Here is a 68,891-nt window from a genome sequence, read left to right on the forward strand (position 1 = left end):
TTCCCTTCCCTTCCCTTCCCTTCCCTTCCCTTCCCTTTCCCTTTCCCTTTCCCTTTCCCTTTCCCTTTCCCTTTCCCTTCCCTTCCCTTCCCTTCCCTTCCCTTCCCTTCCCTTCCCTTCCCTTCCCTTCCCTTCCCTTCCCTTCCCTTCCCTTCCCTTCCCTTCCCTTGTCATGTTCAACTTCTGTCCGACTCTACCTGCTTTGTTGAAGCTTGGGGTGGCTGATTATTCTAAAATGAGGCAGGCCAAGTTGCTTAAAAGCAACAGGAAAAAAACAACACACACAGAAAAAAAAATAAAGAGGAAAAAAAAAAACACTGAGAAAAACAACATAGAAAGAAAAAAAACAGGTCCAGGGTGACTCCGCAGTCATCCCAGAGTCAGAGGGATGGAGTTACAACCAGGAGAAAAAACAGTCTGAAGAAAATGGAGGCTAGAGAGAAAGAGGCAGAAAAATAATATCTTGTGAGGGCAGTGAAGGGGACTAAAGCGAGACAAAGGAGGGAATTATGCATGGAAAGAGGTCTGAGGGTGAAGGAGGTTGCCAGGAGTGAAGTGCTGGTGGTCTTCCAGATCTCCCCAAAATAGGCTGCAAAATGAGGGATGGACACAAAAATAAGTTGATAAAGAAATGTCTGATGTTTTTGAGTCCCTTTCCAACCTATAAAGAGCTTTCTCTACTGTTACTCAGACCTTCATTTTTCTTAATTACTGGTATTAACAATTTTCAAACCAGAGTGTGCAGGAGATGACTTTGAAACCAAATATGTTATATCTATAAAAAGGGACAGGTGAGAGAGATACTTCCTGGGAGGTGAAAAAAAAAAAAAAAAAAAGAGGGGAGAAGGGGGGACTAGGAAGGCTCAGTAAAAGAGAAAAATAGAGGCGAAAGAAAGTAAATAGTAAAAGGGACAGATAAAGATAAAGGGGAAAAGATAAAAGTGATGGATGAGAGGAAGGAGCTGAAATAATAAGAATGAGAACAAAGGAAAAGAATAAAGAGAAGGAAGCAGAGAGAAGAAAAAAACACACATCTAAATGAATACCTGGAGGTCTTCGTGATTAATATCTTTTACTGAGAATAAATTTCTACTGCACTTAAATAGTACAGTGACTCACCATTTACACTTTTTCACAGGCAGATGCCAAATATCTTTTTTTTTTTTTTAGGGTTAAAATCCATTCTCAGCAGATTATGCTATGATCCAGCCTAAAAATTAATACTTTTCTCCATTTCAATATATAGAAGCAGACATGAAAATGAGTAGAAGGTATCAAATCTGCTCTCAGTTGTACCTGTGTTTTTCAATTTGAATTTCAGATTAATTAAAACCACAGTAATTTTTCACAGGAATAACTAAAGACAGAATTTGTTTGAGGGAATCTACTGAGCTTTATATTTGACTTTGCCCACTAAGAAAGCAAAAACAAAAAAAAAGAAAGGAAAAAAAAAGAATTAATTATATGATATCCATGGCATAGGTATCGGTCATGATCAGTGTATTCAGACTTTATACCCTGAATGTTCTCCGAACAAGTAACACCTTAAACCAGGGAGCAAAACAATAGAACAAGCTTTATTCTGCCCTTTCCTTTTCAGTGGTGCACACAGCAAAGGAGACATAGGAGGAAATCAACTGTAAATGGCATCTTCAGTAATGAAGGAAAGAGCTGGATATCCACAAGTCTGTTTCCTAGGCAACTGAATGGAGGGACAATCAGAATCTCTCAATTGCACCCCATTATAGATATTTTCTACACAGACCAGTAAAAGGAAGAAGAAGGTGATTGGAAAATCTTCAGCAAAAAATACTACTGGAGCACTTTGAAAGCATGGGGGAAGTGAACAGATAACACACAAAATGGCTGCCTGCGTGGAGCTCCTGATTGCAATCATCTTCCGAGCAGTGAGAGGGGGGATGACAGGAAAATCGCCCATTTAAACACTGCATTCCCAGAGGTCCCAGATTTCATTTCCCAGACTCCAGGGATGAGGCTGCACTGACAATTATGCTTCATACGAAATATCTCACAAATGGACTTTGATTCAATGTAGAGAAGGGTTATTCTGAAAATCTACGTTGTAAATTCTCTATCTCTGTTATACTTTGGCACCTTACCAACCTAATGGTCCAAGATTTTTAATATGACCTGATGAACCAGAGCTGTTGTTGATCCACTAATATCACTTCTCTGAATAATTTATAGAATGCACAAACTTAGGCAAATGAAATAAGCATATGTTAAGGGAGTTCACTTGTTTCTGTGCTGGGTAATCTCTTCGTACCAAAAGTAGCAGTATATGTTTTATTCAGGAACATACTGGGAAAAAAATAGATATACAAGCGCTTAGAGATAAAAATATTACAAGGTATCAAAGCTAGACAAAAATGTGAATGAATCTAGATGAGCCATATGGCCTTCCTCCATCCTTAAACATTAATTTTAGGATACTAAGTATCACAGTCACCCTGGTCTTCTAAGGAAATGCTGGGGCTATAGACTAGCTAAGGAAAGACAAAGCTGCTTATTACCACGTCTGCTGTCCCTCTTTGGAGGGATTTCTTTTTTGCTCACAATATTTTTATTTATTTATTTTACTTTATTTTACTTTACTTTATTTTGTTTTGTTTTATTTTATTTTATTTTATTTTATTTTATTTATTTAATTTAATTTAATTTTAATTTAATTTTATTTTATTCTTTCGTTTTGTTTTGTTTTGTTTATGTGTTTTTTTATTTTATTTTTTTAGCTCTGAACCGGAGGCCTACTAAACATCAAAGTATTTTGCTGAGGCTGACTACATCAGTCCAAAGTCTTCATTTCAATGCAAATAAACGGATAAGTGCAGTGTATGGACAGGAGTTCCATGCTGTTATCTATCCTGACAACCTTTTCCACATTTGACATGCTTTCAAAGCTAACAAGCAAGAAAACAACAACAACAAAACAGAGAATAACAATGTTTTTGTTTGTTTGTTTTGTTTTTAAGAAAAACAAACACCGGTTCATTCATAAACAAAAACTTTGTAATTCATGATTTGGACTAAAAGCAACAAAATACACCTTTCCCACCACAGCAAAAATTAGTAGAATAAGCACAGGAAACTCATTGTCAGTTCTGGCAATGTAAACAGGCCCGCAGAATTAAAAGGCAGAGAAGGGAGAGAAATGATATTAGGGAAGGCTTCTGGAAAGTGGGAGGATTCCTCTTTTTTATTCTAAAATTTACATGGTTTATATGGTTGTGCTTATTTCTTGACTGCTCTGATTTCTCACAGAGGTATGGTTTGTTTGGCAAGGGACCAAGTTAAACCTCTTTACCCTCAGCTTGTCTGAGGTTCTTCAGTTGCAGAGGACTTAGACTTTTGGTTCATTTCCAGGGATGTTTTTATTGCTCTGCAATTGACTCGTCTGCTTTCCTGGGTGGGGTTCGAAGCATTCATGTGTATTAGCAAATTGATGAGAAGACGGGGGCAGCAAGGGTAGAACACAAATTTGCCAAGGCAGAACATGTTAAAAACATATGCAGGAAGAACTCTGGAGGAATGGAAAGAGAAGATGTTTGGGGAAATTTTTGTATACAAACAGTAGCTATATACATCATTTTGGTACGGGGAGTGGGAAAACTTCCTTGAAAGCATCAATTTTTAGTCACAGCTAGAAATGAATAACAGCTTTAATGAGTGATCTTACATTATTATTTTCTCTAGGATGGCAAATTCACAGGATGAAAGGATGAGTTCTGGCAAAATAACCATCTTCTGAAATGAATAAAAAAAGTTCTGTGGGAAAACTCCCACAGAATATGTGACAAAATATTTCAAAACAGGAGTACTAACTGTAGGATTGTAGCTCAACTGGTGTGCAAAACTTCCACTACTTTCTATCTTTACCACTGAGAAAAACTTATTTCATCTGAAACAGGTGGTAGAAAAACTGACATTTTGGCAGCAGTTCCATCAGCAACAGCATCGTACCCTAAAAATAGATAAAAACAACTGATTGAACCAAAAATGAAGCTCTGCTGCTGCAGGTAGACAGACCTTCTCTTGAGTTCTCTGGAACTGCAAAATCCTCTGTATTTAATTACTGTCTCTCAGTCACTGATATCTTAGTTTCTTTTTCATCTTGTCTAAAAATCCCAAATGTGTTTCTGTTTAACATTTCAGCGTAGTTTGCCAACATTGCCAAGCCAATGTTCATAGAGCTTAGCCATGGTAGTTATATTGCCATGAAAACTGGCCCTTTCCTTATCATGAAGAAGAAAAATCATGCTTAGAGATGCCTTTCAGACCCTAACATTTCAAGTTCTTTTTTGTTATGGCACAAACTGGATGAAACATTGAAAGTGAAGAGAATAACAGCTATCCTTAATAGAGGAGGAAAAAAAAAATGTTTATTTTTGGAAATTAAATAGATGAGAAAACAGTAGTGTATACCCTACACTTATTCATAGAGAAGACTGGTCAAAACCAGCCACTTTTCTGGGAGTGGATGAACTTTTCATAGGATGTCTGCAGAAGCTCAAGGCAGAACAATGTTTGTGGAGATGCATCCAGAGAGCATGTAGGCAGAATAATCCAAAAGACGCCTAGAGAGTGCTTGCATTGTTTTCCTAAGAGAAAGCCAACAGAGGAAGCTTTTGGGCAGTGAAGAAGCTGGAAAGAAGCTTCAGAATAAAATCAAGAGTTTTCAAATGCTGTTTCTGTTATAAGGGTGAAAAGGGCATTATGTACATTATTCATAAATAGTTTTGCAGCATGCACATCACTGATTATATCATGAAAGACTTCCCATAAAAAAACCTTCCAAGCTCCCTGAAGCTGGCTAGAGCTGTGCTCAAAAGGGATAGTGTTATTAGTACAGCAGGGGATGGACTTGTTCCCAGTGTACCTGGCAGGCATTCGTACAGACACACGATGACATCAGTCGCAGCCAGGACCACACATGTATATTCACATATAGATGTAAGTTTGTTGGACAGCTAATACATACGGTTTATACCCTTCTCCCCCTTAGCTGCAAAGGAATCCAGATATTTTTAAGTGTGGATATGCATATGGACACATATAATAATATTCCTTGTGCAGAAGAAAAGACTTAAATTTTTCAACATGCTCTCCTTATTTCTGGCAGTTTTCCTTTCCCATTGTGCTTACTCACTCTTTCCCTGGAAGACTGAAGGGCCCTCCAGGAACTTTTCCCATTTATAAAGCTTAGATTAACAATCACAAAGTCACAGAGCTTACTCATTCGAGTAAATTGCTGTGAAGTGACTAACTGGAACAGCCAGCTCACATGGTTGCAGTGGTGCACACCTCTCAAGTTGGAAATACCTGGTTAAATAGAACAATTGGAAGACAAAGCCTATGACAAGTAAATATTTACACTGGATAGATTGAAACAATCTTTAGGCTACTTTTTATTCACCCCAAGAATTAAGCATTTATGGACAGTGAGTAAATTCATAACTCTTGCAGATGTCTTGAAGCTGATTTCTAAAATAGAAAAAAAGTGGCTAAATCCTCTGCATAATTTATTACCAATTGTCCATCTAGCTTTTGTTAAAATAGGAACCATGACAAAGACCTTGGAAACCATGATTCATGAATTTTCCAGGAGCAGCCAAGTGCATCATCCTCTGAAAAGAGTATAAAGAAGGAGATCTTACATTTGTCGAAAATTCCTGCGTGTGCTTTTCTCCCTACTTTGTATAGAAGTAGTGGTAAAGCAGGAAGTGTTTATGCTGAGAAGACAGTGACTGCCAGTCACCAAATGACTGTCTCGAGTTATGTCAGTCTCATTACTGTATACGACTCTGAGTACCAAAAGAGTGACAGTTGTAACATCACCTCTCCTTTATCAAGTCATAGTTGAGCAATATAGAAATACAGGCTTTGATCACTACTTTTGTTGTTGTTGTTGTTTTGTTTGTTTGATTGTTTTTTCTAATGTTGAAAAAGAATAAGGGAGTGGAAATCATTTAGCTTCACCCAGGATGCCTTTCCAGATACTTCTACATTCCTGTGAAGTTTTAAAAAACAAATAAGACCATACAGAAAGGAGAGTACTGCTCAATATTTCCCATTTCCTATTCTCAAGTAAAACCATGGTGTCCCATTCATCTGTTTTAATTCAGATTTGCCTTTGTACATACGTATATATATATAGAGAGAGAGAGAGATACATAGATATAATGTAATGCTTTCATATAGTGATAGAGAGTTAAAGCATTGTCCTTGTGACAAGCCAGCTTGATTTATGTCTCCACAGTTCTCCAGAGATTTTGGAAAGATGACTATATGACACAAATACTGAAATGGACTGTTGATAAAACCTAAACCAATGTTTGATTCTGGCACGACTCCAAAATTTAAAAGAAGGTCACGTGGTCTGCTGTCCTCTGACTTCATGACTATGTCTATCTTAGCTACTGCTGCAGGTTTCTAATACAGGTGAGCTCCTTTGGGCTGGACCCTTTGCAGATACTTTTGAAACTTTTAAGGAAGTTCAGAAAGCTTACAGCTACCATGACACTGCTGAAACTCCCCCTCAGAGATAGGTAATCATTCCAAACTGCATTTCACTTGCACCTTCCCCCAGCAATTACTCCCTGAGTTATTTCTTCTCCTCTAATTTCTAACTCCTAATCTTCAGAACATGAACATCTTTACAACAGCTGTTATTGTTTCATTTTACAACAGTGAAGTAATAGATTTTAGGTGTCATTATTATGTGTAAGGAAATGGACTTAGATGCTTTATCTATGTATAAAAATGCATTAATTTTGTCATTCTGCATTCTAATTTTCTCTTTCTACCAGCCCCATTGATTTGCTCTTAATTAATAAGAGAGCTTACTTTCCACTAGCATATTCCACACTGCATGAACTGAGAAACAGTAGAAACGTTTTTAAAAAAATTAGTTTGATTTTCCTTCCTCAATAATTCTTAAGTTCACTTTATATTTTATTCACCTGTATTTCTAGGTGGCTATTTTAATACACGCTATGCACACTTGAACGTGCAAAGTGAATACAGCTCCGAATGAAATAAATTGGCAGCTGCTGCTTCTGCATTCAGGGGTTTAGTCTTTTCATTTACACTGAAGTCTCTCCAGCTTGCAGGAAGAGCAGCCACTCGCTCCCAGAGAGGAAGGCCAGCACACACGATGCCATGCGGCTGCGCAGCCCTTGTCAGCACTGCCGCCTGTGCACAGAGCAGCTGCCCGGCAGAGCAGCATTGCCAGTGCCTGCCTTTGGCGTCAGCACACACTGCTGCTCTGTATTTACACAGCTCACGAGGCTGGAACTCTCATGCATCCCTACGTCTTTTGCCAGATGGATGTGCAACAGCTCCAGCAGATCCCAGGGCAGAGCTATTACCCAAACACTGGCAGAATCAGTGCTTTCTCCAGCGAGTGGCAAGACTAATAAAACCAGCCGTCTGCTCAGAGCCCAGCAGGGCAGCTGCTTTTGGTTTGTACACACTAGCTTGCTGTACTACAATGCAAGTCTTCATATTACAGTTATTAAAGCTATCCTGATATTTTATATGAAATCAAGATAAATGCTATTCACTTATTTCACTGTGATCCTTTGCAGAACTGATTTGCTGAAAGTTCATCCAGATCTGGGACGATACCTACGTGATTGCAAACTGTTCCACTGCTTTGTTAGTGATTATACCTCTAAGCCACAGACAAATATAGTCAGGACAGAAATGAAGTATTTGACTAGCTGGAGCCTAGTGTGTCAGAATTGTATAACAGTCTGTAGAAATAGTGCCAGAGCAGGCTTCTGGATGATAAACAAAAAAAAAGAAAAAAAAAAGTGTAGAGTAGCGAATAAAAAGAGTGGCAAATTAACCTTTAAACACAGAACTGAAAATCGTGTACAGAAAATATTACCAGCTGAGAAGCAAAGTCCTCCAACAAGATTGTTTTTTTAATCATGTCAGTTTTTAATTATGGTGCTGCGGAACAAATGCTGTAAAAACAAATCCTGCCTTAGAAGTTACCCATTTTTAAATGCGTCTCCTGAGGATCTTAGTGGATCTGTATCTCATTTGATACGGGTTCCATAACTATATCTAAACCTAATTTCAATCTCTCATACTGATCTTAAAAAGAATGTCTAGAACATAACTATTACTATGCCAGACAAGAGTAAAAGTTTATTTAGGCTAAAGCCATGTATGCAACTACGGTCCATCCTATACATGTTAAAACAAAAGTTACCAAATTGTCATCCCCACATTGTTTATGGTCTGAAAAACTGCGATTGGTGAACTTTAATGGGTTCCTTCAATGATTTGAAAGAGTATGTAATTTACAACTATATTTAGTAAAATATTAATGATACAGGCAATAAAAAACATTCCGTGAGAACAGAAAATTTGGGAACCACTGTTTGGGGTTTATGAGACTGAAAAATCACCTTCCCTAAAGGACAAAGATGTAGCCCTAACTAGATAGATTACCTGCCTTAGAGAAGAAAGCTGAGGTGACCTCCAGAGGTCACTTCCAAGTTAAATCTTTCTGTGATTCAATCTTGTGAATGCAAGAGCTCTACCATAGAACCTGCCTGACATAGCAGAACTAAAAGAATATGATCGAAGACCAGACTTGTTGGATGCCAAAATAACTGCTGCACAGCTTTGGAAAATGAAACCTACAATATGATTCTCACAGCTGTTTCTAGTGTATGCCTTCCATCAAAAAATAAAAACATAAAAATTACCCACTTGTGTGTACACACCCAGAAAATTCCTGTTCTTGTGTGGCCACCATCACTTCAGTTCTATACAAGAGGCAAGCAAGGGACCCTTCTCTCACCCCCGAGTGCCCCACTGAGAAAAAGCATCAACATCTGCATGCAGTTCCATGAGGCTAAAAAAGATTCCTTGGGGAACCAGACATAAGGAGAAAATTACTAGCTAGATCATTTCATGTAACTGTTTTTATTATTATTATTTTTATTTATTTATTGAAAAGTTTGAAAAGGACTGACTTGAATATTTTTTCTCAAAATCTAGTAACTGGTAAATTTTTGTTTCATTTCATGGTCATTCTCAAACTTGCAGGTCTGTATCAGTTATCTGTGTTTGCAGGTTATGTTTTCAAGCTTTACCTCAAGATATTTCTATATATGTGCTGCAATCAACCATTAGATAAATTATATAGTTTTAAGGGCCTGGTCAAATTTCTAGTGAAAAATCTTGAAAAATGCATTATTTACACAAGTTGATTTACCTGAAGGGTAAGGATTGAAGTGCAGGATCTTCTGGTTTCCTGTTAGTACCACCCTGTACAGAGCATGCAGATCTGTGACTTGGCTGCAGCCTGTGAGGAGCCATTTCTCTTGCACGAGGGTAGCGTCTGCTCCTGAATCTAATGTGACTTGAACACCCCAACCTGGCTGCCACCTGTTCTTTGATTAAAAACTAAAGTACTTCATCTGTTTTGTTTAAATATATGTAACTTTGCAACCCTTTTTTCTCCTTCCTTCCTTCCTTCCTTCCTTCCTTCCTTCCTTCCTTCCTTCCTTCCTTCCTTCCTTCCTTCCTTCCTTCCTTCCTTCCTTCCTTCCTTCCTTCCTTCCTTCCCCTTCCCCTTCCCCTTCCCCTTCCCCTTCCCCTTCCCCTTCCCCTTCCCCTTCCCCTTCCCCTTCCCCTTCCCCTTCCCCTTCCCCTTCCCCTTCCCCTTCCCCTTCCCCTTCCCCTTCCCCTTCCCCTTCCCCTTCCCCTTTTCTTCACTCAGGTCTCACTAGATTGATATTTACTCCATATATAGTTTTCAGTTAGCATATTTATGAAACTAAAACCAGAAAAAAATATGTCTGAATTGATTGCAATCTCAAATAATCTGAACTGGCAGTCATCTCAAATGGAATTATTCAAATCTGTTGTTCACATCCCACTATTCTAGTATAAGGCTGTCTTTATAAAACAGGCACTTCTAGATATATTGTATTCTCCCAAACCAGTAACAGGAAACATCAAAAGTGTTTTGTTTGTTTGTTTGTTTTATGCTTGTTTGTTTGTTTCTGCTGCTTTCAGCAAATCTCTGTGGTTTCTCTCTTTCATGGTAGCATAGTACTTTTTCTGTTTTCTTAATCTTTCATTGATTTCAGTGGTAGGAATGATGCCACTGCTATTATTTTTTGTTTCTTTCCAAGACTAAAATGCACATCTATGCTTTATTGATACTGCATTTATTTGTTGAAGTATGTTTTTGTCTTTAAAAAAAAAAATGCTCTAACTGACCTGGAAAATGGAAGACTCCCAATGTAAATCCTAGATGCCAGTCACTAACCTGCAATCACTCTTTCTGAAATTAAATTCTCTGGCTGCCCACTAGACCAAACCATCCCCCAAAGAGTTGGACTCAGAAATCAAGCGATGCCAGAAGGTTAAAGGGAGACATGGTGTGGACTGGTAACACTCACTGTATAGGTAGTGACACTATAGGCTCTACCAACCCTTTTGTTTCCAAACAGTATCGAGACTACCAGTCAGTTTTGCTCCTGCCTCTAATAAAGTCATCGGAATCATTTTATGGATGGATTACTTTACCACGGAAATAAAGCTGTGAGGGAGGATAAAGATATTCTATTTTTCAAAGGACAAAAAGTACTCAACAAAATATGCAGCTTGTGGCCCTTCATTTAGTAATCTGTCGCTCGTAAAAATCAAGGTTGTTAAGTAGGACCAAGGGGTTCGTGTTCAGTGGGACCATTTTGTCTTTGTGGTCCCTCGACTTGCACAGACTGCTTTCCCCCCAGTGCTGTCAATGCTGTGAGCTATGTAAGAATTTGCTGCCTGGCTGTAATCTCTCTTAGACCAAAGCCCCCATGGTAACTTTTAAAATGTTGTTCTCAATAGTCCATGTGTTTTGGTGGCTGATAGTAGTGTAAGTAGTATTGAAAGTGATTACTACAACCCTTCCTCTCCACTAAGGACAAGGCTGGCATGATTTCTTTTCCTCTGACAGTGCCCTTCTTTGCTCACCAAGGGTGGGAGGGAGTGGGGCTTTCTGCAGGCAGAGCACAGAAATGTGTTCCTGCTGAAGAAAATAGGGAGCAACAAAAGAATTTAGCCTGAATCACAGTTCATTTCCTGGCCAGCTCCTGGGGCAACGCTCACATATGCTGCCCTTTATTTAAGGGAGACTTCAGCATTACATGTTAGCCAGTTACTCGGAATGGCAAGATCACAGCCAAAAGTAGTATGAGATAATAACAGGTATCACACACTGCTTGTGGTTTCATAGTATCCCAACTCTGCCAGACTAGTTGGATTATGGGCAGTTTTAAGTTAATAAAACCAATTTGTTTAAAAAGAAATTACCCATTTGGCTCTTGTTGATCATCCAGTTGGTCTTATTTTTCCAAGAGGCAGAGCACATCTGCATCCAATTAGTATATTAGTTGGAGTGCCTCTGCACTGCTACATTACAGTTCCTGTGCGTGGCTTGAAAAAATATGTAGGATGTAAACTTTTCTCTCATCCTGTTGCAAATCAGGAGAGGCTTTAATGGAGACACAGAACCCAGGGGGTGAGGGGAGGAAGAGGGAAAGAAGCAGGGTGGTAAATACCGTCAGCATTAAGCATAGTTCCTTGAGCTCAATGAGCTTTTTTAGTGTTAAAGGTAGATCTTACACTTGGTTTCTGGCACGTCAAAGTAAATACAAAATACCCCCCCACCCCCCACGCCCCACTCCCCGCTTTTTTTTTTTTTTTTAATGGAACTTAGTTTAGGTTTCTCGTGATTATAAATAGAGCACCATTAGTACAAAGCACAGTCCATTATAGGCTCTGTGCTTGTGTCTGCCTTCTCTTTGTTCCTCCTAATCCTGCTCTGGTAATCAGAGATGTACAAATATCAATTAAAGATATAATTAATTCAATTTGACTAATGTAATAAACTGCTTCAATGACATTGTTACATTCTGTTGGTTTGTATTTAACCCTCGTATTTATTGTGTAGTTGCTCTCTCTCTTTCCAAACACCATAGCCAGCCTGTGAGTGGCCAATGCAGTAGCTCAGGGCTGAAGGTGGGTTTTGAAAGGTGCTGGTTGTTTCTTAACTGTACTGAAGATGACCAGCATAATAATAACAGAAGTTAAGAGAATTAAAGAATGAAGTGAACTGCAGGCTTCAGAAAGTGTTCAAATGGAGGAGTTTGAAATGATAGGTTATGAGAAAGAGTTAGGCAGTCAGCTTCCTTGCTGCATGGGTCTGCTGAATTAGGTAGACATACAGTGTTCCCTTGCTCATCCAAAAAACAGTAAGTTCACATATGAAAGCATGATGCACATGTACACAGACTACATAGAGTATTGTTGACAAAGGTCTAATAAAGACAGCCTCCTTCAGTATGTGTCATACAGAAACTACATCTTTTAGAGTCTCTAACTGAGATATTGTGTTGGGCAAAGGCTGATGTTGCTTAACTTAAATGTTGAATGAAGCACCTATCAGATTTCTTGGCTGTCAGTGTTTGTAGAAGGACATATTTTATCAGGAGTAAAAAACACTGGGAGTATGCATCGAATGTCTGAGACCCCTAGAAATGTGGGGATCAAACGCTTATATAACATGACACTGATTATGCAGTCTGGATATGTATGCAAAAGAAAAGTACCGGAAGATAATGTTGTTTCTGACAAGAGCTGGTGTTACATTTTGGGAGCAATTCAGATGCTTACACATAGGTGTTTTTGCCGTTTTAGATATTGCATGCTATCCAAGAGAGGTCATTCCACACTGGATCATTCCCTTGGTATTTTTTACTATGTTTCAGTTAGTATTGACTAATGAAACTGCTGGTATGGTTACAGGCACAACTCAGCTAAGCCATATATTTTAGGTTAAAAATGACTACCTTGCTTAACATACACAGTCTAGCTCATTCAGATGTTATCACCGTAACCAGAATAGTGATTCATTCTTTAAACCCCAGAAAAGAAGGGTGTAGAAACATCTGTCCCCGGTTGATAAACCCCAGAAAGAATAGATTTATTACTGCTTAGCAGAAGGCCAAGAGAAATACAGGGGTGCACATAGCAGCACACGGCAGCAGAGACAAAGAGCAGGTATTTCTGGTTGGAGATAAATCTGAAGATGGTGATCCTCCTCTGTTGACTGCAGGGTCACAAGAACAAGCTTAAGTTGAAGTCCTTTTAGATGGCTAGCCACATACAGGAACTCCACCACCAAATGAGCACTGCTGTGCTTTAAATAAGAGATATTTGAGAGACCATACAGTTTTAGGATCAGTCTTTAGTTTTAGGATATATATATATATATATTTTTTTTTTTTCTTCCTTGACTTGAAAGAAGATGATGTGAACACAATAGCTTTAATAGAGCCTGGCATGAGGTGGATGGAGCATCTGCACTCCGCAGAGGTTTGTTCTTCCCAGGGCTAAACACATGGAGAACCACCATCAAAAGAAGCTGGTCTCCATCAGGCTGCTCATTCCCAAACAGTTACAGAGCGAGAAAAATGAAACTGAAATCTTGCTCCTTTTTGTGAGATGAATGCCCTGATAAGTGTTGGGAAATGTCTGCAATTTAAAGCTAACAGTTGTCCTTTCTTCTAGTCTTCATAAAGGACTGTGGTGGACAAGGATATTTAAATATTGAATTCCATATCTAACAGAATTGTGTTAATTATTGAGTCATGCATGCCAGAACCTATTAATTGTAGTGGTTTGTTTCTTCCTAAATTAAGGCAATCTGGCAATATAGCATACAACAAAAGTAAACTGGTACCTATGACCTGTTCTAGGCCTTTCCACAGAAATCCAGCTAACTTATGTCCCTAGGTTCATCTAATGAATTCTAAGAGTCATCATGAAAAAGCAGTAATTTTTCAGCAACAACAACAAAATTCAGTATGTTTTTGACAAATTTTTTAGCAGTCCCTAAGAGATATGAAGTACAAAATATATGGACAACTTTGGTACCTCTCTGCACACTGCTAGCTCTCTTTCCAGCAACTGAAGGAGAAATAAAGGTGCAGAAGAACTATTGGTTCACATCTAGAGCCCTGAGGTACAGGAGTGCAATGCTTCCATCAAATTCCAATATTATATCCCAGATCTAGGGAAAATCTCTCCCAGTCTTATTAATAAAACACACATTGCAAAAATAAATAAATAGGATATTAACTGTCCACATTTTATCTTATTCTACACAACTTTATTCTGTAGTCTTCCTTCCTAATCACAGGAGACTGCATTGCATTTTTAAAATCTGTCTAACAGGACATTAATAGAAAAATGTAGTTCGTACTTCTACATTTAAAATTTAATATCTTAAAATTGTACTGTATTATTTCTCTTATCTCCTACCTAACTTCAGAGGAATATGTCTAATGAGAAAGGATGGTTTTAATTAGTTCTAATAGTGCTTGGAATTTGTGCATAGTTTTATTAATCGTATATGGAGATTGTATTGAAATTCCCTGGGCACAAAGTAAAATTAGGAAGTAGACACCAAAGGTTAAAAATAAGTAAAAATTGCCTGTGTAGAGGACCTATTTGTTTTCTGCTAACATCAGTGATTTTTCAAGTATGAGCATTTTCCTATTAGTTGAATTACCTGTAAAATAGATGAAATTAAAGAGCAAGCTAACATATTGATTTTCTTGCCCAGTGGTCATCAGAAGGAAAAAAAATGTTATGATAACCCACTGCTGACCAAAACACATACCCTTACTGAAAAAAAAAAAAAAAAGTCTAATCTAGGCTTTCACAATATGTAAGAAAGGAAGGTCTATTTGACCTGGTCAAATACCTTCTTTATATCTAAGACACAGATCAGTGAATTTAACTGCATCAATGTGGACAAATGGATTTCATTACATTTTGCTTTCATCATTATCAAGAAAGTTTCACCTTTTAATAAAAACACTGTGATCTCATTTTATTATTTCCAGGAGCTACTCCTTTTCTAGTGGCCAAATTTGGGGGCAGAATTTGAAATCTGCTTTTAAGTGAAAAATTTGGCTAAGGTATCTAGCTACACAAAATGTTTACAATGTTCATATACCCTGGGCTGCCTGGCTGTTCTCTAGAAGAAATTTTCATTATTTGTCTATTTTATTTCTGCCTACAGATGCTCTGAGTGGTAGAGTGTTATGATAGTCTGAAGAAAAGATCTTTAGGAAGTGCAGTACATGCAACATGACTTTGAGGGGTATTATAGCTTTTATTTATGAAGGATATTGTTCAAAATCTGGACCTTTATGATATTTTTTTTTTTAATGTAAAGACACTTAAAAGTAAAAGTCAGAATTATTTTCTTTCTTGGTGACTTCTTTATCTGACTGTAGAACATTCATATATACCATCCATACTGCTCTGCTCTTTAGCAGGGTTGACTACAACTATTGTGGATGTTATTGTTGCTGTTGTTCTTATCAACAAAGGCTATAACCCAGGACTCCCTAATAAGTACAAGCACTACAGAAGTTTACAGTTATTTACACACTCCTTGAATTTATTATTGTATGACACAAAATAGAACTGACCAAACTTCTTCTCATAGTCAAGTAATTACACTAATCTTTTAGAAAACAAAACATTTGTATTAAAATCACTGGTAGAACTGAATGTGAGTCTTAGGTGGGTGTAGCTGGGGGAACGCATCCCATCTTTTTTCTGTCAGTGCCCTGTGTAAGTGATGGAGTTGCCTATTGCCAAGGGCTTTGGGAAAAAAAAAAAAAAGTTTTGCTGTCACTCAGAATTACTCAAGTATTTGCTTGTTTGGTTTTACTGGCAAGATAGCAAGAAGGGTAAAATCATAAAAATCTCCAGAAATGGATAAAACTGTTTGCCCTGCTTCTAGAGTATTACAGGGTGTCCCAGCTGGGCAAGCGGGTAACTTAGACCTGATGGTTTGTTGCAACATAACAATATCAGGAACGTCACATAAATCAGTCGAGTTGACTCTGACGAGTCTGACAGCAAATTGATACTTTATCACAATTTCACCATCTGTTTTCTGAAGAGCCAGTATATAATACAACCGCCTTATTGCTGACTTTACCAGCAATTCTACAGTCATTTTCATGAATTCTTGGGGTAATATTTCAGCTACTATTTTCCTGAAGAGTTAGTGTTATATGCATTGTAAACCAGAAATGTTCTTGATTTCATGATCTATATGGAGATATGAGTTCTTTCATGACTATGTACAAACCTACTAACCTATGTTCTTGCATGTCTTTGAGCTTTGCTGCAGAAAGTATTTTGTTTCTGAGTAAGAAAGTCATGGAGTTAGGAAAGTGTTTACACTTTCAGATGGCATTACAGTTCATCTTTCCAAAGGAGAACAAATTCACAGAAGATTCTACCTTCTTCAGGATGATATTTTTGTGCAGCTTGAATATTGTTTTTCAGAAAAATAACAAACCAGTGTTTCTTCTCAGTCTTTAGAGATTCTTCAAAAACATCTAGGAAAAAGCCTGGGGAACCCTTTTTTCCATTCTTGAGGCCAATGTATAAAATCAAAACTTTTGGGGTGAAATTTCTTTATTTTCTTAGTTTAACAAGCACCTTGTAACTCTTCAAATGCACTCAGCAAAAGTATAAACTATTTGATCCACTCTGAAGTCTATGACTTGCTTCAGCTTAAAAAGGAAGGGAAAGACACATACAGAAAGAACATCACCCGTCATTCATCTGTCAATGTAAATCAACCTGTGTGCCCACCATAACAAGGAAGTAATAAATAAATTAAACATTACAATCTTCAAAAGTTGCTGACAGAATCATCTTGAAAACAAAATTCAGAAACTGGCATTTTTATATTCAGGGACCTTTAACAAAGAAAGTTTCTCCTTTGAAACCTTTGCATTGATTTTCCCTCCTGAGGGCCCAACAAAGGAGGTTACTTTGGTGCTTAGGTATTTGTACCAATTTTGCCTTCGTATTATTCAACCAGAAAATGGTTCTCCTTTCCAAACCAATGGTTAACCACCAGTTCTTCATTCAAACTACCCAGTGCTTTCTGATTTACTGATATCAACTATTGATGATTTGTGTTTGTTTTCATAGGAAGTCCTTGTTTATTCAACCGTTATATTAGGATCTCACCCTGTTGAAATTAGGAAGTTTAAAGGTGTGTTTTTTTGTGTGTTTTCTTTTGTTGTTGTTTATTTGTTTTGGTTTTTAGGATTTAGGAGAGTCCTAACCTAACTTTAAGCTCATTATCTCTAAGAACTCAAGTGTTTAGGAGTAGACATACATTCAAGAACTATATTGATTCCTGGTAATAAAGCCTACAACGCTTTGTGGTTGACACCAGGATCTTAACATGATATAATAACATCATCATGACTGTGGAAAAGAGCTCTAGAGCAGTATCAGATTTCAGTTTTGAATTCTACCCAAGGTTACCCTGGACAAAGTATGACACCTTAATTTCTCCTACCTTTCAATGAGAATTAAGATTATATATACATATGTATATAATGTGTAAATTACTTTGATTTGTAATTAAATCAATAACACTGATTAATTGTATTGTATAATATTATACAATAATATTGTATAATAATTAATTGTATAACTCTATTGTATTGAGTAGAAGCAAATCTGTTAAAATTATTTGTCTTTGAGACTAAAATGTTAGTGAGTTGTTCCTTACATTTTTTCGTATACCATCTATCATTGATAAGACATAGTTATACAAAGATAAGATTATATGTAGATGATAAAGAATATTACAAATATAGACAATAATTAAAACTGGCATTTTGCAGAAATTTAAACTATGGTTATCACTATGGAATTTAGCAGCAAGGAATAGATGTATCCATTTATAAATACTTGAGGCCATCAAATACTTCAGTCAATCTTGAGTCACATACCAAATCTTGAAACATTATCTTTACACATTGCAACCAAAGTCACAATTGAAGTTGATAACATCCTGCTAGATAAAAAGTTGGGAAAAAATATTATTATTTTTATTATTATTATTATTGTTATTATTATTATTTATTTAGTGAGATCTGCTTTTCAGGAATCTAATTCAAAGAGAAGTGGACATTTGAAATATACCCTTCCACACCCTTGTTGCTATAATTACTGTAGATTGAATTAGAACTTCAATCTTATCAAAACACTCACAGCAGCTCCTGTTGTGCTATGAACATTGGAAAAAGTTACCACACAATCGTTGCATCTTGACAGGAATATTAAAAATAAATCTGTTCTTTCAGTCATATATGACCTTGATACTGAACAATGAAAATGTGCAAAATGACTGATCAGAATATCACTGTGTTGTCATCTGGCAATACCTGAGGTACAGAGCAATATTTCTATCTAGGTATAAAGTGTTTTTTAACTACTTCTGAATCTAATGGGTAATATTTGCCCCTGAAAGTTTGATATGTCAGCAAATATATGGCTGACAATGAAAACACAGTGTTACTGATTCTATGACACTGGTCAAAACACTACTTAGAGGAGGCAGAGGTAAAGAGAAAACTTTTTAAGAAAAGTCAGAAATTCTTTACCACTGCTACTGAAAAGAGGACAAGACCCCACTTCAGAAAGAGAAGTAGAGAACGTATGTCATTGTGATTACAGGTATTGACAAAGGTGGAGAAAACCACACTCCATAGCATGTGAGGTGCATACTGGGCTTGGTTTCATGTAAAAAAGACAGTATCAACAGCAGAAGGAAAATGAAATCCCTTTATTGTTTCAAATGTTGATGTTGGGTATCTCTCCCACATTGTATACTGTGTTATTTTCTTCCTCTTTGATCTTGATTCAGCTTCTGTTAAAGATAACAGAAACCAATGAAAACTGGATCAGGCCGTGGTGGATAGTAGGGTGTTATTAGCACCAAATTTTCTCCTTCATTTGCAGCTCCCATCATTTGTATACTGAATGTTTCCTTGTCGCTTTGTAATTTAAGGGCTCCCGTCTGTTAATTTGTTCCCCAGATGCTGTTTCAGGATGTTATTGCTGTTGCAAACAGCCTGTCATTTCAAAGATGCTCAGACTTCATTTTGGCATTTGAGGAGCTGGAGGAGCCTCTGGAAGCTGTGGAGGTTCACAAACAGAAGAGAGCCTGAGGGCAGGGAGTGTGGTTTCTGGGCAAGCTGGAGGCAGTCAAAGGATGTGGTTTTGTGGATGGAAAAGAAGCTGGATGGAGCTCAGGAGATGGTCCTTCATAAAGAGCTCTGACAAAACCCAGAGCTGTGGCTATTGATAGTGCTCTAGTTTTGATGCTGTTGCAAACTTAGGCATAGCATTGCTGGTTTTGTACCAAAAGAATTGCTTAGTAAAAGAGAAAGAGGAAGCAATAGCAGAGATATTTTCATAAATAATGAACGTGATAAATTGGCCCAAATTATCTCTGAAGAAACTTAGGCTTTCTAGGATCTCAGTAAGCTTAGCTAAATCACTGTTTCAAATTTGTGTTGTAATAAAAGCACCAAATAAAACAGATCTTATGAAACTGCAGTAGAACTTACAAGATAGAAAACTCACAGATGTCTCAAAATACTGTATCAGTTTGCTTTAACTAGCTCTTTCAGCAACAGGATAATTTTTCTGAGCCTTAGATAAAGCAATAAACATACACACACACTTTTTTTTTCTTTTAATATGTTAAAGCTGCCTGGCTATCTTTAAAATCTGTTTTAAATATTCAGTTTCAACAATAGAGTAACATATTTTCTTTAGAGAAGACATGGCACTTACAAAAAGAAATGAAAGCAGTAAAAAATGAACAGCATTTGTAATGTCCACCCTTGGTCATTCACATTAAATTGTATGTATGTGTATTAGAATCAATTAAATGAAAGCATGCCTTCCTTCCAATGCAGAAAAGAATTAAGTAATACATTAAAAGTAGATAACCTTGTTTACCTCCTACTCAACCTTTCTTCATCATTCTTAATAGCAAACATCTAGCTATTGATTAGTTCATTTTAAATGCTACTAAGGTAAATGCCATGCTGCTTTGAACTGATGAAAGTATTGAACAGAGACAAATCATAGTAATTGTGGCATGTTGAGGAATGCAGATCACAGGACAACCAGATACACACACACACACACACACACAAAGCCAAATGTAACCTTTTCTTTCATGTAAAATCTTAGAAAGGAAAGAAAATGCATGATAAGGCAGTCAGAGAAGTTTAACTTAACTGAAGGCAGATCCTTCTCATCTCCTTCATTCTGCCTTTGTAGTAGGGACTGCAACTTCATTCTAAATCAATACATTTTCTCAGGCAACATGATTCCATCATAAATCATCATTTGCACAATGTGTTTCTGCTAATAAATCTGCAGCTAGAAGGGATAAGAAGAAAACTGGTTAACAATAAACTGTGCTGTTAAACTAGGGCAGAAGCAATATAAAACACAAGGTTATTATTGACACCTGTACCTACAATATACTCTCTATCTATGTCAACTGTTGCGGAATTAAATGAACTTTCTCCTGTAAATAGCTGTCTGTAAAGTCTAAGTTGATGCTCAAGATGGTAAAAATGCTGAACCAAAACTATTCATGAAGAGATGAGGTTTAATGTATATAATTTAGCTGCAAACCTGGCCAAGTGCATCTCGAGCAGATTTTCAACAGCTTCTCATAGCAAGGCAAAATTTGACACAAATACATATTTTGTGGCTTGGATGTAAACCTAAGGAACTTATTACCCAATAGACTAAAAATTTCCTTTGAAACCTCAAGTGCATGTTCAATGTAATCAGTTATAAAACTAAAAACACCAAACTAAGTAAAATAAAGGCTAGACTAACTGATGATAATATAAACTATTGATAGTTTACAGAGTCTGGAAGCCTAGGGGGTTATATGCTTCTATCCTGTACAGAAACAGTGTTTCTAAATCTGTATTGTCATTCCCCACCCCCCACCCCCACGAATTAGGAATCTAAGTTAGAATTGTTAAATTCTAGCTTAGGAAGAAGCTTTCAAAACCACAAGTGAAAATCATATTCCACTGCTTTTTAATGACAGCTGAACTCCAAATTGCTGGCAAACACATGTAGAAATCTGTGCCATTATTACAGGATGGCTTGAAAGCCCAGAAAATGGGAAGAAGTAGGTACAAGTCCTTAGACTACACTAACTCCTCTTTTGGCCTTTGAAAACCCGCTTTGTGAGTTTATATGTCCCAAACAACTTTGCTGCATGTCTCCTCTCCAAAATAAATTCCCTTTTTGACACCTTCCTTCCTGATTATTACCACCCTCACACACTTTACTGCTTCCAGAACTGAAAGCAAAATTATGTATCAGCCACGTACTCTGAAGCAGAAAACATAGCTTCTAAATAAAAGGGTCAATTTTCCAAAGGGTTCAGCATCTTTCAGCCCTAAATTAGTAGAGCCATTTCTTGCCTATGAATCTGAATGAAGACTTGGGAAGAAGTTGTATTTTATTTAAATCTCAGAGAAAAAAAAAAGAAAAAAAAAGTCCTCTGTCATGGTCTTTTGATCTGCCAGTTATATAATACATTATAAAGAAGGTATTGCTTAATACAAGACCAGATTCCACCAAATTTACCCATCTAGGGAAATGGTAATGCACAAATAAACAGAACACATTCAGCTTTCTTCATTAAGACTTCTACAGCAGTCAGTCAGTGAGCAAAGCTTCTAGATTTATTTATTAGTGTTAACATATCTATTCAGTACATTTCTGTTTTGTTCAAACATTAGGAAAACATTCATACTTTTGTGCCTACTGTCACTGTGTCTGCCTGAAAATTCTCTGTGTGGAGGGAATTCAGGGCAGCCCCTATAAACACTTTCTTTTTCCTTATTCAGGAACCGAACAACAAAAGTCCAGTCCTGGGCCAAATATTGTCTTCACTTGATAAATTTGTTAATCACCTCTCACATCTTGTTGATTCAGTGTCAATCAAAGGCAATACTACTGCTCACTTACTTGAAGCTGAATTGTAGCTTTAAGCGTATGCGTAAGTGCTTTTTTGGACCAATGCCAGGGTTTCTTGGGATCTTGCCATGTCAGGCCCCTGGTGAATACATTTTTCTCACGTGAGACATATTTCCAGGCTCAGACTTGCATCTTTCAGCATGCTGACAGCTAAACGTCTCAGGGCATAGGTGAGAGGGGGCTCCCCTGTTCAGAGCACCCTTGACTTCTTCTCATGCTCAATGCTGTGACGGAGCCTACAGATATTGCAGGATTACGTGGTCAGTAAGATGGAAGAATCTACCTCCAAGGGAATACAACTGTCTATGTTACTGCTCAATATCTTACACATGCAAAAGAAAATGTATTTAAGCACTGAGAGGAAGAAGCTAGGCATGGGAATACTCAAATGAAGAAAAAATTGTGAAATGTACTTTGATGAAAAAATCTAAAAAAATATGGGCAATAAAATTTACTAATCTAATATTGGGTTAAATCTTATCCCTATACTCAGATTATCCTACTGTGTCTCTTTAGGCAATAAATTACAAAATTATCAATTATCGACAACCTTTTGGATTTTGCCTCATGTTTTCAAATTGTTTTTGAAAGTCTGGCAGCTTTGCCTGATCTTCTGAGAAAAAATGCTCTGGTCACTTTCACACCCTACATGCAGTGAAGATTCGATGCCCTGGCTGCACCAGACTCACAGTGCATACAGTATACAGTTGCCAGAAAGTCTGATATACCCTGGAGTTGACCTGCACATGCTCCTGAGAGACATTCAGGACACGGGGGATTGATTTAGTGTTGTGTCCAAACATTTAGTCATGTCAGGTATTCCCAGCCACCAGCCCTTTATGTTTTGGGAATTGCATATAGGGGCAATGCTGTGTAAATCTGTATAAATAATGGAAGGGACAATTAGATCTCAGATTTCAGATCTAGGCCCTGTGGAACAGGGACTTTGAGCTCCTGGTAAAATATTCTTTCATGTATATATATAGCTTTAACGCAATCTGCATTCTTAAAGCTGTTTGAAATGAAGAAAGCTTGGGGGATTGCCTTTGGTCCGGAGTCCTAGGGAATGGGTAGTGCAAGGCATCCATTCTGCTGGTGAAAGAAAAGCCTAACCTAGTAACCACCTGAGGCATGAATGTCATATTTTCTTGGAGAAAAGGCCCACGTTACATGAAAAATGCAGGAGAAAAGGCTTTGGGGGTTGAATGATTACTGAAGAAAAGGAGTATAAATATCTTGTCAACTATTACCCTCCTAGTATGCTCAACTTTTAGTCAAAATGGTATATTCTCTAAAACATTTAAACTACTTTCTCTAGGCTGAGAGAATGACAGTTTACTAATAATTCACTAATTAAGAGACAAGAATGTGATTGCAATACCTTATGGAAATAGCACTTATTTTCAGAAAAGAAAAAAAAAAAAAGTCAGTATGACTAAGACAGTGGTATTTCTTACAGTTTATGAAGATAAATTTATGCAAATATTGGCTGTAATCTTCTTTAAAAATGTAAAGTGTATATTAAGTTTCTTTGTCTACTAGTATGTAGGCTTTTTTCTCAAGCCAAATGTCTTCACTGTGCTCTGGGCTCATAGGGCTCCCAGTTTATTCTGCTTTCTCATGAAGATCTAACAGTGTTAGAGTGTCTGGAATGAACCATAATTCTTTACAATACAAGACAGAAAATATCATGAGAGGGCTCAGGAGCTTGGAAAAATAACACCTCACAATAATCTCTATTTTATTTTTAATTGACAAAATTATAATCTTAATTACAGTGATGTCTTAATTACAGTGCATGGCTTTACATATGACAAAAACAAGGAGCAGAATACAGAATATTTTATTTTCAAGGTTGCAAAATTCACTACCTTCAATGTACTGATGTAAAGGTATAAAAAATGTGTTGTAAATGCATCTAAGTGTTTATGGAGCCTAGTATATATAAAGTTATTGTTTCAGACTCCATCCAGACTTGCAACAGTGACAATTCCTTCCCACAGGGGTAAGTGTAGTCTTAACATGAATGAGAAGAAGGCAGAACTTCTTGGCCAATGCTCTCTCATGGGCTTTAGAGCAAGTGAATGAGGGCCACCTCAAAGCTCACATAAGCCTCCTCCTTCACTAAACCTGTGTCTGTACTGTCTACTGAAATTGATGGCTGACAGACTGTGAATTTGGGAAGTGAACACTTGCTATCAAGTAATTTAAATTAAAAAAAAAAAAAAACAGAAAAGTGGTGGTGGGGGGGGGGGAGGGCAGGGGGAGGTTTAAGTTCTAGAACTTACATGTCTTAAATAACATTAACTTATTTAAGAGTCTGAGCTCTAACTCCATTCCCTCAAAGACGCTATCAGCCCTCCTAGGAAGCAAAGGCATTCCTGTGTGACTGGAGTTAACATGTTTGGCAGCAAACAGATTGGAAATGAACAGGCCAGCCCCTCTTAATGGTGGTCTTTCATTATGGCAGGAGCATGCTGGGAAGATAATGTGGCAAAGTCTGTCACATATCTCTCACTGATCTGTAGAGCACCTTGACCTATCAGCCATATCAACTGGGCAACCCTTCTGAACATCCAATCAGAAATTTTTATTTGATCTTTGATGATATTTAAGATGGTCTTTGACAATAATGATTATACGCAGTCCTAAATGAAATACTGGTTGTATTTTCTGTTGTTTTGGTGTGTGTTTGTGTGTGTGTGTGAAAAGCAAATTTATATTTTGAACACCTCAAAATTGTTTCAACATTTGAAAGTCCTTTTTGTCCTCTTCAGCTCTTGAACCAAAGATGTTTTCCAGGAATTTGCTGCTTTACTGGCAATGACATCCCACATAATTTTAATCAACTTCCAAGGTCAAAACTGAAATAGAACAAGGCTTCAACAAGCATGAATTAAATATTACGAATTTATTAAAATTAGCTGTAGATCTTATAAATGAAATATAAAAAAAACATGTTCATTTCTGTCTTAGCAGGAGGGGAAAAGCCAAGACAATGTGGGATTTAACAGTGTTAGTTTGATAGAATGAAATGTATGCTAATAACTCTGTGTTTTTATGTATCTTTCATTTCACTGCTAGACTTTAATAAGGATTTTCTTTCTTAGCCTCTTCTACTGGACAGTGATATGCAGAATATAAACTCATTCAATAACCTAACAGTTCAACAATATTGAAATTTATTTTCAGAATGCATTAGATCAAACACAAATTTTAGCTTATAGTGTTTTTATTTTATTATTTTATTTTATTTTATTTTATTTTATTTTATTTTATTTTATTTTATTTTATTTTATTTTATTTTATTTTATTTTATTTTATTTTATTTTTTACTATGATTTTATCTCTTCCCTCCTCTGACTCTCTTCTATACAGGAGGTTTCCGCAAAAATTTCTTTCCAGGTTCATGCAGATTAACTCTAATGAAGGTATCTCCCTGGCAGGTGTTAGCCCTCCACTGCATTCAGAAAGCAATTTTTCACTTTCTGGTATAAAACAGCCATAGAGAAGGGGCCTGAGCCACAACCATGAATCCAAACACTCCCTAGTTTGGGGTGAGCCTGGATCCAAACCAAAATTTGCAGCTGGCACCCATCTGTAGTTACAACACAATATTGAACTAGTCTGCAGTGGTGTAAATTGGCACACTTTCATGGACTTCAAAGGAGCCGTGCCAGTCTGCAGAAGCAGAGGGTATGGATAATCTTACCTCTGAGAAGAAAGAAATAAAAGATGCTGGGAAAATCAAAGTAGATAGAGGAAATATGAAAATCCAGATCAAACTGAGAAATGAAAGCAGGCCCTGAAAGTTAGAAGGCCTAGTGTGGTGCAGCGTACATGTTTGGGATACATTTGTGGCTTTTAAGTACTTGGCCTTGTCTGTTCTGTTGTATTTTATGCTACAGAGTCTTCAAGAAGTAAAGAATCCATTATTTTTCATACTAAAAATCCCATAAAATTATTGTTTTAACTACTTTTTTTTTTTTTTTTTTAACAAAAGTAAAGACCCAAAGCTTCTTTGAGAGTCTGTCAACAGAATTCCCTTCATTCACAGAAATGGAGTACATACAAGTACTCACTGCTATCATTTCCAACAGTAAGACACCACAGCACTTAATAATTCTTATCCTTCAAGCAGTTTTGAAAATACTAACTAAATTTCTATGAAATTCTTACAAAGAAGATGAATTATCTTATCCACATTTTTATAATCACCAAGCCTGGCCAAGGTAAACAGCTTTACTGAATTCAGAAAAATAAACAGTCAGGAAAAGAACCCAAAGGTTTTGTCTCTTACATCTTTGCTGACACCACTGAATTATGTTTTCCACTCTATAGGTCTGAATCTGCATATATGTTTTTGTAAATGAAGCTGTTTAATGTTTCAATTATTTGATTTTGAAGTCCTGGGTTTAGATTAAGAATATTAGAAATCATTTACAGAAATTTTGTGTTTCATTTTCAACAGAACTAAATCTTTGTAGGGATAAAGGAGACTGTAATTTTCATATATATTTTGCCATGTTAGTTACCATACATTGTTTGAAATTAATAAATATGTTATGGTTGTCCCTGTCATCAGCTAGGACACACTTGGATACAAATACCTTATTTCAGTGGGATTTCCTTAGTAAAATTTGCTAATATAAATGAGATTACTTTAATATAAACAAGCCACTTTCTAGTTTTGTCATGTCCTCAACTTCCTCCTCTCCCTCCTCTATCTCCTCACCCCTACCCCCCCCACCCCTCCCCACCCCCCCAACTACTTTGAAGTCCCATTAAACCAACAAGGAAGGGACACATAGTACAAATATAATCAAAACTATATTAAGCTTGACATTTTTTTTTGCTTGTTTGTTTTTGTTTTCATTTTCCTTTCACAGGTTTTTTAGAGCTTTGCTGAATATAAGCTCTCTTCTTCCCTCAGCTAAACACTGAGGTAAGCCACTGCAGGAATGCTGCCCTGTGATGCAGTGCTGGCAGTGCTGGGGACATTAAAAAGGGGCACCCATCAAATCTAAAGGCTACCATATTCTACGAAGACTGCAAGGATTACAGAATTAGAGGTTGGGCCCTGTTTTAATGAGACAGCTCGTTAGCAAGTCTCTGGAGTTAAGTCCCACCCTTGATATAAGTTGAGGCAAAAGAAATGAATGGAAGTGACCAAAAATCTGGGCATGTATATATATATTTTGGAAAGAAAACTACAAAAAGAGAAAAATGATCCATGCTCAGGTGCTTGTACGCTCTTACTGGGAGGTGGAATTTTCTAGAGATTCACTTAAAGTGAGATTTGGGTTAAAAGTTTCATCCAGGCACTGTTCAGACACGGTGATATTTAGAATATGATTGTTGCTGGGAGATCACAACAGAATTGGCAAACGTGTTGGTGAGTGTCAGTGAAAGTAGGCAAAATAAGCATTTTCTGCTCAAATAAGTCAATTATAACCTTTTCCTTGTCATAAAACTGCCAGTTGATCTAATTAGGTAGTGACAATGAAAATGCAAAGTTGGAGCCATAGATCCATAACAATGTGTGCCATAGCCTATGTGTCATCTGTTCTGTCTTTATAAGGGCTTGATCTGAACCTTTAAAGCCTTAGCAAACACTCAGTTGCACAAAAGGTAAGAAAATACTCTTAAGTGTGTTGAAATGTCATTTCGCTGTGAATAAAATTAAGTAAATAAATAAATAAATAAATGGTGTTTTCTTACTCTATATCTGCTTTCAGAAGAAAAAAAAATGCTGTTGAACTACTGAACTATTTTACAAACACTCCTTGAAATGTGGAGACTCCTTCACCTGTTCATTCCTCTTAAGTACCTCGAGTCTGGCAGCACAGATAACCTCTGTGCACCTGCTCAAAGCTCGGCTTTTCAGATTACACTTCTTCAGCCTGCTTCCCTCGGTACCTGTCTGGAGCAGTGTGCAGTGCACTCATGTGCAGAGGTGAGAGCTCCAGGCAGCAACCGTGTGAGATAGCTCTACCCTGCATAAGTAGAAAATACAAGCATTGTTTCAAATGTGCATTTGTGGCATAAAGCAGATTGGATAGGGTGCTGCAACACAGCCTGTGGTGTCAAAGTTGGGCAGGGGAAGGTGAGATGGAATTTTTTCCTTGCTGTGTACCATCTAGACAGTTTTTCAGTAATGGCTACAAAACAAAACAAAACAAAACAAAACATCAGTGAGCTACAGTCTCCATGGCTCCAACAACTGCATTTTAGGTGCCAATTCAGGTTTTAGAAATAAAGGAATTAAATTCGCAGAGATCTGGATACCTACTTATCAATTTATCTGACATTAAAAAATGTAGACCCTTAGAAACTTGTATAATTCTGCCTACAATTATTAAAATACAGTAAAATACAGACCCCAAACTCTCATTCTGCACTGCTGAAGTTGTTCCTGTTTGTATATCAGAAAAAGCATTCCCTGGCTTACCGGATGTTTAGGTGAATTTATCTTAAGGATTCTTTGAAGCTAGGACTCAAAATGCAGTGATAAGCATGTGAAAAGCCAGCAAGCAAAATGTGTAGTTTGTAAGAAGACTTTCCCTGCCCCCACAGAAAATAGGATTGCCACATTGAAGGAAATGGGTAATTCAGAGCGATTACTGGATTGGACTGAGAGCACAAGCACAAAAATATCCCCATCTTTTCAGCAAATTATCTGGCTGAAGCAGAAGTACTGCCATATGAGTGGTATTTAGAATGAGAAAAAAATGCTGTGGCTACAGGAGTGCTTAGTCCAACTACTGATATGCGGGGTTTAAGGAAAAAAAATCAGGAAAGAATGAAAAAAAATAAAACTCTATATAACCATATAAAGCTAGATGTTAGAAGGAAGATAGATAGACAGATGAATAGATAAATAGGTAGGTGATAGATAGATGGTAGATAGATAGATGGATAGATAGATAGATAGATAATTGATAGATAATTCGCATATTTGGATCTATGTATCTGTTAACTTCATGCTGGCAACCTGTCTTTGCAATGGCATAGATACTTTGTCTCAATCTTAGTTAACTATATATATCTGTAATTAACTGCACAATACCATGTTACATGAGGAATTGTTGGTTGCGCTGTGGAAAACAGAGATCCGTAGCAGGACAATGACATGAAGAGGCAACCAGCCAAGTGCTAGTGCAACCACAAGGACTAAGCTTGGGGTAGAACTCACTTAACTGCACGGAGGTTCCTGCTGCTAGTCCCAAGCATGGTTTGTTGGAACTGTTTTTGTGTGATGTGCTTTTAATGCCCTTGGTAAGCAAAGAGTCAGAGAGGTGCTGATATTTGCTGGTGATACCACGGTGGAGGGAACTTGACTCTGGAGGATGGCTGGGAAGAGGCACGCAGGAAGAACTGCATGACGTCGTAGGCTAGAGTAATTGAAATTCAATACTACAAAATGCAAGGTCATGCACTTACAGGCTAATAACAAAAGTCTCTGCTACAGGCAAAGGGCTCATTTGTTAGAAATGACTGAGGAAGAGAAAAACCTGGATATATTAGCAAGCCACAGGATAACTACTAACTATCAAAGTAATGTAGTTTCCAAAAAATGATATTGTTAACATGAGCAGTATTTTTAGCAGGGATATGGAAAAAAAATAGTGCCACTGAATAAATGGATAGAGGGGCAGATGGAATATTAATTATGTCACTTATACAGATATGGACATTTGTGATATGAGGGACTGGGAAGTGATAGTTCAGCAAGACCTTCCCAGCCTCCAGTTTCTGAGACTTTCTTTTTCTCCAGTCCCCATGAGACCCATGCTAGCTGCCTTCCCTTCCCGTGCCCTGCGACAGGCACACTGAGAAGTGGTGCAGGTGTAACATGATGCAGACTGCCATGGCTCTGTGCCCATGAGTCATCTAAAGTATCTGCAGCCAGGAAGCTCAGTGCCACGGAGGCACAGACTCTGCTGCAATGGGGAGGAAGAGGTCCTAACATAGGAGGGATCCTCTGCCTGTGGGTTGCAGGTGGGGAGAGACCATATAACTGACAAGAAATTGTCACTTCGGCAAAGTGCTTACAGACGTGTGAACCGGACCTCTTCAATGGCTGCTTTGCATATATACTTAGTTTACAACTAATTCAGAGCATCAAAGCAACTATAACTGTATATTAATATGATCTTGGTCTCTGGTCACAATATTTTCAGTGAAACACTTTAATGTTTCCATACCTCCCTCATATTTACTGCCAGATTTTTTCTTTTATTTCTTCTACCACAAGCAGTTCAACTGAAAATTTATTAGCATATAAGATTGGATATATTGCTGAAGATGTTTATTTTCTTGTAAAATAATAAGCATTTATTCTAGGTTTGGCTTGAGAATGCAGACCTAGCTCACTTGAATGAGTAAGTCACCATGAGTTTTCATAAGATTAAATGCTTAAAGAAGTACTGTTCAGGGCAGGTATAGGTTTTAGGCTTGAAGTCATGATGTGAAGTTTGACAAATATTAGCAAAACAAAAGTGCTTCTTCTGATACTGGATAATGGTAGATGCCAGAAACTGTGAAACGGGAATATTCTGCCAAGGCATTTGGCATGAGGCACAGTTTATATGCTTCCAAAGGCAGTTTGTTAGGAGTGACTGGGGAATTAGTGGATGGATATGAAACCTTTTAGCTGTAAGTCTCTGGTTCAAATCTTCTCCTGGTCAGAAGTGAATGAGGACCTAAAGCACTGGAATAGATAGAGCTACTCTTAAATTTATATATGCTCTAAACAGCTTTGTTGGATGGAGGCAGGAAAGTCAGTGTTATTTGTTGGCCCACATGAAATAATTTGATGTCCCTGATGCAATCCTACTCAGTCAGCACCAAAGGATTTAAAAGCAATGAAGTGCTTTTGCACATCTGGTACTTCTCCCACTGGAGCACAACTGAGTGACAGGCAGGGAAAAGCCTTACCTGCCTTGGGTAGAGAGGATTGCAATCTCTAGTGCTGTAAATCTGGCACCTGTCACAAGCACTAAAGCTCATGTTACATAGGACAAACCTGGAGCTTTTTTTTTTTTTTTTTTCTCCTTTAATGTTTTCACAGCTACACCTAATCAATATAGTCTTCTCTTTGTTGTAGGGGGAAGTAGTAATTAACTGTCTGTCTAACATAAGCACACGCTCATGTTGGTATAAAAGTCTGAAGAAGAGGAAAAACAATTTTGCCTAAACTAATTAGTGTCCTTCACTAACTCACGCAATTACTGAGATTACAGAAAAAAAAAAACAACAACAAAACAATGTAGCATATCTTCCCTTTATTATAAAGAAATACTAAGGCAGTTACAGAAAGTCCAAAGAGACCCTGGTCAAGCATTCATCAAGGTAACACTTTCAGTATTACATGAGTGGAAGTATGTACTCACTGTAGGATTAAACTGCAATGTCACAGCCTTGTGATTTGCCTCTGGAGAAAGAAAGGAGATCAAGAGCTTTTATCGTGTTCAGGTGCAAGCCACAGGAAATTAGGCTTGCTTTATAGACCATGATTTCCTGACTACACAAGCATAACAATAATTAGAAATCTTGTGGAGGAGATTATATACTGCAAATGTAGTTGTTTACCCTACAACCCTATTGTGATATGAGTTTTCTAATAACATTAGTTACCCTGTATATTTTCCCTAGCTGAAACAGAGAAGAGAAAATCCACGTGTTATAAGACTTCATACTTCTAAAACTATATGGCTCATGAAACAAAATAGATGTCATAGGGCAATAAAGGAAATTAATTTCCATAGAAGATGTGGGAAAATCAGCCTATAACCTAATGAAAGTTCAGGAAATGGTATCATTTGTATGAATGTGGCATTTATATATATATTATTTATATATATATATATATATCACTTGTATCTCCATACCATTTTCTGTAGCTGTTTGACTGAAAAGTTGCTGCAGATTGGAGCCACCATATCATCCCAAATTCATGCTGTCCTTGGAAGAGACATACAGACGCATTTAAAACAAACAGAAAATAAACAAACAGCAACAAAGAAACAAACAATAACAAAAAAGCATATCATAAAAGGCAAAGGACATAAATATATGAAATTGTACCTAGGGTATAGAAAGAAAAAGATTGGGCATGTAATGGATTCTGAGGTGATGTTACCTGGTTTTGAAGCACCTGAAAAGCTTTTTAGTGACAACCAAAAATATTATTTAGGGTGGAAGAGATAAGCAAAGTTTTGTAGAACCAAACTTGAAGAGATCATACAAATCATTCACAGATGAATGGTAGAAATGCCAAAGGCACATTTCCGATTGGAGTAGTAGTTACCAGAAGTTTATTGATGACAATAACACTCATGTATTGAACCTACCATACATGGGCATTTTCAGATTTTTAACCACTGTGTTTCATTGTGTTTTGAAAATATGCAAATGTGAAATATCCTTGCTGCAATACATTGTGTCCAACAAATTAAACAGCCTGTCAGATTCCCATGTGTTACTTTGCAAGCTTGTTTTAATTCAGCTGAGCCATTAGATTGTTTTAGAAACACATTGTGCATATTATTTAGACACATGTCAGCAGCAGCAAGACATTTAAGCACAATCGACGTCTGCCTTATCATGCAATGGCAAGGCGTGTGTCAGAGAGAGACAGTCTTCCACAAACAGAAGTGGAACAGAGTAATGATAAGAAGATTTCCACAGAATAAGGGGTATATTGAATTAAGATTCTAACTGATTAGATTAATTAGTGAGTCTGAACTGAGAAAGTATGTTCTATTTTTTTCCTTACTTTCTAAGTATCAACAGTTATTTATCATGTATCATGTATCATCAGTTATTTATCAGCCCCAGGTTTGATATTTCATAATACATATCTCATTGCTCACCACATTTTTCTTGTTTTTAATATTAACTATGAACTAATTATTATATATATAAAAGATAGGATTCATCTCATTTTCTTTAATGATCTAATATCTAGGCATCCACTCTTGTCACTTCAGTGTTCATTATCACTCTCCAGAGGACAATTTAGCCTGTCCACTTTAGATGTCTTTTTCTCACATGAAGCAACCTGAATGATGCACACTCTTAGACCCCTAACTTTTAAATGGCTAAAGGGAGATGAATGCTACCCAGAAGAACAACCTTTTCATACTTTGAAGTTGAAGATGAGGTGACCTCTACAAAAGAACTCATTAGGGTGGTTTAAAGAATAAGGATGAAATAAATACTAGTACCATGCAAAGCACTGGGAGTTTTATTACCATCCTCAGTGGAGACAGGTCACCCCAAGCCCCTGTATAAAGTCAATGCAGTTTTTATGTGATGTTTTGTCAATTAAATGGCCACTTGTAGAGGCCATCTAACATTCCTCATCTATCCTGATAGAAGCATAACACATGAAGAGGAATATGACTGGCAAATCCATTATGTTATCTTGGATTCAAGTTTTTGATCTCTTTTTGGCAACAACAGTTTGTAATGAGTGTGGAAGTTGTGCTGCATGTTGGAAACAACAACAGTAAGGACTGAGGCCTCCTTAGCAGACTTAATGTGCCCTCTATTCTTAAACAAAGATACACACATAAAATTAAAAATACAAAGAAAATATACTAAGGAGAAATACTAAGCATTACTGGGAGAAAAATGAGAGAAAAACATAAAAACTTATGGTGGATGTCATTAGATGACATAAAGCTTCATGCTGGACTTGATTTGGAATTTAACAAGGGAGTGAAAAATAAAATAAAATGATGCCTTGTGTACTGATAAGATTTTAGGATGAAATCCATGAATAAATATGCTGTGCACATCAGGTATACATTTTTGTTTTCCTTAGATGGCTCCCAAAGCATTTTTGTGTGCTTTACAAGTAGTAACATTATTTTCACGTTGGTCAATACCGCAAGCTAGGAAGCTAAAAAAGGCCAACCACTGTGATCTACTTGCTTATTACTGCTGGAATTAGATGTCTTTCAGTGACAAATGAAATTAATTCAGCTGATTTAGGACTGAATAAAACAAGAAATACTAAAATGTTCTATAGAAATGTTGTTGTTTGGGAGGTTGTAGTCTTCAGGTTAGGGACAGTGATGAGCAGCCAGGTCAACCTTTTCACAGTTCTCACAGCAAGTGGATCCACAAAAATATCTTGTCCTTTCCCTGAATTTCCAGGGGAAATTTCCAGCTGTTGTATGAGCAGGTCCTGGAAGTATTGCACATTCAAAACCTGTTTTCTTGAGAAGTCTTCAACAGAAGATTTTAAAACTATATAAGCAAGACCTTGGTGTGATGGTTCTGCATAGTGCTCTATGGAACATTCAGCATGTATAAAAATTTACTTAGTTCTTATTGCTAGGGAAATTGCTTCTGCTTAGAAGGAAATCCACACATCAGATTTGTTTCAGTTGAAAGCTGAAAGTTAGTATTTAAAAATTGTCTCTAATTGTCTCTCTTGTCTAATTGTGAAAGGGTGGGAGGTATCACAAGCATTTTTTTGTCCCAGGCAAACCAGAAAGGACAGGAGTTGATACTTATACCTTTGACCTGAGATCTGAAACATACCTATAATTACTGCAATACACGTGTTTTCTGGATATCTATTTAAATTACTTTTAAGACTTTTTATTATGGTACATTATGTCTAATTTGGAATAGGTTAAGTCTGACTTAAAATAGGAAAGAGAGATTAAAAGGGAAGGAAGGATTTTCATATTATCAACATTAGTAGTAGTTTTAGTCACTAAGTGAAATTTGGTGTCTTAGTGTTTGCTTTGAGAAAAAAAAAAGAGCAATTAGCGATGAAGAAAGCATTACTTACTAAAAAGAAGTACATAATTTTGTTTCCTCAAACAGTACAAACAGAAGACAAAATTCATCATTCACAGTCATTAGAATTTTTAACCGATTTCCTACTAAAAATCCTCACCCTGCATCCCCTAGGTACACAGAGCAATGGCTGTTCAAGTTGCCCCAAGAACTCTTCCCTGTCTCTGGGTGTGCATTTCTCCTTGCTTTTTAAAATCCAAGCATCTCTATTCAGAATAAAGCAGATTCTTGAGCCACCTTGCATTTGTCTTCAGCTTGGACAGAGTTTTGTCTATTTCTTCAGCTTCCTTCTTCTATAACAGAGGTTAATACCTTTTAGAGTTATCTCAAATGAAAGGCAGTGGTTAAACCTAATAGTTCCACTGAATTTTAATCTGGGCTATAACAATGTTTTAAGACTTTCTGAAAGTAAGTTTAAAGTTTTACAGGGCTATTAAATGTTAACCTGGCCTTTGACAGCAATAGTGTGGTTTCATCAGCTCACACTGAAAAACTAAGAAAGCTGGAGTGCAACATGAACTTCCCATTCCCACTCACATCCACCAGTATTACATTTAGGATTTAAATACTGCTTATACATTACTGGGAGATTGCTGGAAACCACACGAATCCCACTAGCAATCCTGTTGGCCCCCTGCAACTCTTCTCCTGCTCTAAAATAAGTTGGTAGCAAATGTTTTTTTTTATTTATTTTTTTTTTTCTGAGATCTTTGACAGATTCATTACCCTCTTCAATTTGCTAAAACTCAGAATAAAAGAAGTCATATAAAATTCCTAAGCAGGCTAATTTCTTTCATGCTATCACACCGTACTATGTTAACACACACATAATATTACATAAATATGTTAGATTTTTTTCAACTTGAACTGTTGATATAAAAGCAAAGAGAGATATATTTGGTCGTGGTTCATGCCAGCAGAGAATGTTCTCCTAGAATAGTTCTCTGTCAAGTCCAGCTTTTAATAAAAGTGGTTGTGGAGCTCCCTTCATCTAGTAGGTTGACAGGTCCGGTTTTAAGTTTCATCCTGTCATGCTTACTTATAATCCTTGTGCCAAAATAAACCATTCTTTTAGTCATGGTATTTCCATTTTGCGAGTAATTGTGATCTGTTACCATACCCATCTTAGTTCTCATCTGGTGAATTGAAATATATATAATTTTTTTCATTTCTTTCTTTGTAAAACATTTTTTCTGGTTTCATCTTTCTCCCTATTGTATTTTTTTGAATTCCTTCCAGCTCATCAGTATTATTCTTGTATTAAACTTGAACAAGGGTTTACACGGCTTTTATTAATGGCACCCCTAGTAGAGAGATCCAAAAATTGTTCATATATCAAGGAGGAGGATTGTTTGTATATAACATATATGAGAGAGACATGTATAATACAAATGATTATGGAAAATAATTAAATATTATCCTAAGGCACATGGAAAATAAGGAACTGATTGGTGACAGCCAATATGGCTTCACTAAGGGTGGATTGTGCCTGACAAATCTGGTGGCCTTCTACAATGGAATTACAGCATTGGTGACTAGGGATAGAGCAACTGACATCATCTATCTGGACTTGTGCAAAGCATTTGACACTGTCCCAATGATAACCTTGTCTCTAAATTGGAAAGACATGGATCTGATGGATGGACCACTCAGTGGGTAAGGAATTGACTGGATGGCCGCACTCAGAGAGTTGCAGTCAACAGCTCAAAGTCCAAGTGGAGACCAGTAATGAGTGGTGTTCCTCAGGGGTCAGTGTTGGGACCTCCAGTGTTTAATATTTTTGTCAGTGATATGGACAGTAAGATTGAGTGCCTCCTCAAAAAGTTTGCCAATAGCAACAACCTGTGTGATGTGGTCAACATGCTAGAGGGAAGGGATGGCATCCAGAGGTACATGGACAGGCTTGAGAGGTGGGCTTGTGCAAACCTCATGAAGTTCAACAAAGCCATGTGCAAGGTCCTGCAGCTGGCCTGGGGCAATTCCAAGCACAAATACAGGCTGGGTGTAGAACGGATTGAAAACAATCCTGTTGAGAAGGACCTGGGAGTGTATGTTGATGAGAAGCTCAAAATGAGCCAGCAATGTGCACTTGCAGACCAGAAAACCAACTGAATCAAGGGGTGCATCAAAAGCAGCATGGCCAACAGGTTGAGGGAGGTGATTCTCCCCCTCTATTCTGCTCTCGTAAGACCCCACCTGGAGTGCTATGTTCAGCTCTGAAGGACAACTAAGACATGGACTTGTTGGAGTGAGTCCAGAAGAGTGCCACGAAGATAATCATAGGACTGAAACACCTCTCCTGTGAAGACAGGCTAAGGGAGTTGGAGTTGTTCATCCTGGAGAAGAGAAAGCTCCAAGAAGGCATTATAGTGGCCTTCCAATACCCAAAGAGGGGCTACAGGAAAACTGGGGAGGGACTCTTTGTCAGAGAGTGTAGTGATAGCACAAGAAGTAATGGTTTTAAACTAAAAAAGGGTAAGTTTAGATTAGATATTTGGAAGAAATTCTTTACTGAAGAACCGAAACAGGTTGTCCAGAGAAGTTGTGTATGTCCCATCCCTGGAAGCGTTTAAGGCCAGGCTGGATTAGACTTTGAGCAATCTGATCTAGCAGGAGGTGTCCCTGACCTTGGCAGGGGGGTTGGAGTTAGATGATTTTCAAGGTCCCTTCCAACCCAAATCATTCTATGATTCTAATTCAATCATTTATTCCAGAATTGGTAGATAAACTCATTGTCTTGAGTATGATAGAAGAAAAATGTTTATTTCTGTCCAAGTCAGTGTTTCCCAAACTATTGGTCATAGTTGTGAGCAATAAGGATTAGTACATTTTGAGCCACACAGAAATGCGATAGGTGGCTGATGGTGGGGAAAAGAAAAATATTGCTGATTTAACAGATATGTACTATGACTTGAAAAACATAATAGAGTGCTGCCATGAACAGGGAGTGCTTCTTGTGGGTTTCTGTTCCCATCCAAACACCAGCCTGAGCTAGAGCACTCAGAAGCTGGTCCAGCTCCTTCCTGGTGGAAGAAGCATCCTTCTGAGCACAGCAAGAGCATGAGGGGTGCATCAGTCTTCTTCCATATCTCATGTGCCCACATCCATTCATTTCAAACCTTTTTCCTCAGACATTTTCTTTCAATTGAAAATGACAATACTTTGTAAGAACGACCTATTTTCATTTTGTGTCCACTTTGTTACAACAGATCTCTGCCTCAGCCAGGGGGACAAGAGACTAAAAATATGTGACATATGGGAATGACATCAAGTTTCAGAGGACTATTTCATCCTAGCTGCTTCTTGGTACACAGGAAAATAATCTACAAGCCATGTATTACTTTTCACATCGTCCCCTGAGTAATAGGCTCCATTAGGTATGATAAGTTTTTGCTTGTGAAATGGTTCTTTGAGTCCTGAGCAAGTAAAGTTTAATGTGCTTTCTCTTTTATTCTTCTACGCTTATGATTCATTTTGTCACTGAAATGTATAAAAACTTAGGGTTTTTTAACTTTCTGTAAATGTACTGGAGGTTCTGAGGAAGATATCTTTCCCTAGCAGTCAGCTCCTTTCTCTCCATACAGCTGTTGTAGCCATACATGAGTTCAGATAACCATATCTCCAGAGATATCACACATCCTGCAAGCACAAAATCCTTACCTTCATCCTTCTCCTGTTGCCAGACTCTCTCCAAATTTTCTGATTCCTAAGTATGCATCAGTACGGAATCTTGCTGTCCTTTGCACTCCTCTTCCTACTATCCTTGCCTGTCCTTGATCTTCCCATGCTGACTCTTGCAGTCTTGACCTTGTTGTCATTCATATATCTCGTTTTTAAAAAATGTTATTCTCCAGATTTTTTACTGTTTATTTTTTCTTTTTTTTTCACTTTCTTTCTTTACCTCCCAGTCATCTTACATGTTAGATCCATGTTTCTTTTCATTATTTTTAAGTTTCTATACAAGTCTGCCTCAAGCATGTCCTTCTGCTTAGTTTTTCTATCTTATTCTGCCCCAAAACAAAACAAAAGAAAACTGGTACATTATAAGTGGAGTTAGGGTCATTTAGAAAAAGATGAGAGAAATCAAATCCAGATAGTATTTCTTTACAGGAGAGATCGTATCTGTGTTTCCATATGAGCATTGCCTAATACCACAGAGGCCAGTTAAAGCTTGACAAATATTCTCATTTAAACATTTTACAGTGAACAAACTACTTGTTCTTAAAATAAAACTACTGTACTTTTATTATGTCCTTATTTGTCCAGATACTTTTTAAAAAAAAAAAAAAAAAATACTTAATTGTTTTCCTCTTTCCCTTGTTTTATTTTATTTTGTTTTATATGTTTTATCTTTTTCCAGGGTGAATGAATGAATGAAAAGGGGTCGGGGATATTTTCTCACTTTTTCCATTTTTCTTCTGACACTCTGTAACTTTTCAAAACTTCCTAAACTTTGGAAAAAGTAAAGAGGAAAAAAAAATGGGACTCAGTAACTTTGTCACTCTATAACTTTTCAAAAAGGTGAAAAAGTTTTAAAATGTAACAGAGAGACAGAGTTATAGAATTTCATTTTTCTTTTCCTTTATACTTTTCCAAAGCTAAAGAGTTTTTTTAAATTTACAGATTTGAAAAAGAAATGGAAATGAAAAACTAAGGAAGAGGGAGAATAGAGGTCACCATTTTTAATATGTGCCTTTAAAAAGGGAAAGCTGAGAGGTGAAAAGAAAAGGCAAAAAAAGGATGAAAAGTCAGATCTGAAACTGTATAAAGAAAATAGCAGCACAGTGCACAATCAAGTTAAAAAGTAAAATAAATAAATAAATAAAGAGAATAAAAATAAAAAGCATTCAATTTCCACTTATTTCATTATTCCTGTATTTACTTGATAACTTTAGCCTCCACTATAACCAGAATTTGTGGACCAACTGAAAAGCAGTCTATAACGTCCCAATTCAGAAAAGCACATATCCAAATTTATCTTTACATTTACCAGCTTGCAGCCTCTGGCACTCGGTCAGATGCTGTAAATAGCAGTGAAGGAGACAGAGCATTCTCAGAGGCCTCGTCTGTGAACGCACTTCCACAGGCACTAAATTTAAACAGGAATCTCATCGCCCTCCACCCCAAGAGGAAGACGCGTTCCTTTGATGCTGCCACGATTTATGCAAATAACTGCAAGAGAGTAAATACTGCTGCACATATTTTTGCTTCACCTGCCCCCAAGGATCTCATACTCAGTGGTAATGGCCCAGTACAGGGCAGGATCTGTCCCATCCCCGAGTACAGGGGCTGTGATTGAGAGTTGCAGCCTGAGGAAGGCACAGAGGACAGTTCTCCCACTCCTCAGAAAAGTGATCTTGCAAAAAAGAAGTCATATGAATTGTACTAAACAGTTACTTGCTTGATGTAGCTCTTGACCCTCTGTGGTTCTCAATTAACAGAAATCCCAGACTTTTGCTAGGCTGAAGTTAAGTACATTGAATGGTCCCTTTGTGTGTGCTAGAGGAACCTCCGGTCCCAGCATGGGATTTTCATCTGCTGCAATGATTAGGTACAGCTAAGTCACCTGAGTCCTTCAGCTCCCTCAGCGTAGACCGAGGTGGGTATAGGTAGTCTGAATTCAGCCTAAATCTGGCAAGTCCAAGAGATGCAGGCATCCATATCCCAAAATGATGTTTGAGACTAGCCTTGGGAGAGTGTTCATGAGGTTTACAGGATTGATGGTTTTCCCTGCAGCCTACGGACCTGACAGTGGTGGCCTTAGAGAGGAACCACTAGAACCACTGGAGCTCAGCCACACTCATCCTCTGTGCACTACATCCCTACTGCCTGCAGGTTATTCCACACCCTCTGGGACCAGGGGAGTATTTCTATGTTACATTTGAAAAAAAAAAATAATAATAAATGAATGAATAAATAAATAAATAAATAAATATATTAATGTATAGTCTATAAAAATGAAAAACTAAAATTGGCAGTATAGAGTTGGATTTATTTAGCTTCATTCTGTACAAGGTTATCTGTAAATCTAAAGAAGAAATATCTTTTTTTTCTTTTGTTTTTCAGATGGCAATACGCATTGCGTTTACCTGTGAAACCGGAAAGATTTAGAAGCTGATCCAGATTATTGCGCAAATAATGCATATAAAAGTATATAACTGTCTTGTCCATTCTGCTAGTTCTTCATTTTGTTGAATGATTTATTTATAGTATGTCTGTGAATCCAGTCTCCTCTGTGGATGATGTCACCTTTCATATGTATTACACATGCTGCACCCCCGGGAAAAGGCAGCAATACGTCTCACTTTCTACTGTTCCTCATGCCTCTTAAGTAGTCCATATAGTTTACATAAATACTTGTTTCAGACATTGCTGAGACATCTATTCAAAAATATACATTTATAGAAAAAGAGAGGAAAATTACAGTTGCTTGTTCAAGTTTTTTTGGTCTTATATTGTTATTTCAGAAAATAGACAAACTATTCTGCTTGTGACATTCACTTATGTCTTGTTTCCAATGTATTCCCATAGTACTTTGCATGTCTGATGGCTAATACTTTGTTTGGGAGAGGTTAATCAATTCAAGTCTAAATGGTAATAGTGTGAAATAAAGCGAGTATTAAAAGGACTGGAAAAGGCAAACATAAAAACACACGGCTTCTTCTGCTCTCACTTTCCCCAAGCAAAAGAGGAGAGAGGGAGTGTTGTTAATATCTATCTGGTTTTCTCAGTAAGAGGTCAGTAGTTACATTTTTAATGTTACTTTATTTACCTTTGATTCTATTTATCACATACGTGAAATACATAAATCTTTCAATCACATTGCAAAGTTACCAGAAAGGAGGAAGACAAAAAATGATTAGAATATATTTCTGGATTTTGGAGGCACAATGGGAAATCCATCCCACATGTTAACCTCCCAGATGAGCAGGTTACAAGAACCTCTTGTGAGTCAAGGAGACATTCTAGCCCTTGCTAACTTCCATGAGCTGGGAATCAGTGCCTAGCATTTAAGAGAAGTAAAATACAATTTCTGTTGGTATACATATTTTTTGTTTCATTCCCCCCCCCCCACTAGTACTTATCAGATATTCCCTCTGTTTCAAGGCTTGGCAGAATGTTGGAGTCAAACTTTTAAAAATGTTTTCTTTCTGCAATTGTAAGACACAGTACATCAAGTATAGATGAAATTAATTGTCTGCTTTAAACCACAGCCCATGCAAATTAAGTTGAAAATATATTGAAATACCTATTATATATGTATAATAAATAATACAATACAATATAACATAATAATTATAATTATAAATGTATTTGTGTGTGTATGTGTATGTGTATATGTATATGTATACGTATATGTATTATATCATATATTTTTATACCTGGCACCTAAAGTAGGTCTTCTGTGTCCCACAAATGACAAGATTACTAAATTCTGTGAATCTTTTATGAAAAATCTTCCTTGATATACCAGCTCCAACATCCCAGGTCTCTTACATGCAAGAATGCCAATAATATGAATTAGACCAATTTGAGAAGACAATCTCAGAATTCAAATCTATTAGAAGGCTCTTAAAAGAGAATCTGAGACAGGAAAAAAAAAATCAGGAAATTACTCTGTGAGTGTGGATTTGACTAGATAGTATCCTAATATGGGGTGCACACTAAATTGCTTGTGATTTTTAATACAATACACAAAACAAATGGTTGTTGGATGAATCAGTGAATATCTCTTAAATCTTTTTTAAAAGCTAATGAATAATTTTAAATATGAAACTATTTGAGTTTAAACTGATTACTGTTTTTCCTCTTAGATATTCATAGCTTTGTATATAGATATATATGTTCCTAATTTTATAAAATAAATATATATACAAGTATATGTGACAGAAAAATGCATGTATCATCACTGAGGAAAATAGCTAGCTAAGCTTCAAATAAATGTATAAGTTTCTGTCTGGGAAGCCTGAATCCATTAGTGAACTCAACAAATAGGTCAAGAAAAGTAATAGCCAAATAAATATTTTATTAGCATTTTGTGAAACTTGCTAATGGTTAAGCCTACTAATCCCACAGTAGTGGGAATCTTCATTCAGTATCAGGTCATTATTCAATAGACATTGTCTCCAATTTCATACAAAGTGACTTTCTGGGTGTGACTGGAAAGAGGTGTTTTTACACTAATTGAATTCTTTACTCTGGGATACTATGGAAGAAATCTGCTTCTGGTCTAACTTTACCGCTGGCTAACTGATAACAGACAATCAAACAGAGCTCTATCAAACTGCATCCAAAGAAAATATGTCACAAATTTTTCATCAGCTTTCATAACTAAATTCTCTCTTGAAATGGTGAATAAGGAAAATGCCGGTATCAGGGAAGAGGAATAGCATTCTGGCTCAAAGTCTCATTCTCCAAAAGTGCAGGGTGGCATCACACAGCCCTACAAACACCTCTAGTGGCTTAGGAGAGGAGTCATCTGCAAATACCAATATGGATATTGAATTTCATATCCCCATCCTTGTCCCTTGCAGATTCATATTTTAACTTCCAGAGACTGAGGTTTCTACCTACCCCATAGAAAGGCAGGGAAGAAAACAAACAGTCACAGCACATCTTGCTGGCTGGTGCCCTGGGCATGTCCATTTCAAAGAAATGGCACTGACTAAGACTGATCCTGATGACCTAAGCAGCAGATGCAATTTTTCAGGATCCCAGTGCTGAGGGCATTTTGGAAATTATTCTGGTGTGGCAGCACTTTTATAGTTTTAGGTTCTAAAGAACCTATAGAACACAGTGGGCAACTCTTTGTAGGCAAGTTGCTTGTCTTGTCTTTCTTTGCCATTTTAGCTTTTCTTGTTGTTGTTTGTTTGTTTTGTTTTGTTTGCCAAGCAAAGCTTATGCTGCTCTGTTTTTCCTTCTAGCCACAGCAATCTTGTTCAGATTATCATACCTCTGTTCAAAGTCAGATAGCATTTGTTCAGTGAATGATATCAGAAAACTTGCATGGAGGAAGAAACCACTGAATATCAGAAAAGTTGTGAAACCTGGCGAACTACAGATGTATCATTTTGTTTTGATATTGGTATAACCCAAATAAGTCTGAAACTTGAATCTTCCTTTATGCTTTTTTAGCTTTTATTTCACCTCCAATCCTTAACATATTAAAAAAAAAAAGTTTGAAGCAGTTTTTTTTTGTGTATGTGTGTGTGTGTGTGTGATTGAGTAATCACTGGGGTTAGACTATAACACTGATGTGCTGATCACGGGAGCATTCCCTTTTCAGGACACTAAATCAATTTTACTAAATTATGTTAATATTTAAGTAGGAAAAATGCTTAATGATTCCCTCTTATCTAGTCCAGCTGGATTGATTTCTTTTCCTAAGAGTGCAGTTTATGAAAATATTGTCTAAACTAACTGTGAGAGTGCTAGAAGAACATTCACTGTATGATTCTTATGTATAATTTAAATAGCAATTTCAAGGCTCCAGTTCTACAGCTGTTCAACATATAAAATTCTCACTCAGCTCTACTGTTGGAGGAGATTCAATAGAAGTGATTCTACAATTGATTTCAGTAGGTATTTTGACTACAAGAGTAGCTCAAAATTGGCCAACAGTATTTGTAAAGTGCTTTTGGATTCTTGGGAGTGAAGGCACTGCAGCATAAATTGTCATTTTTATTAGCTAGAGCATTTTCCTCTCCTTAAATTCCATTTGAAATTACCATGTTTAAAAAAAACTGTGGTCGCAGTCTCACTGTGCACTACTGCTGTTGAAGATGAGTCCCCATGACAATGCAACAGAAACGCACCACTTGCAGAACTGACAATACCAATACACAGTATGTATCAGTAATAAAGTCAAATTCCTTTTTGCTTTGCCTTTAGCCTCATGACTTTTACATTCCAGTCCATAGGTTAAGGCTAAGGTATTCTCCAAAATTATAGTGACTTTATGGTCAAAGTCCTACAGAGTAGGGTTTATAACCTATAGCCACATCTATGCTAGTAAATTATTCCAGGGTCTGTTCCCTGTTTTTGAGGCCAGCTGGCATGATCTGGCCACATCTATGCTAGTAAACTCTCCTAGTTTCCAAAACAGAGTGGATGAATCCAAACTGCCTATTGGGAATGATCTTTGGCCCATGCTAATTTTCAAACTGTTCCAGTGATTTTTTGGAAGAGCACTAGTATTCACCAGCCAAAACCATGTCAGGGATTTTTCTAACAATTTAACGATACAGACAACTGAGTTCCAGTGCCTGGACTATGTGCTGTTTAATTTCTTAGCATAGACATGCTTTCCATCTCTTTCCTGTGCTTTCTGCTCCCCAAGCAAATGTTTTACCTACAGGATACCATATCAGTGGGAAGAGCTTGTCATCTGTCATTAGAATAAAACCATGAACTTGAGGTCTTGAGTGGATAGAGAGTGCCAGCATAAAATCCTAAATCGGGTGTATGAGACACCAAACACCTCCCATTTTCACAGTCAAGTTGCAGATCTCTCATCACACAGCACTAAGGCTGAGCCCAGACATCTGCCATGGATGAGCAGCTGGAGCCAGGTGCCTAACTTCTAGGTACAGCATTGCTTGGTAGGCATGTTCTCATGCCAGTATATTTGCTAAAAAGGATTTGAATAAAGTTGAAAATGCAATTTTTCCCAAGTTGTTCCTTAACTTTACAAGACTGACAAAGCTGCCTGTTTGTGTTTGTGCATGAAAGACTGTGATATATATCAATATTCATACCTATCCATCTATATATAAAATACATGCTCAGGAAAAGGCTAGAGAAAAAAAAAACAGCAATATTTTGTCTGGCTGACTGATACAGTGAAAAAAGTGCAAAAGTGTCTGGCCATAAAACTTTTTTGGGGGGCTGAAGAAGTCTCAGATTATCATGGCTACATTAAGGTTTACATTTTAAACATGCAGTTATTGGGGGGTGGCGGGGAGCATGGTTACTGATGCTGTTGTTATTTCCCTTTTTACAGGTGCTAAAACTTCACTGTTCATACCAACTTCAAGCAAAATCAGGATGGCTAGTTTTAACTGTTTAAGTAGGTAGCTTAGATGGTTTTCATAAGTGTAGATGACTTCAGATGAATCACTCTGCCTGCAGAGCTATTGGCTTTGATAACCCAGAGCTGATGGATGACCACACAGAGCTGAGAATGGCAGAATTGGTTTAGGCTATGGCTGTCCACAGCCTAAAAAAGAGGCAGTAGTAGTACTTTCCAAGGATATAAACGGTTGTAAGGTGGGCTGTTCTCAGTGATTTTTCTACACTTTTTCTTCCTTTTGAAAGAGAAGGAAAGGCTATGCACAACAGTGATACTGGCAGGGGAAAAGATTGGTTCTTATCTCTAAAAAGTATGAGAGCTAAAACTCAACAAACAAGGCAAACAAAATTAGGTGAATGAAAGGCAGGCTTTATAGATATTCAGGGACTATTACCTAAGGACATGCAGGCCAACAGTGTCTCATCAAGCAAAGACTATGTGTAAGTGTAAGACTATGTGTAAGTGACCAAACATTAGTTCTTATTAATGTAAGTAAGCACATTAAGTAAGTAATAACATCTTTGTAACCCCTAAAATTTGTTCTTAGCTTTAGTACCAACCTGAAAATGCAATTTGAACATACATAAAGCTATTGCAGAGTTTTAACTTGATGCCTATTTGGTGTCTTAGAGATGAAAACTATTAATATATATATGTCCTGGGTTTGTCTTCAGACTATGAAGAAAATTAACTCTATCTCAGCAGAAACCAGGACAATATAAGATGCCAAAATGCCACGTTAATATATGAAACTTAACGGAATAAATACAATCAGATTTAAATTTCTTTTTTGCTATGTATTTCTTGAACTGCTTGTTGTGCTTGCTTACAGCTAAATCCTGCCCCGTTCCCTATGTATCCCTCTTTGTTAATATTAAGACTTGAAAAAATAAAACTTGGAAATAGATTTTAAAGGATATGCATGAGTAAATTTTGAAGATAATCACTGTCTTTAATTGAATTTTTTGAGTAGCAGAAAAAGTGATCTATCATAGACACTTTAGCTTATGCAAATGTCAAAATGATGCCAGTAAATTTAAACACCAGATTTCAAGAGAAAGTGTTAAGTTCTTTCAACCATGGTGGGAATTAATATAGCAGGAGATATTTGTATTGTGGTGGATTTTTTTATTCTACCAAACTTTAATAGGCTATGAAAGGCTATCAAAAAACTTAATAAATTCCAAGGATAACAAATGAGTTTGGGTATATTTGTGGGTCTGTGTTACCTACATTCCATGTTTTCATGCACTTCTAGGGTTTGTCCTAAAGTTCAGACTTGAGACCATATTAATCAAAACTGAAATGCCAAGTCAGAGTTTTACTTCTTTACCCCAAACGTGTGCTCCTACCCTTTCTTTCATATAAAACTGAGCGAACACCCAAGCCACACAATACCTCCACAATGATAGTTTTAAGATGTGATAACTCATAGTTTACCAATCCAAAAACACTTTCAAGCACACGATAGGAAAGATTCCCAATGTGTGTAATGTAGAAATTTTCTCTGGCAATAACAGGACCTGATAATTCAGAACTGAAGTTCCATTTTTCAGTACAGTAATGACACTTCTCACTCAGGAAGAGCCAAACACAAGACTTCAGCTAGAGACATTTGAGATAATATAGAGACGGCCTTAGTCTGTTCTGAAAGATTTCTACAGCTTGTCTTTGGTTATATACAGTGATACATAAACAAACAAACTCTATGGGAACTTGTATATATATATATATAAAATATGTATTATATATTAATGATGTGTTTTTAGTACATTGTTTCAAATCCCTCTAAAGTATCTTAAAAAGTATTTTTTTTCATAAATACAGAAAGGACAGTGGTATGATGGCTGTAAATAAAGATTTTATTTCACTGACTTAGAATGACTAGCTTAAACTTCCTATCTTCACTATGATGCATCAAATTCAAACTTTTACGTCACATCAGTTACACACCACCATTCACAAAAAAAATAATACTACTAGACCAGAATTCTGAAATTATATAGACTGTTTTCAGTGTTCTTAGTAAATTAGGTAAATTAAAGAGAAATAATTACTTGTCAACTGAGAAATGTATTTTGGAGAAAGAAGTTATTCAGGTGTTGTGATAACAACAAGGGCAACAGGAAGAGCTGTACTCAAGGTTCATACAAAATGATCTGAAATCTTTTATTTGGTGAATTGACTCTTCTCAAATTTAAAGGCTTGTATCAGCTAAAGCTGAAGTCAATATAATTTTTATTATTATTTCCTGGATTCTAGGAGTAACCCACAACCTCTTGATGGGAAGGAAACTATTATCAGTTGATATTTTCACCCTTAGGTAAAGTTGCAGAAGTATAGATATAAAATGCAAGCAGGAGAGAGACGTGCCTTTTTTTTTTTTTTTTTTGTAATATGGAAATATGTCTACAGACAGGACCTCTAGAAGGTTTGTTTCAGCAAAAGATGTCTCGTGTTAATTGCAGATTTTTAATTTGTAACAATATAACTCCATCATTTCTATAAAACCATATTTAATATACAAACAACTTTCACCACATAAACACATTAAAAACACCTTTTTTATAGTTCCAAGAATTGATTACAGGGTTCTCATAAAAACATTTTCATAACTAGAATCTTAATACAGAATGATATTTTGTATGCCAAAATACATTTAGATGGTAAATTGTTTGTAGAAAAGATACAGAGAGAAATGGGTTTTGCTGGCATGTAATCCATCTTATTTCATTCTTCTATGGTCAACTTTAAAGCAATTTTTGAAATGTTTAGCATAAAATATTTTATTGTTTCATCCAGAGTACTAACCAAAAAAAAAGGAAGTTAATTGGCTTATTCTCTGTTTCAGTGTCTCTCAGGCATGCCCAGAACAGCACTTACCCTCTTTACCTTGACCATAGCTATCTGTCGAGGGTTTTTTTCAAAAGACACATTATTCCCACTGAATTTCAGCTTTGGGTGCCCACAGAATGAAGAATGGATTCGCTCTAATAGCTGAACTGCATTTACCAAATGCAACACTGGAAAAAAAATCCACATAAAAACACATAGGAAGATTGATCACACAATTTTATTAGAGTCTTTTGAACAATTGCATTATGTTGTTCCTTTATTTAAAAACTCTTGCAAAAAAAGACATTGGAGTGGACTGGTTTCAACCCTGAGCATTAACACTGCATATCAAGTACTGTAGTAAAGAAGCTGGTTAAGTTTGTAGCACTAGCACAAGTCACTGATATTAATCCTCTAGGTGATCAGGTTTTTACAAAAAAAATACATAGTTTTCAATAAATAATGCTTAATTTTACAACTTTGATACAGCAATGTCATACACTGTTTTGACACATACTAAACTCTGCATGCTATATAGTCTACTAGAAGACAAAACTTTGCCATGCATTTTCTTTTTCTAGTGCTAGAAAACACTTTGTCCTCCAGTGCATCGCCTCAAGCAGCCTTACCATCTTCCTTCTCTCACAGCAATAGGCTGTGCACTGGCATGCAAAAACCTCAAGAAAAGGTTTCCCCCCCACCATCACTCAGACTTCTAAACAAAAGTACTTTTCAGCTTGTCCCCCCAAGACCTGGAGTGGCTATGAAAACTAATTTCATGTGGCCTTGAAAAGTCTTTGAAATTACATATTTTAAAAGTGTCATGCTTGAAAAACTGCTCTAAAACATTCATTTTCCCCCACCTGTGGCCATCATGCAACATCATTGAAATGTTGTAACCATCAAAAGTCCCACACTGGAAAACAGGCCTCCATTTTAAAATAGCCCACCGAAAAAATAAAAAGAAGAAAAAAAGTATCACAGCATTTATGTAAAGACTCCAAAACGCCAACATATGTACAAGAGCAAAACCAGATACAAATTGTAAATGAACTAACAATGGCATATAACTCTTCTCCCTGGTTTAGCCAGGAGTTGAGGCAAGTTGGTTTTGGAGATAAGCAGGACGATGGAAACAAAAACAAACTGTGACAATGGGAGTTCCTGGATTAATCATTATTAGTTGACCAAATTTCTTCAAGTGGTAAATCAGGGTCTTGATTTTCTTGGAAGTGGGAGTTACCAAAATCGAAATGTCCTAATTAATAACATATAATGCTAAATCAAACCTGCTTCTAAGTATTTGCAAGTCTTAGAAGTTTGGAGCCATGCACTTTTTCATCCTACAAGATTGCACTTCACAGAAAATCCAGATGTTGCAACTAACCACAAAAGAAGAAACATGATTAATTAATAAGGATTGAAACCTCCATTCTCACACTTCCAGGTTGTTGTTCATCATTGAAAACCATTCACCCCTTCTTATCCATATTGCTTTAGGGGTTTCCTTGTATCTACAGAAGTCATTCCTTTGAAATTGCTGTCAATCACAATTTTCTAAGAGTTTTTAAAATATTCCTATCTTTGCACTGGCATAAGTATTGGGTTTTCTAAGAGAATCCCAACCCAAAGAAGGTATTACTTTTATACATGAAATATTATGAACTTTTGTTTCCCTTTTTGTAAGTCATTCTACACTTTCTGCACATTTGTGCTTTATATTGAATATAAAAATAGGTCTTTAAAACTCTATTTACTTTAAACTCACTAAAAAACTACTTGCTTGTGAAATTCTCTTACAAATTCACTGCATCCATGTAGAGAAGATAAAACTAATTAGGCAGTTAATTGGTATAGGTAGTGTGCAAAAACAAAACAAAACAAAAAAACAATCACAGCCTTTGATGTGGGTGAGGGGAAAGGAAATAAATCAAAGGAATACAACCATATAGAAGGAAATATGTAAGGCAACTCATTGAATTAAGTTTTTGTTGTTGTTTTTTTCTTCTACTTTTTTTTTTTTTTCTGGCCATGCTTACAAATGAAGGTTATGAAGAACTAAGACACCTATCCTGCCAGCAGCCCTTGAGGCAAAAACTCCCATTAAACTCAATGAGAATTTTTTTTTTTCAGGTTTAAGGCCTTACTAGACAGCAACTGTGCAGATGTAAAAAGGAACTTAATGACTGTGTTGAATATCAAACACCTAAAAGGTATATGGCCCTGACTTTGACCCCACACCAGTTGTACCTTAGCGTAACACCAGAGTTGCACCTTCCTTGAACAGGCATGAGTGAAGGATCAGACTGCATGCATGCAAATCACATTCAATAGACTTGGAGAACTTTAACCCGAATGACAGTGAATGCCTAAAGAGCATGTAGCACATACAGGATGCTTGGAATGAGTCTTCCCATCACATTTGTAAACAACTGCACTAAAGGAATTAAGATATTTCTTAGGTGTACTTGTTTTTTAAAAGAAATAAGGGGCAGAGGGGGAACAAACAAAGGAGAGAAATGATAACAAAAATTCTTACTATAAAATTAAAAAGAATCACCATATTTGATTAAGTTTTACATGGAGTTGACATCCTCAGTGCTACAAAGAAAATTGTCTTTCAAAAACAAAACAAAAAAAACACAAACTCATTTTTCTCCCTCTTATCGCTAAGCCTTATTCTACTCATAATAGTATTGTACAGAGACAAATGCAAAAAATGTGAAAAAAGGCCATGGGAGATATTAAGCCTGCAACAGGACTGCTTTAGTAGGTCAAAAAGGATTCTTACATACACTAAAAATAAACTTAAAAAGAAGCTGAAGATAGGAATATTATTAGATACAACAAAAGCAAAAAATACAAGAGTAATTTAGCAAATGCTATTTTTCCTGATTAGAAGATTGTATGTTACTTTCATTGAAATCAGCAGGAGCTTAGGCATTCAACAGCATCAAACTTCAGCCCTAACAGTGTAGTGGCTTAGAAAGAACTCTTTTTCTTGAACAATATGCAACATTAAACTCTGAAATAAATGAAAGTCAGACTTTATGGACAAAAATTATCTCCCTGCACTATACACCTTCACTCAAAATATTCCTCTGATATAGTATTGTATCACTCCCAACTAGAAGAAAGAAAAGATATACTTCTGAGTGGGTATTATACTCTCTAACTAAAGTAGACCTGTTGCTCTTTTAGAATATGCCTGACTGCTCTATACTTGGATCCTTTAAATTAGTTATCCTTGACTAATATCTTAAATGGTAATTTTAAAAAAAAGTCTTCCAAAAATATACGCAAGTCAAAACTCCTGTAGGCTGAGACACAGACCTTATTACAATGCAAACCAAATTCAGCCTAGATTCGACCATAATCATTCATAACTCATTGAACATCTGTAAAGCACAAATGTTTAATGACACTGCCTATTATTACTTTAATAAACAAGGATGCATATCAGAAGAAAGGGACCAGAAGAAAAAGTCCCCATATTTTCATGATAGCGTGAAAAATTACTAAGAGAATTTTGGCTCAGTTTTAAGACTTCGAACCTGATCAACTGATTCCATCACCCTAGCCCAAGAAGGGATTCTCAAAAGCAGGATAGTAGTGAAAGGTTAGGCTAGAGCACTTCAGTGTATCTATTTTCTTTCACTCTTTTGCCTTAGAAGAGATAAATGTCATTTGTTTCAATCTGATTTCTAAGTTATTACATGGAGAACACACTAATCATTTGAGACCAAAAACTGAAAATTCAAGAAACTCTGTTTTATTGAGGACTATCCATTGCCAAGGATATCTTGTATACTGTAATTAAGTTTGTTTTAAAACACAGTTTCTCATAAAGAATTACCACAATGCAAGACATAAATTTGAGTTCCCAGATATGCTATATCTCTTTTCTGATAGCAAAGATTTAGGCCAAACAACTTTTATTTAGAATCATGAGTGTTTTATTATTATTATTAGAAAGATCAGATTATATTAATCATTTTACTACCAGTTCATTTAACTAACCTAAAGTAAGATATCTCACCACTTAAATGCCTAAGAGTTGTCCTTGATTAAACATAACATGCATGCAGGTTTTAATGTTATGTTTTATTATGCCTTACAAATGTGTATGCAGGATTTTCATTTCAGCAAGTCTGAAAGCCTGTAGCAGTGGTTGCCACCAAAATACCAGCACAGTGAATTGTCCCTGTAAACAGCTGGATCATTAATTAGTGGAGAAAAAAATTACAAATGCCTATCAGATAAAAAGTAAACGTCTTGAGAAACAAACTTCCACCTTGTGAGTCTGTTTATTGCCATCAGCATTTATTTCAGAGCTTGTAACTGAAATCTGATGGCTCCTAAGGAAAAAAAAATATATATTGAAAAAAAAAAGTCAAAACCGCACACTGCCAAAGTCTGCTCACCTACAGCAGAAGCTCGTACCCCCCCTTTCCTTCCCATGCCCCCTCGGAGAGGGGCCAGAGCGGCCCCGGCGGGCCGAGCGCTGCCCTAAGGCGGAGATGGGGGCCCAGAGCATCCCCTCGTTAAGTCTCGCCCAGGCTAGTCAGCAAAACGGGGAGAAAGGGAGGAAGGAGGGGGAATAATAATAATAAAGGCGGGGAGAGGGGGAGCTGCCCCTGGGGCGGCAAGGGGAGAGCGGGTACTGGCCCCGCAGCCCCCGCCCCCGGCAATGGGATGCGGGGGGGCGAGGCGAGCCGAGCCCTCGGGGAACCCAAGCGATGCTGGGCGGCCGAGGGGGATGCGGGAGAGCCGAAAAGCAGCGGGGTGAGCCCACCTGCTGCACTGCACCGCACCGCCCCGCAGAGCCCGGCACGGCACGGCCCCGGTCCGGTCCGCCCCGGCCACCCGCGGGCACCCGGCTGGACCGCGCCCAGCCCGAGGGGCAGCGCGTGGCAAAAAAAGGGGGTGGGGAAAAAGGAGGGAAAACAATTTAAAAAAGGAAAAGGCAAGAAATCCTTATTTTCCTTCCCCCCTAAGCTCTGGTCATGCACTACAGCCTACAGCTACCGCTCCTCCGCGGGCAAGGGGTGACAACACGGCATCTCCAGCGTTACTTCTACAGACACTAATAGCGATACGAGTTTCTATCAGTTCCAGCTGATTTATTAAAATTGTCAAGATACAGACTTTCAGCATTAAAAAAAAACAGGCTATGATGTTGACAGTGCACAAGTCTGCTTTTGCCATCATTTGCTACAAAATATGCAGATGGTCTGTACTTTAGATTATATTGCACAACATGAGAAACTTTAACTATGTGCCTTTTTTCTTTTTCTTTTTTTTTTTTTTTGCTAAAATCGAGAATCCAGTTTCATACCTTCCATCTGGGGCCCCATCCACATATCACAGCGTATGAGATACATAAAGTCCTACTATAGTACAGTACATATACAATCTTTTAAACTAAGATAACAGCTCTGAGGTCTATATCACCATTTTCAATAAATCTTTACCTACAAATATTGAACAAATCTGAACTATAGCTGTACAAAAAAGTGTTTTTCTTTTTTCTTTTTTTTTTTTTAAAACCACAAGGCCTTTAGATGCAAGGATTATTTTTTTAAAATTTTAATCCTTTTAAAACCAGGACATAACGTACCAACAAACTTGCATGCTAAAAACAGAGAAAAAAAAAGAAAATAAAAGGGAAGAAGTGCCTGAAAAGTCTTACTGAAAAAACACAGCAAGAATGTTCCCTTTTCACTGTACAAAAATACGCCTGAAAATATATTAATTTTTAAAAAAGACTGAGGTCTGTTATGTATCAAAAATGTTTCAATACCTTTTTGTACTGAGGTCTAGGCTGTCTGGTATTCAATCAAGGAGGTATAAGGGAACAAGTTACAAAAAAAAAAAGTTGGCAAGTAGAAATCACATTTGTAAAACCATAAACAATTTGATCTGAAAAGTAAACTCTGATCTTAAGTCAGTTCAGTTATTTGTAAGCGTTTGTACAGTCTGCATTTTTTCAAGCTCCCTGCAGCTTTGTTAAGAATCGGATGCATAGAAGACATCAGTTTTCTCCCTCCAAAAAAAGTTGCAATGGTCCCTTTCGGAAAAATAAAAATAGTAAAAAAAAAAATCAGAACAGTTCTTTAAGATCTCTCACGGAAAAAAAAAAATCCACAAACCCCCTTGAGTAACAGTTGTGCTGCCAAAAGACTTCTTTGCAGACCATCTTCCAGACTTCAATCAGAGACCGACAAGCTTCAAACAGCGCCTTCTGTATCATTTTTTCCCCCAGTCCCATTTGCCTTTGCTGTTGTTGTTGTGATCACCAAATGCGATAAAAAAAATTAAAAAAAAAACAAATTAAAAAAAAAATCACAACTCCCGGGCTCGGAACTAACTTCGAGATTTTTTTTTTTTTTTTTAAAAAAAGAAAACAAGACTTTTTTTTTTTAAATCATCATCATCACCGGCGTCGCTCCAGCTCCAGCTCCGCCGCCTCGCCACCGGCACCGGCGCCCGCCCTCTCCGCCGCCGCCCCCGCTCAGTACGTGAACACCAGGTCGGAGAAATTCGCCTCCAGCCAGTCTCCCGCGATCATCTCGCTCAGCTCCGGGGTGCAGTAGTCGGGGAACTCGAAGTGGGAGCCGAGGCTGCCCTCGCTGAAGGAGTCCAGGTCCTTGTCCACCAGCGAGAGGGAGAGGTTGCCGGCGGCGGCGCCCGCCCCCAGCTCGGCGGCGGCGTGGCCGTGTTGCGAGAAGTTGAGGCTGAGGTCGAAGAGGAGGTCGTCCGCCTCCTCGCTGCCGGCCGACGAGGTGGAGATGGAGCGGGACGAGGCCGGGGACAGACCGGCCGGAGGCTGGGGCGGCGGCGGGCCCTGCTTGGTGATGTTCTTGAAGCTATAGTAGAGTCTGCTGCCTCCGCCCGCCGCCGCGGCGCCGCCCCGCACCTCCTCGTAGAGGCTCGCCCCCTCGGTGGACTCCGCCGAGGAGCTCAAGGTGGGACTCGCCGGCACTTTGGCCACGTTGTACCGCCGCAGCTGCTGCGGCCCCGGCTCCTCGTCTTCCTCCTCCTCGTCCGCCTCCTGCTTGATCCGCAGCTGCAGCTCGTCCTCGTCCTCCTCGTCCTCCTCCTCCTCGTCCATGAAGACGCACTTGACCGTCTTGCTGCTCACTTTCAGGGTGCCGAAGACGTACTCGTCCCCCGCGTAGTCCCCGTGGTGGGCGGCTTTGGCTCCCGGCTTGGGGGGCGAGGAAGCGGAGGAGGATTTCAGCTTGCTACATTTCTTGCTGGAGCTCTTGGCGCTTTTGCTGCCGCTGCTGCTGGTGGGTGCATTTTTCTCCGGACTTTGGCTGGCGTTGGGCTTGGCCGACGGGTCCATTTTGGGCTTTTTCCTGGGCCTGTATTTGTAGTCGGGGTAATCGGCCATGTGCTTCAGCCGCAGCCTCTCCGCCTCCCGGATGAACGGGATCTTCTCGCTGTCCTTCAGCATTTTCCACCGCTTGCCCAGGCGCTTGGAGATCTCCGCGTTGTGCATGTCCGGGGACTGCTCCATGATTTTTCTCCTCTCGATCTTAGACCACACCATGAAAGCGTTCATCGGTCTCTTTATGTGCCCCGACGCCGTTTTGCACCAGTCCGGATCGCTCTCGTCCAAAGCCACCGGGCTGCAAGCCATGAACTCGCCCTCTTCGGTGTCCATCGCCTCCCGGGGCAGGTTGCTCTCGCTCTCCGCGCTTTCCGCTTGCTGCACCATGGTGGGCTTCTCCCGGCTTCTCCCCGCCGCTCCCCTCCGAGCCAACAAAGCCGCTCCCACCGGCGGCGCACCTTGCCCCGGCGAGCCGAGCTGGGCGCCGCGCTGCTGCGAGGTGGAGCCGGCGGGGGGCGAGCCTCGGGGGGCGGCTGCAGCCTTCCTCCTCCTCCACCTCTTCGGCTCGCTGCGGCAGGGCCGGGCTGGGTGCGCTGGGGGCTCCGCCGCGCTGTGCCCCGGCCTCGCCGCCCGGCCTGCCCCCGCCGCCTTCGCTGCCCCCTTCTGCAAAACTCGCGGCTCCTCGCCCGACTCGTTATCAGCCCCTCATATGGGTGACATCACTGCCCCCGGCGCCCAATGGCGCCGCTCGGGCCCGCCCCCCGACACGCCCCCCGTGCTTTATCAGCTCCCCTTCCCCTCCCCCACGCTGACACACCCCCCTGTGCAGGGGTGCGGCGGGGGAGGGGGCCCGGCTCCTGCCCCCCCACCCCCTTCATCCTTTCGCCCCCCCCCCCCCTGCTATTTTACCCCTTGGGGGTCTTCGCCCGCCGTCCCCGGGTGCGGAGTGAGGTGGGGAGAGGGGCGGCGGCCGCGCCCACCCCCCCGCCGTGCCCCGCTCCCCTCGGGAGGCCGCCGAGCCCCTCGCAGCGGACGGCAGGGGGCGCTGGAGCTCCGCAGCCCGCCCGTCCATCCCTCCCTCCGTCCGTCTGTCCGTCCGTCCACACCGGGACGGTGCCCGCAGCCCCGCTCCCTGGGTCAGAGCCGGGAGCCCGGTGGCCGCCCCCCGTCTCCCGGGGGGGGGGCCGCGACGTGCTGGTGCTGAGGGACACGGGGGTCCGCGGTGCCCCGAGCCCCCGGTGCCCCCGCGGAGGGTGGAGGTGGCTTTCCCCCCAAGCCAGGTGTGTGGCAGCTCCCGGAGGGCTGAGCCGCCCCTGCCTTCTTGTTCGCTGGCTTTCCGGAAAGCACCCGGGTGCGCAGCGATGTCGCGATTATCGCAGAGCCCCCGCGCTGGATGCAGCTGCTCCGTTGGTTTCCGGCGGGGAGCTCGGGAAATCCGATGGTGCCTCGTCCCTGGATATTTTGCTTTGCGAAACCTGTGGTGAAAATAAGCTTGTCCGCTGTTCTGCGGGTCCCTTTGCATTTTCCTAGCTACCATGTGCAGATATTAGCAAGAGAAAACTTTAATAAGTTTGGTGATGGTTGCTGGCTGGAGGAGATGTGATGGTGGTGAGATGGACAAGCCCTGGCATGGCCTCTCCTCTGTCGGAACTGGTGCTAACGGGGCAGCAGGTCCCCTGGTAAATCAGCCTCTAATTAGCACAGTGGTTCGTTTTCCTCAGGCCACAGCAAAATTACTGTGTTGGGATGATGTGACTATGATATCATAGGGCCGTGGTGTGATGAGTACTGTTACAGAAAAAAAAAAAAAAAAAAAAAAAAACACGGATCCCTCACCTCTTTTAGCTTTACAGGCACATTAGGGCTACCAGGTCTCACTTGTCAGAGGTCAGGAGCTGTTTGGAGGTGCATGCAAGAGGCTGGCACGTGGTGGTGTGTTGCTTCCCCTGCCTGACCCTGGCGAGGGCTACAAAGTAAGGGGAAGGGAAAGGGCATAGCTCAAGAAGGTTCAGTCGCTCCCTTCCAAAGATGGATTTAGAAAAATGCCACTCTGCTTCGCCACGAGAAACCCTAGGAAAGTTTTTTCTTCAGAGGGTTGCTCTCTCTCCCCTTGCAACTGCACTTGGTGGTATGATTTAACCCCATAATCATGCTGATCCTCAGGGAGACAAGAGGTAAAATGGAAAATGTGCCTGGCAGGGTTCTCAGCCTGTCGTCAAATGTTATGATTTAGAGAAACCACGAGAGGAGAGGGCGCAGCACCTTCGGGAGTGCCTGAGTTCATGCCACAGCTGTGGTCAGCTGTGGTCGGTCTGGGGAGGGCTGCTGGCAGGGCAGGGCATTCCTTCCAAGAGGGGCAAGTGCTGGCTCAAATCAGGCACACTGGAGAGCCATCTGTGGGATGGGGAGTTCAGAAAGGGTGAGAACACACTCATAATGATGGCGCGGACAGGAGTCTCAGGAGATACATAGCTGGCTGGCTCCTCTAGGGAAGACAGCTTTACTGCTGCTGGGGCTCTGTTACTAAAACTATACCAGGGTACCAAGACTCTCAGATAATCTTTATTATTCTTGTTATTTTTCTGTAAATGTCAGTATTCAGATTGACAGATTTATTTTTTATTTTTTTTGGTAGTGGGAAATTGAGATTTTCATTGTGCCTTTTAAATCCACATGGAAATAAGAGGAGCTTTTGGAGTAGTTTTGCAAAATGAAACACACCAACAGGTTTTAATTTGTTGTTGGTTGTCCTAACATTTAGGGGAGATGTCACTATATCATATAATTGCATAAAATTCAAGCTGATGAAAGTGGAACATTTCCTTAATTTCCTATTAAAAGAATTAAACCTATGTATTTTCATAAAATAGTGCTATTTTGTCACATCAGCACTTTCCAAGAATTGTGAACTATTTTAGAAAATTTTCAGTCAATTCCTATGGAAACCATGTAGTCAATATTGATAAGACATTTTGATGCCTAGGTCTCCATCCCCCAGGGTGACGGAATCTGACATTTAATTCATTGAGATCACGAGAGATCATTTTTAATAAAGCTTCAGAGTGGATTGGAGCCAAGGCAGCCCCATCTCCTTTACAATGTCATTACAGCAGACTTTATCTGGGATGTTTCTTCTCATTCATTTGTGTCCCTGTAAAGAAGAATATTAATACTATGGGCATCACTTAAGTTCCATAAATGCCATTTTTCTTTTTTGTTTGTTTTCTTGTTGTTTTTTTTTTTCTCCTATATCTCATTTTCTGAAGTGTCTTGGCAGCATTTCAATTTTTCCTCAAAGTGATCTTTTAAATATAAACAGCATTACTGTTTTCTCCTGCTTGTTAATGTTATGTTCTGATTTTTATTTTTTTTTTTTTTTTGCTTTATTTTGAAGAATAGTACCAGGAAGATAATGAAGCTGAAAACAGACTGATAAATAATAGCCATACTCAAGAAAAAAAAAATCATCTCGAGGATTTTAGAAATCTGATTAAAACATGTACATGAATAAGTAGATATTACTGTTAAAACGAAATAATTTACTGTTCTAAAAGCAGTTCAATAATTGTATGTGTGCGTGTGTTTCCTATCAGAGTGGAGCAGTCAGAGCTAACAGCCCACTATTCATTCTTTTGAAATTCAAATGAATAATCATCTTCCCATTATCTAGGTCAATAGAAGGCTGGGCTACCCCAGAAAGTGGGAGAAAACAGGTAAAACAGGATGCTTTACAGAGCTTAATGCCTGCCCCTTGGATGGAGGCTGATCTTAAAAATCTGTGTCCACACTGGAATCCCTAGTGCCCTATTTCGGGGAGATGTATTATCCCAAGCGTAGACCAGTGTGAGTATATAATGCTGGTAAAAGCACCGAGGTCTCTGAGTCTAGAAGTTGGCAAGATGCCTCTGAAGCCATGAAGATAGCTGGAAGAAAATGCATCGTGCAGGAGTATAAGCCCTCTGAACGTGGCCTTATGTGCTTACATCTGCCCCCGTCAGTGCTTGAAAAAGTGATCCATGTTTCTAAGACACAGGTGACAGACTTCGTGCAAGATTTTGGCTACCAAAACAAGAATAGCAAATGGAAAAGCCAAGATTTTTACTGTGCTACGTCTGAAGACAAATGGTACTATGAGTGCAATTTACTTTCTGTTATTTATTTCATGCCTGTTCTCAATTGTGCTGCAGACTTTTTGTCTGGAGATCCCAGCATGACTTTGCATGGGGTACATGTGAAAAACTGGAGTTACACACCTTCTGCAAGGTGTGGGAAGTGGAGGGAATCACAAGCTGTAGGAGGAAGAAAGAATTACAGTGTTAAGAGTTTTGCCTTAATGGGAAGCATATGATGAATTCTGACTGGAGGAGTCACACCTGAGGTTAGATCACACATTTATTTCTTAGAGATCTTTTCTGGAATAAATGTAATTTTCTTGGGTCTTGTATTCATAAGGAGAAAATAAAAATAAGCTGTGCTCTTACTTCACATTCGGTAGCACGGTGTAAAACAGTGAAAAGATGCATCAGCTGTGCTTTTTATGAGTTGGTGAAGCTTACCTTCCCTAGAGTTTTTATCCTAAGCTGCTAGTTCATGTGAAAAACTCAGTGTCCTTGTCATCACTAGAAAGATGGCTTCCTCTTCCATCCTATCAGCTACTGTATGCTAGTCACCTGCATGTTCTTGGAGTAGAAATTGATAGGACTGTGATTTCCACAAAGCCTTTTCTTTGGAAATGAAGGTATGTAGGCACCCAGAACCACCATGTGTAGCAACCAAATTTCAGAACGAGAGGTGAAGTATACTCATTTAACTGAAATGGAATAAACATCTGAGATTACTAAACTAGTCTTATCAAAATCCAGATAAATTAAATTTACACAAATTTGAAAATAAAGAGTAAAGTATCCGGATATACTTAACTTTGATTTTGTGTGCAGAAATCTTTATTTTGCCAAAAATACTTGCTTCAGAGATCTGTGGTGAGTATGGTGCTGGATCTCTGGCAGGCCAGTACAGGATGTGGGGACTTTCCAGGCAGGGTGGCCTTCTGCTTCTGGATGGGGTTGCCTCAGGGGTCCAGCAGAAGCCCAGTGAAGTTGTCAGTGTGAGCAGGATTAGCTCCTCTTTCCTCACTTCCTTCTGGAGCTGAGGACTCTGCTTACTCACCAGCTGATGTGCAAGTCTGTGCCTGGTCACGTAACTGAAATCTGACCAGAGACCTGCCCTTGAACTGCTCGCTGCTTGTAGGTAACTCCAACAGCATCCTTTGACCAATGTTTTTAAAACATGATCAGCAAAGACAAACCATGGGCATTGTTTGTAAACAGAAACAACCCAGGAGTTACAAATTGAGCAGTTAGTATGCATATTAGTTAGTAACCAGGTATGCTGTATGCAAGGTATAGGTCTGGAATTGACTTAGTGGGACAGAGTCTAGCACCCTAAAGTGTGTTGTTGCTCTCCTATACCCCCTAAAACCTTGTTGTGAAACAGTACTGTTTCTCTGGGGCTTAATGGATGGGTCATTTCTTCACAGCCCTTTGGTTTTAGACAAGGAGATATTTTAAGATACCAAGATACCATTTTTCATAATGTCATTCTGATCACAGAGTGATAACTCCTTAAAAATAAAAATAAAAGGCAACAAAATACCAAAAAGTAAACAAGCAAAAAAAAGCTCCATGTGTTCCTTGGGCATTACATATGCTCTAAGAAACTGCATAAAAATAATGTTGGGATGTTTCACATTCACTGCAACTCTTTTTATAATTTTTGTTTGCAAGACAAAATAATTATTTTGTTTCTAGTTGTGAGACTAAAACCTCTCTGAGGCTCTGCAAGTCAGGCTGGGTTCCTTCCATCCCACAGATCATTGCAGTACTAGCAGTTCTGTTTGACAGATCGTTTCCTCAGCCACTTGTGTGTAACCCTATTGATTTGAACGTCTGCCCCCAGCAACACCTGTGCAAATTCACGGATGGCACTGGGACTGCACAGATGCCATGGAGGGCATATTCTGGCATACAGGATATTTATTACTGGTGGTGATGCATGAGATGGAAGGGATCCAGGACTCAGGCTGAGTTTGTGCAGCTGGCAGTTAGAAATTTACTTGCAAACTGAGCTCATTGGGTAGGAAAATCAGTGTGATAATGAATCTGGAGCCCCTAGTGCCATTTTTACCAAATCACTTTCAGGGCAGGAGAACAATTTAGAAGAGATGTCTCTTATTAGAAGTGTCTGAAAATTGTACTTGAACAAAAATATATAAAAATTAAGATAATCCCATAAGAGATTAGATTTCAGCTATTTAGTATCAGAAATTACTGTTACTAAGTTTGTTTAAACAGAGCTGTTTACTTGTTTCTACTAAAAACTTGAAACGTGTGAATTAAAATAATTTTAATTTTAGCTTAATTTTAATGAAATATTCAATAGACAGTTACATGAAATTAAAAAGAAAGCAATTATTTTTAAAGTTCCTTTTGTTGTTGTGTGTTTGCTTGATAGGAAATCTTTCAAAGTATTCAAAATGATTCAAAGTGACAGAGTTTATTAATAATGCTATAAATGTATATTGTTGACCTATAGACATTGAACTCCATAGTGCTTTAGTGGGTCTCTTAGGAAAAAATGTTGTACCTTGAACCAATTATAGACCATCTCTGGTTAAATTGCAGAGCCAGTTTGCTTAATATGGGTAATTTGATGTTGTAAAGTATTTGTCAGTACCCTAGGGTAGTCTCCTAGGGCACACAGGTTTCACTGTATAATATTTCACACTCATATGTGCACACGTTAACCTGCTTAGGTGGAAACTACTTAAGAGTCACATGGGATTTGTTATATTACATACTTAATTTATTCTATATGCTTAAAGCTTCTCTTTATCAACTCCTGAATAATTATCATAGCTATTGCATTATTTTTGCTTATTATTTTTAGTGAGGAAAAAAATATATTCAATCCAGCAGGCTTCTTAGAATGTGAAAATTTAGCAAGGGATCAACAAAAATGTGTAACATTGGTATAGCTTTGTAGATTGCACCAATATGCTTGTTAGAAATATAAAGCATGTTCACAGCTGAAAAGACACACACACACACAGATTTATCATTTACCTTTTCCTCTCTACTAAAGAAAAGTGGAGCAGCTGTACTGTCCTCACCATCACTTACAACCAAATAACATTTGAACCTATCACATAGAAACAAGCTAATTTATTTGGGTTCAATGCCTTGAAGGAGAAAACAACGTAAACTCGTAAACCGCAGAGAAGACACTTACCAAGTCTCATGTCCTAGGTGCGTGCCTGATCAGGATCTGCTGATCGGTTGCCGTTTGCGTATACTGTTATTGAGCGACAGAGAAGCCACTCTGCAACGTGCACATGAAATAATTTTCATTTACAGGGCTCATGCAGTGAACAGGATTCTGCAAAATTCTGTAGAAGTTTTGCTAAGAAGGGCCTCGCTCATAAATGATACCTTGTCCTGTGTCATTCCCCAGTCATATAATTGAAGATACTCAAGGGCATGGCCATAACGTGACCTCTCCTATCAGATCGGCCAGGAGTCTTCCTCACCAGGGAACAAGTCCGAGGTTTGCTTTGCAGTGCTTTTAATCTGGGAACTGTGAGAGCACTGGGGGTGATGTGTGGATGCATCCACCAGGTGCCCTGGCTGTGTTCCCATATGAGCTACTTCTGCCTGCTCTTGGCAGAGCTCTGCTTGGAAAAGCTCGGGATTTGGGCTTCTTGGGCTGTCTGGACTTCTCCCTCCAGGCAGACTTTTCCTGCTGGCAACCCTGAGCCTGGGTTTGCACTGGCAAAATCTGAGTGAAAGCAGTGCAACAACTGTACAGTGGAAAGGGAAATTAGAGCTTCATTGCTAAACAAAGAAGCAAACCACATAATATTCCTATTGCTTGTATATATTTAGAGAGAGAGAAAAAAAAAAAGGTTATATGGAGTTCTTTATAAAGTTCTTTATGTCCTTGTTTTGTTATGCCTATGTAAATCTTTCTATTACCATTGTTTCAAAAAGAAATAAATTTAACAAGTGTTTCATTTCTTTTTTTTTTTTTTTTCCAAATGGAAAACAAACAAACAGGCCTCCTAGTAATAAATAATATCAGCAGTCACAAGAAATTCTACAGTAGCTACCAATGAAGGCACATAGAAATGTTGTTTGTTTTATTCCTACACAAAGCCCTGCTGAATTCACAGGAATGAATTAAATATGCTGAGTGTGACTGGGACTCTGGGAAAGCAACACTTCAGTTGATACTGGCTTTAATTTTCCATTTTTATTAATTTGTTGTGAATTTGGATAATAGCCTTAAAATAAAAGCCACTACATAACTGCAAATGTGCATGCATATAAAAGTGCATTACTAATTCTTATGAAAATTACCTCATGTTCTTTTGGGTTCTAAAAGAATATCCAACAAAATCACTAAATATTCACCAAAAAGTAGGTAACAGAAAAAAAAAAAAGATACAATTCCCTCTAATAACCTTTGATTTGTAGTAAAAATGGGAAACATTTCCTTATTCTATCTGCTTTGTCTTATTTCTGAAATATACCAGGAAGTCCCAGGTGTATGCAAAACCCGACTGTACCAATCATTTTATGATGGTGATGAACATATTAACTTGGAAAAGACTGTCCACCTTAAACCAAAAACCAAACTGTCTGTCCTTCTCCTTCCCCTAGGCTTCTCTTACATTGCAAACTGCACACTGTTTGTATTAACACCACCAACATATTCAATAATATTAGAGGCTTGAAGGTTTCCTGATGCTTTATTACACAATGATGAAAATATCATAACACCTCTAACTTCATCAAATCAGGCATTTCATTACAGCATCCTGCAAGTATAGAAAACTGATTGTCTTGTGTCAGCATGGCCCGAATCCAGTTCTTGCATACAAGACATGGTTACTAATGATGTTTGTAAGTCAGCTGAGACTTGATTTTATTTTTCAGTTTTGCCGCACTAGGAATTGTAAGTCAGAGCAGTGAATAGAAAGTGTTTATTACAGCTTATCATATGGTTTGTTTGACAAAATGCTCAATCAATAATAAACCAGAAATTAATAACTAATTTCATTTGCATTTTGCACAGCAGTTTATATCTCACATCAAGCTGGCATCTGAGGTAAGGAATTATTATCAGCAATTTAGAGAAGGGAACCGTAGTTTTGGGGTTCTCCCTGCACCATTGGTACTGGTCAGAAAAGGATGGTACAGGGATCTAGAAACAACTTCCCCATTTCTGTTTTCTGCTTTAGCTGTGAGGACCTGATTTACCCACTGGATATTTTACCTACAAGAATATCTGTGCTGCTGGTTAAGTAGTGTATGGAGGAAGCCATTTTTTTATCGTAGACTTGACCCAAATCCTTGGCTTATGCCTGAAGCCTCCATTCAGATACAAACAGTCCAGCATATTCCTCACCTTGTAGGGTAGATTCACTACAAAGAATCATCTCTCGTGTGAATGAGATTAATAGAAGTGTGCTCAGCCCATTCTGCACACCTTCATATCTCCTTTCTTCCCAAACTGCAAAAGAAGAAAAGGTACAGCTGAGCTGCTATACACAAATTCAGACTTCTCTCTAAGTTCTTACTTTGGCAATTTAGGCATAAATGAACCAAAGCTGGAGTGGAAGATGTGACCCAATGGCAAGATAATTTATCTAAGGCTACACAGTAAGCCTGTCAGAACAGGAATAGTCATACAATCCTGCTGATTACAGTCCTGTGGATTCTTCACCGCACAGTCTTGAGTCTAAATGAATATGTACACAGAGAAGTCATGTTTGAAAAGACAGTTTTTACAATGCAATTGTTCCCATTTTGAGCCAGGGTAAAGATCAACCCAACTAGCGAAATAGATTAAATGGAAGCATGCTTATTTATTTATTTTAAGGTGAACAGTTTTCTCCTGAAACAGGATTATTATCTGGGAGAACCATCTACTTCTATCCCCAAGCAGAAAAAGAAAATATTGTCATATTCCATTTCTGTGTTACTCTGGTAATGTATTTTACTGGCTGTATGCGTTTCTGATTATTCAGAATCACTTCACTGAGTGATTGAATTTACATTTTATCTAGACACCAGTCTTACCCAGAAAGATCTTTTCCATTTCAGTGCTAGTTTGAAAATCCATTATTTGGTGTTCATCGGATACAGGTTTTCATTTGCACCAAGATTGCTGTAGCAGAAGAAATATAGACAGACTCAATGGCTTCACTAAGTACGAGTTTTCTTGTAATACAGAAAAAGCCTTTCTAGTTTTCCTGAGCACTGAGCTTGGAAAATGTGGGCCCGATCCTGAGAAATATTGTTTGTTTTCAGAGAGCAGTTTAGTATCCTCACATTCTGCCTCTCTTCTACCTGCCCCCTGCCCTGGCTTTCAGGATGGCTAACTATTGGTTGTCCCAGGAAAACAAAATATTTTTTTTGTATTTGGATCTGGGCTTGCGAATTAGCAGAAACTCCTGCAGCCCTTACTCTGTATAATCTCAGTGGTCACAGCTGATTTGCCAGCATTGATCCCCATCAGGTCCTCAGGTTAATACTCAAGGGTTAAGGTTGTTTCAAATATGAAATTTTCTTCCCATAAGAAAGTTTAGTATAAGTCACTTCCAGCAGCCATGCAGCAAAAATTTATACTGTTTTTGTACTGTTAAACCACTTAGTCCAATTCAGGTAAAGTCACTCTTCTGTGTGAAGGCCTGTGGTCCTTCATTGTCCCTAGGGTGCAGATACTTGTAGTCAGTGTGAATTTTGAAAGAGTACCCAGATAAAATGGAATTGAAGGATGACCTGCTGCTCAGGAAAAGCACTATGAAAAGGTCTGATTTAGACATGTCAATGTAAGAGCATGGATATTTAAATTTGAATATAAGTTATATATTTTTTTTTTCTATTTTAAGTAGACTTCTAAATTAATTCAACAAGAAATAGGAATTTAATGTTTATTCAGATTTTTTTTTTTTTAAATCAAGATTGTTCTGTTTGTAGTAGTAATTTCTCACTGCTGTTTGAAAGTCATTGTTTTTTGTTTGTTTGTTTTTCATTTGTTTGTTTTCCAGTAACATCATGATTTTGACCAAATCACATGTTTCTGGATTTTGCTTTGGAAGAAAATATCAATCATTTGTATTACAGAAAAATATTAATTGGTAACCAATTGTTGAGCTCTCCATCTCTTTTCGGAGACCACACTAGTGTTGCTATTAGGAGTTTTAATGGTTAACTAAGGAGAAAGAGGAGGAGAATTGGGTGTTGATGTAAATGTGAAAGAGGGTAAGGAGAAAAGGTACAACATAGAGAGAAGGGAAATGTAGAGACTGAAGTGTGCAGAAATAGGAGTTAATTAATAATACAGATTTTTTACGTCAAGGCACTAAGCAAAGAAATCACATTAATAACACTTACTGTATATAGATTTTTATTTCCAATCACTCTGCCAGCTTCCTGCTAGTATCAGCAAGATGACTTATGTGGACTTCAGGGAATATGAGAAGCATACAAATGGCTGGGCAGTAGGCTGGAATTCCTGATGGGATGCAGTTCTTGCTTCAGATTGGGATTGGCACTTACAGGGTGGAAACTAGAGGGGGAAAAATATTAAAGCACAGCAATAAAGGTGAGCTGCCATAAACTGATCCCATCTGACCTCTGCTCATAATACAAAAGGTTTCTTAACTGTAATGAAAACAAAATTTAAAAAAAAAAAACACCAAACAACAACAACAAAAACAGTTTAAAGTGTGCAAAACACAGAAAGGGCCTAAGCCACAGATACTTGCCCCTTTTGGAAGGCATAGGTATGAAGCAGTGTTTCACAGCATTTCACTGCAATGTTCTCTTCAGGTTTCATCTGTTAGTGAAATGCTTAAGCAAATAGTTACAAGAAAATGAGTTTTTAGGGCAGCTCCAATGTCAGCCACATGTGCAAGATAAGGTTAGCAATTGCTCTCTTTTTTAAATAAAGACATTCTGCAGCTCAAATATGAAGTTAAATCATGAGTGCTTCAGCACAAGCCATAGGTACTTACATTTAGATGATGTAGTGTTTTGAAATGCATATCTTTTTCTTTCTTTTTTCTTTCCTCTTTTTTTTTTAAATGCCTTTTATATTTCTAGTCATCTTGCTTTTCCTGGTCATGGGCACTTGCAGACAAGGAATGAAAACTATTGCTATCTCTTTCGAGAATGGCACCCCCCTTCTCTCCACTCTTGACAACAACAGCACAGAAGAGTGCAGCCTTAAAACAAAATTTTCTACAGTGTGTCATGTTGCTGTTGAAATTTAATGATATTCAGGGCTAGGAGAAAAGAGCAGCTGCCCTCCAGGTGGTGTTCCATAAATGCTCCCCAGAACCCAGCAGGAAGCTGTATAAGTTCAATTCAGTGAAGCGAATTCAATCATTTGCCCCTTTGTAAATGGAGCATAAGCAAAAAGAAAAAAAAAAATCTTTGAAAGATCCTAACACAACAACGACATGTACCCAAAATCTCACTTTTTTTTTTTTTCTGCCAACACATATTTCAGACAAGCTTAATAGGATCTTACAACAGCTATTTCACATTAGAGCATTAAAGAAGAAGTACAAAAAATTCTTATAAATATCCAATATTTGTTTTTCATAGAACTCAGCAATTAGTGGTGACTAGAATTCTACAAGGTTAAGAAGTTTTCTTAGTAATGTCTTTTCATAAACAATAAACTGCTTTTGTAAAGCATTAGGTTTTGTGACAAACCTAATTAGTACAACATTATGTAAGTATGAGCACAGGTGTGGATTTTCATTTCAGGTTATTATTATTTTGT

The 68,891-nt window shown here is 38.3% G+C and overlaps 1 protein-coding gene and 1 long non-coding RNA gene across 2 annotated transcripts; one reads left to right on the top strand and one right to left on the bottom strand.

Moving 5' to 3' along the window:
* Positions 1-2,497: 2,497 nt before the first annotated feature.
* LOC310896783 lies at positions 2,498-23,897 on the top strand. Its single transcript, XR_014581840.1, has 3 exons — positions 2,498-6,459; positions 17,074-17,137; positions 18,978-23,897. It is a non-coding gene; the product is annotated as an uncharacterized lncRNA (long non-coding RNA).
* Positions 23,898-48,919: 25,022 nt separating this feature from the next.
* Positions 48,920-56,560, bottom strand: SOX11 (SRY-box transcription factor 11). The gene has a single exon (XM_083831364.1). The coding sequence runs from the start codon at positions 56,421-56,423 to the stop codon at positions 55,212-55,214; it is 1,212 nt and encodes a 403-aa protein (XP_083687490.1). The 5' UTR covers positions 56,424-56,560; the 3' UTR covers positions 48,920-55,211.
* Between the last annotated feature and the right edge of the window lie 12,331 nt (positions 56,561-68,891).

This window comes from Anser anser (assembly GCF_964211835.1).
Source record: "Anser anser genome assembly, chromosome: 3".
Taxonomy (NCBI): domain Eukaryota; kingdom Metazoa; phylum Chordata; class Aves; order Anseriformes; family Anatidae; genus Anser; species Anser anser.

What these genes read in the sequence shown, in the direction of transcription:
- SOX11 (XM_083831364.1), bottom strand. Translation starts at nt 56,423, where the DNA reads ATGGTGCAGCAAGCGGAAAGCGCGGAGAGCGAGAGCAACCTGCCCCGG.